We start from the raw sequence: 72,089 nt of genomic DNA, 5'->3' as shown, positions 1-72,089 counted from the left end.
CTGCTGCTGCTAAGTTAACAAATTTTACATCATATGCCAGTGATAATAAACCTGATTCTGATGCTGATTCATTTATAGTATTAAACATTTAATTTTGTTTACATTTGTTTTACACTCCTTTTGTAGACTTTTGATTAGATTCACCTTAGCTTTAGTTTCAATTTATTATTTTTTTGCAAACCTGAAATGCAGGGTCGCTAGTGCCAATTCCATGCTTCAATACACTCATGTTACTTTCTCTAGTTACACGTCTTGCAATTAGGACTTTGTTCACCCACAGCACCAGCAATATTCAATTCAATAAAATACAGTCAACAAACAAATTGTCTGATCATCTATAGTGCTTAAAACCAGACCAAACAAACAGCTTTCAATTCAAACGTTGGCAACCGGAATATTTCAGCACTCCAATAAGACAATGCAGTGAACCCTAAGGGAAACACCACATGATCGAGCAATGGTCCCCAATGGACAGGCAGCATTGACCAAACAAAACTGTTCATACCTTGAATACCCAGCATGAATCAACAGAAGGTCATTACTTGCCGCAAGCTGCTTTGATTTCTAAGTGTTGCAATTCCAATTTCAGCAAAGGATCCAAGGCAACTTCTTGCCACAGACTGATATTCATTTGCTATTACTATTTGTTTTGTTGACAAATTGTAGTGGTTACTTTAAAACAAACCAAAATGGCTGAGAGGTTAAGCCAGGAAATCGACACTGTGTGATGTGCTTCCAAATAGCAATGTTCCAAAGTCGAAAAAGGTACGTCCAATCCTTTATTACAAAACCAGCATGCGTGAATGACCTTATAGCAAGAGGAATTGAGTATAGGAGTAAGGAGGTCCTTCTGCAGCTGTACAGGGCCCTGGTGAGACCACACCTGGAGTATTGTGTGCAGTTTTGGTCTTCAAATTTGAGGAAGGACATTCTTGCTATTGAGGGAGTGCAGCGTAGGTTCACAAGGTTAATTCCTGGAATGGCGGGACTGTCATATGTTGAAAGATTGGAGCGACTGGGCTTGTATACAGTGGAATTTAGAAGGATGAGAGGGGATCTGATTGAAACATATAAAATTATTAAGGGATTGGACACGCTGGAGGCAGGAAGCATGTTCCTGCTAATGGGTGAGTCCAGAACTAGAGGCCACAGTTTAAGAATAAGGGGTAGGCCATTTAGAACAGAGATGCGGAAAAACTTTTTCACCCAGAGAGTGGTGGATATGTGGAATGCTGTGCCCCAGAAGGCAGTGAAGGCCAAGTTTCTGGATGCATTCAAGAGAGAGTTAGATAGAGTTCTTATAGATAGCGGGGTCAAGGGATATGGGGAGAGGGCAGGAATGGGGTACTGATTGTGTATGATCAGCCATGATCACAGTGAATGGCGGTGCTGGCTAGTAGGGCCGAATGGCCTACTCCTGCACCTACTGTCTATTGTCTATAGCAGTTGTTACGAATGTGCCACAACTCTGAGGGGCCAAAGGGATCCAGGAAATAAGAGAGAATCCTCAAGGTTTTGGAATGTGTCCTGGCCTCAGCAAGACAAAGCCACGGATAACGGCCATTGTCTCTTGGAGACGGAATTGTGTATTGAGTACTGTACTATTCATTGAAACCCTCAGGGGATGACCAGAGTGGACTGGTTGAGGGATTGCATCATCCCAACCTGATTGACATCTGAGACCCCGTGAGTAAGGATAAAAGAGGGTCTGGGGAACAACCCCTTTAGACGCACCAGGAGAAATGCTAGAAATCCTGTGACAGCGTTTAATAGCGACAGCCGGTGGGGCTCGCGTGCGTCCTTTCCCTTGCCTGGGATTGGTGGCCTTACCACGGAAGAACGGCTTAGCTAAAGAAGAGGCCACCAGTGAACGGCCACACCAGCGAAATTCTGACGGATCGAAATCATAAAAAGGAAAGCCGGCAAGTTTCTAAAAATCTCTCTCTCTCTCCAACAAAAGGCTGCAGCCTGCATGAACTGAGTGACTTTTATATTTCCATCGGATAATACATTATCCCCTAGACAACAATAGAGCTTATTTCTTATTGATTATTATTATACTGCACTTTTAGATTTAGTATTGACGACGTATATTATCTGTATGTTTGCATTGATATTATTTTTGTGTATTTTTACTAATAAATACTGTTAAAAATAGTACCATCAGACTTCAACGGACCTCTCTATCTTTGCTGGTAAGTGACCCAGTTACGGGGTTCGTAACACAGTAAAAATAACTAACAAAATAAATTAGCAATATAGCATTCAAATTAGCAAAACTAAATGTTCTAATTGGCTATATCAGAATTAGCATTCTAAATGTATTTAAGCATACTAATAGCAATTGAATAACAGTCAACAAAACAAAATATTGTTCCTGGGTGCAATATTACTAGACTAGACTAGATTAACTAGACTAAACTAAACAACTAACAAAACAAAAATACATAACTATGCTCATTTACCTCTACCATGGCCCAACGCACATGACAAAAAATAGATACATGGCTCCTACAGTGGGGAAGGTTGTTCCTAGCTTATTTGCTGATGAGTACAGGAGCAAGACAGGTCGACTGGTTGAGTGGTGTCAGAGCAACACTTCGCACTCAATGTCAACAAGAGTAAGAAAATGATTGTGGAATTCCAGAAGAGGAAGTCAAGAGGAGACACACCAGTCCTCATTGAGAGGGCAGCAGTGAAAAGATTCAGCTTCCTGGGCACCAATATCTAAGAGGATCTTTGCCCAACATATTGATGCAATAACAAAGAAACACTGAAGTGACTATACTTCATTAGGAGACTTGGTATATTACCAAAGATTTGGACTTTTCTACAGAAGTACAGTGGAGGGCACTCTGACTGCTTGATTCACTCTCTGATATGGGGGTTCCAATGCACAGGTTGCAAGAGGCTACAGAGGGTTGTAGACTCAGCCAGTTCCATCACGAGACCAAGCCTCCCTATCACTGAGGACATCGTTAAAAGCCTCAAGAATATAGCATCCATCATTTTTGACCTTCACCACCTGGGGCATGTCTTTTTCTCACTACCACCATTAGGGAGCAGGTACTGGAGCCTGAAGACTCACGCTAAACATTTCAGGAATAACTTTTGTTCAGCATCAGATTTCAGACCACTACCTCATTTTTTTTTTGCACTGTTTATTTATTATACTTTTAATTGTAATTTACACTATTTTTTTTATGTCTGCACTCTGCTGCTGCCAGAGAACAACAGATTTCTCAATGTATGTCAGAGATAATAAACCTGATTCAGATTTTTAGTTAGGCATGCACTTATGATGTGGTGGCATAATGACATATGCCATCATGTACTTCTACATAAAACTCATTACGAATTATGTAAACATTCAAGAATGCTTCCTCAAACAATATGTTTACAATATTACTCAAATATTACTGAAATGTTAAATACACAACACTCCTCTCTGCAGGAAGTGGCTCTGACAGCTCTGGACTATTAAGCACCCACTTTTGATCATCTCTGTAGTTAACCACTAGGACTGCTTGTCCAGAAGTGAAACATTGAACTTCCTTGTTTGAGGAACCCTCAAGTTGTCTCAGCTGTTGCTCCTTCTGAGATTTGGTTTGAGGAGATCCAAGCATGAATGTATGATCAGTTGTTGGTTGTGGGATGTGCAACATTGCAATATGCAAAGACAAAATTCGTGGCTTCTGATTCAGTGTCAGTGTAGTATGTTCTGCTGACATTGTTCACAGTGCATTTTTTATACTCTGGACAAACATTTCCATCAAGCCACTTGTAGCTGGGTGGTACAGTGCAGGTGTAAAATGTTGTATTCCATTCATTTTTAAGAATGACTGGAACTGTTCTGCAACAAATTGTCTCTGACTAAGTGTTCTGGAACACCAGTCCTTGAGAAGAGGCTTCTCAGCACATCAATACTGTGCAAAGCTGTAGTGGAGGCTATTGGGAACACATTTGGACACATTATAGCTGCATCCACTAATAACAAGAAATTGGTACCATGAATGGTCTGGCAAAATCCACATGAATCCTTTGCAAAGGTAGTGCAGGCCGTTCCCAGGGATGGAGAGGTGCTGCTCTAGGCATTTTCTGGATGTGTTGCCGTTCTGAGCAGTGCATGACAAACTGCTTGATCTGCTGATCTAGCCCAGGCCACCAGACAAAGCATAAAGCCTATGCTTTCATATTGTTGACACCTAGATGATCAGCATGTAGCTCCTCCAAAACCTCAGATCTCAGCTTGGATGGTACATCAACCCTCAATCCCCACATAAAGCAAACCCTATCATGGGCAAGTTCATCGCGCCACTGGTAAAGATGGGAGAGCAGGGATTTCTGATTCACATTACATCCATTTTGGGTGGCAATGTGGACCTGAGGCAGTGTGGGGCCTTTTCTGGTTTCCCTTTGGATCATTTCTGCCATTATAAAGACAGTTTTGATTTCCATTAGAGAGAATACGTAAAGAGGAATGGCCTCTTTTGTAAATTTTTCAGGCATTTCCTTTTCCAAGGGTAAAGGGGCCAACCGGTAAACATTTCCATGATTAGTCATCCTTAAAACCAAGCCACATTTCACAAGTAATTGCCTGATTGACATAGCAGAAGCTTTCTCAGACAGGTTGCCTACAGAAACTGTTGTTGTCAAACCACTGCTTTCACCACTTTCACACTTCCTCTGAGCAGCATGGTCCTTCCTTAGTCTGTCATGCTTTCCAACCAGAGGCACAGAGGTTGGCACCAACACATGTTTGTCATCTGTTATACAATGGTTCATGGTGTACAGCAAGGAGACAGTTGTGACATCATCCAGTACCTTTCTTAATTCACTTTTGGTTGTCTTCATTGTAGGAGTTATGGCATGCAAATGGTCGATGGATCTCCAGTCAAGTTGTAGCTGTCTCTTCCACTCTTGTCCCCATAGTGCTGGCCCTCCTGTTTTTGACAACATACAAACCCAATGTGGCTTGTTGGTTTTTGTGTTCCACTGTCACAAATGTCATTCCCACTGGAGTTATCTTTTCTCCAGTATAAGTTCTCAGTTGGATATCTACAGGCTTCAGTTTAATATCTCTGAACTGCCTCTCAAACTCATTTTGTTGAATTTCTGAAACAGCTGAGCCAGTATCCAATTTCATTTTAATTAATTTGCCATTAACTTCTGGCATAAACCATATTGCTTGTCTATTGCTAATTTTCATATTATAAATCTCAAGGCTACTCAGTTCTGGGTCACTCTCATCATTATCAGATTTTTCATCAACAACATGCAGATTAGTGATCTTTTTGAAATGGCAACTTTACTTTCTATCTTTTTCTCCTACCTGTGCAGTCCATTTATTTTTATCTCCAGATGCATGCTTTTTGTATGTGTCCTACTTTGTTGCATTTTCTGCAAGTTTTGCCTTTAAACCTGCATTGGTCTGGTGTATGTGAGCCCCTGCCACAATGGTAACACAATTTATTTGGCCAACACACACAAAATGCTGGTGGAACACAGCAGGCCAGGCAGCATCTATAGGAAGAAGCACTGTCGACGTTTCGGGCCGAGACCCTTCGTCAGGCCAGGCCAAGCCTCTTTCTGCTTCACCCTGGAATTTATTCATGCTCACTTTCATTTCTGACTGCAACTCTAATGTGTCTCTGTCTGAGGGTTTCACTTGTAATGGGAAAGGTTGACCAGACCCAAAGCAAGCAATTTAAATATCTAGGGCAAGTGGGTAATAAGCAAACAAGCACAACAACGTATCTTAAGCCTAATTTATGAAGATAAATTAGAAAGCACAAATAAATCACACAAAATACCACGTTGTAAGTTACAAAGTTTTCAAAGCTCATGATTCTCAATCGCCGGCAGATTGTCACTGTTGTTGGGGAATTTTATTGCCACTCTTGTTGGGGGGACTTCGAATACTGACATGAGAAATCACCCTGGATCCGTCCTAGACACACATCGTGATCCCTCAGTCTAGTTGAATTCCCCAAAACTGAGTGAAAGGTACAACAATAAATAGGGAGTTCCACAAGCGTAGCGAGACACACAGACAAACTCTTTGATTTTTTGTTCTCATGCCACTAACTCAGCATGGTTTCTTTCATTCGAATAACTGATGCGTTCATCGACAGACATCCTCATGCTACTGCTATGGCCAGAAATGAATCCAGCCACTATCAGTAAAAAAACTACAAGGTTTAACTTATATGGACATCTTACATGCTGCAATCTCACAGTTCCAGTACCACTTGGAGCTGTTCAGACATTTATCAAATATTTTACAAAATTTAATCTGCTACAACACATCCACCCTTTTGAATGTCTACACAGACCAAAGACACAGAGCTCTTCCTTTGGATTAAAATGAATGATACATATTAATATTCCTTGGATGACTGAAAACTAATATTATCACAATTATTAAAATATGAAAAATTATACAAATCCAATTACTAACCTCAACATTCACATGTCCTCATCCTTAAGGGGTGTTAACAATATCTTGTTGACAATTAAAACAGATTGAGTAAGATTTACAGACATTACATTGTGATTAGGGATGTAAGAGTCAGATTACAATCAATTTGGCACTTGTTTCACAGGAAAAAGTCGTATAAGGCCAGTCACTCTAAGTTTACAACATTCATTCACACCTATAGGGCCTCAGTTAGCACAATTTGCACATATCACATAATGTACATTTTCAGGAAACAATAATGTCATTTTCATGAATCATTAGGTTATCAATGGCTTGTTGGGTCTCAACAGAAGTCCAACATTCAACAAAACACAAGTAAAGCATAAAAGCAGAACAAAGCAATATTCTTGCAGGGACCTTTAAAAGCAAAAGTGGAAAGAAATGCTTTCAGAATCAAGTTTATCATCACCGGCATGCAACGTGAAATTTGTTAACTTATCAGCAGCAGTTCAATGCAATACATAATCTAGCAGAGAGAGAAAAATAATAATAAATAAACAAGTAAATCAATTACATATGTTGAATAGATCTTTAAAAAATGTGCAAAAACAGAAATACTGTTTTAAAAAAAGTGAGGTAGTGTCCAGAGCTTCAAAGTCCATTTAGGAATCGGATGGCAGAGGGGAAGAAGCTGTTCCTGAATCACTGAGTGTGTGCCTTCAGGCTTCTGTACCTCCTACCTGATGGTAACAGTGAGGAAAGGGCATGCCCTGGGTGCTGGGGGTCCTTAATAATGGATGCTGCCATCTATGTCAATTTACAGATGTCCACATACATAGCGTGTGTCTGTCCTCATAACATCACCTGGTGTATACTTCCTTGTTGGCCAGCAATAATCTTCGCCTGCACTGCAGGGGAAGACGTGTATGTTACAAGCACATTACCCTCATTGCAGAATTGAATCAGCTCTTTATCAGCACATTCAGTTGTGCCATCAGGAACAAAATGAATAGATTGTCCTGTCATTAGCAAAAAGGGAGTACCTCCTTTCAAGCGATGGTGGTTCAGATTATACAAAGCACAGGGAAGGACAGGTAACCATCTAGATAAGGTATGTTGCAGCACAGTGATATAAACAATGAAGTTGATGATCAGAGTTCTCAGAAAGACACAAATATTAATGCACAAAATGCAAGTTGTGGAGACATATAGCAGGCCAAAAGGGTCACTATACCACCTCAGAGACTGATTGAATGTTGCTGAGTGAGAAAGGGACTGACTACAGAATCTAAATATCATTGTTCGAAAGGATTATTGCTTCTTGAAGGTTTATGAGGGCATATTATTCTGTTTGTTTTTCCTTAAATGGAGAATATGTGTTATTATGTGTGTACACAGTGAGGAACTTTTTTTTCCCACTGGGCAATGCTAGTTCACAGGGATCTGTGCTGGATCCATTGGTATTTGTCAATTATATTAATGATATGGTTTATAATGTGTAAACTGGACCAGCAATTTTGCAGATGATGACAAGATTGGAGATGTAGTGGACAGTAATGTAGACTGTCAAAATCTCCCCTGGGCCCACCATATTGATGGATTTATGAATAAGGCACACCATCAGCTATATTTAATTGGGCATTTTATGAAATTTGGGATGTCACTAAAGACTCTAGCAAATTTCTGCAGATATATTGTGGAGAACATCTGACGGGTCGCATCACTGTTTGGTATGAAGGCACCAATGCACAGAATCTGGAAAAAAAATCTGCAGCGCCACCTCAGTAAACTCATCCAGCTCCCTCATGGATGCTAGATACCCCAGCAGGGGGACATCTTTCAAAAGATGATGCTTCAAGTAGGCGGCATCCATCATTAGGGCCCTGATCAACCAATACATGCACTGTTCTCATTTCTACAACCAAGGACCAGGTTCAGGAGCATTAAGACACAAACTCAATATTTTTGGAATAACTTTTTCCACTCAAGCACTTTTAGATTTTTAAATAGTCCATGAACTCATGAACATTACCTCAATATCTTGCTCTCTTTGTGCAATGCATATTTTAATTTCATCTTGTAACTTATATGTATTGTCCTGCACTGCTGCTGCAAACCAACTAATTTCACAACAAACGTATGTCAGTGATAATAAACCTGATTCTGATACAAAGATGCAGCTGGCACTCAAGGACTTGAATTATAAGGAAGGAATGAATAGGTTAGCACTTTATTCCCTGGTGTGTAGGCAAATGAGGGGAGATTTGATAGGGGTATAGAAAATTATGCGGGGGTATAGATATGCAGGATTTTAGCACAAGGGTGCAGTGAAGCTAGAACTAGAGGTCATAGGTTGAGGGTGAAGGGTGAACTACTTAAGGGGAAACCTGAGGGGGAACTAAAGGGTGGTGTGAGTGTGGAATGAACTGCCAACAGAAGTGGTGGATGTGGGTTTGATTTCAATATTAAAGAGAAATTTGGATAAGCACACGAATGGGAATGGTATGGAGGGCTATGGTCCAGGTTTCGTTCGATGAGACTGGGCAGAATAATGAATCAGCATGGATTTGATGGGCCAAAGGGCCTGTTTCTGTGTTGTAGTTCTTTATAACTCTATGACTCTACCGGTTGTCTTTTTCTGAAAGAAAACATCCAGAATTTCAATAGAACCACTTTTATGATGGAATTTGAAATTCGTCTCTGGTTTATCAGCTCTTGCCTCATGGTATAACAACAGTACCTGCATAATTAGAGATCAGTTCCCTCTGCACCCTATTCCACTTAGATACTCATTTTCTTCCTACCAATATATTCCACCTCCTTTCTTATATTTTATCTTCCATGTTCCTGAGCAAGAAACCCTTAGGAGGCAGTGTTCATAATATGATTGAATTCATACTGCAATTTGAGAGGGAGAAGCATAACTGACATGTATCTGTATATCCCCATATCTCAGAAAGGGTGTGTTGTCATTGGAGAGACTCCAGAGTCCGTTCACGAGGATGATTCTAGGAATGAAGCAATTAACATATGAGGAGAATTTGGCAGCTTTGGGTCCGTATTCACTGGAATTTAGAAGAATGCATGGGGATCACATTAAAATTTATTGAATGCTGAAAGGACTAGATAAGATGGATGTGGAGAAGATGTTTCCCTAGGTGGGCGTATCCAGAACTAAACCTATGTCTTATGGCCTTTGGTCTTAAGGACTAGATTGGATAGAGATTGTAAAATCTGTTCAAGAAAGTTTCCTTCATCAGTACTTACAAGTTCCATTGAGAAAGTGTGCGATACTGGGTCTGCTAATATGCAATGAGACAGGGCAGGTGACAGAAGATTGTATGGGGAGCTCTTTGCATCCAGTGACCACAATGCCATTAGTTTCAAACTAAAAATGCAAAGAGATAGATCTGGTCTGCAAATTGAACATCTACATTGGAAAAGTTGTGGCATCATCCAATGCTTTTCATAATTCACTTTCATTTGACTCTGTTGCAGTGGATGTGGCATGCAAATGGTGGATGAATCTCCAATCAAGTTGTAGATGTCTCTGCCAATCATGACCTTATAAAGCTGACCATCCTTTTTTTTTACCACATACAAGCAAAATGTGGTTTGTTGGTTGATGTATTTCACTGTTATGAATATCATTCCCAACAAAGTTATCTTTTCTCCAGTATAAGTTCTTTGTTTGATATTTGCAGGCTTCAGTTCAGTATTTTTGAAATACCATTCAGACTCACTTTGTGGAATGACCAGAATAGCCAAGCTAGAGTCCAATTCCATTTTAATAGGTTTGTTGCTCACTTTTGGTGATAGCCACGTTGCCTGCCTCCCATTAGTTTTCATACTGTAAACCCTAATGCTACTCAGTTCTGTGTCACTATCAGATTTGGTTCTAAATATCCCTGCATTTCTCTTATCATTATCAGATTTTTCATTAACAGCATGCATCCTACCACAACAGTAACACAACATTGTGCACAATCACTTCCAGTGCTGAATGCAACCCAATTGTGTGCCAGAACCAGAATCAGAATTAATATCGTTGGCATATATCATAAAATTTGTTAACATTCTAGCAACAATAGAATGCAATACATGATACATATAGAAAAAATAAATTTAATAAGTATATATGCAAATGTATATTAAATAGTTAAATTAAAATAAGTAGTGCAAAATCAGAAATAAATAAAGTAGTGAGATAGTATTTGTAGTTTTCTCGTGCAGGTGTAGAAACTCTGAACTAAACACCGAGTTAAACCGTAGTCAATGAAGCAGGATCGCAGTAAGATTAACCGTTTACTGTTCACTCTTCCACATTAAGGTATCGTGAAAACTGTTGATAAAACAATACAAAATATATACAGTATTTGTTTCCTTCTTGGCATCACATTTACATCATAAATACTTGTAAAAGTAAAACTGCAACAATCTATATTACATTAAAGTACAACATACAGTCAGAATCTACCTACGCCATCAACAACTTTAAATACACTTCAACACAAACTATCCAGCAATGCTTTCAATAGTACAAGAAAATAAACTTTATCAACCGTCATTACTTTTAACAGAATCAGCGTTAACATTTTTACCTCAACATATTGATTGTCATATGAACTTATGGCGTTGCTTCTATGATGTTTCTTAGTGCATAGAATGAAACTTTTCTCACACTGATGCTGCACACACAAGCCCTCGCCTTCCCGTTTCTCCTGTTATGATACCAGCCCCCTCCTTTGTGAGAATTGCAAGAGCCCTAGTAAAAGGGGGGTCAATGACCCGAGAGAGAGAGAGAGCAAGAGCGAGAGAGAGAGACAGGCTGAATGGACACAGGAAATGGAAAGACAGCGACGTGCTGTCTACCGCATTCCACTGGGACAAAAGCTGGTGACTGTGGCATTGTTCTCAGGAGACACCTGGGAACTGCAGACGTGCCAACTCGCAGGGACATTGTAAAGCCCTCGGGCAAAGTGGGCTGGTTGAGAGAGAGATTGCATCACCTGCAACCTGATTGACACCTGAGATCCCGTGAGGCAGTATAAAGAAGGGTCTGAAAGAGGACGACCCTCAGACGCACCAAGGAGACACCAAGAAGCACGATAACGCTTCCCGTGGGAACGGGAAGCCATTTTGAAATAAGCCACGTGCGTTAAATTCCGAATGCGGGGTTTGTGGCTGGAACCAACGGAAGATCGCTTTTAACTAACAACGGGGAAGATCGCTCCCCTGATTCCACGGATGTTTTTGGGCAAGTTTTTCCGTTTTATCTCTCTCTCTCTCCAACACGTGAAACCAAAAGGGAAAAGCCTGCAGACTTCAGAGTGACTCTTTATATTTCCAATTGGACTCAGTATTATACCCTAGACAACGAAAGAGCTTATTTCTGAGTGATTATTAATGTACCTGCGTTTTAGATTGAGTATTGACGCATGTTATCTGAATGTTTGTATTAACCTTAATTTTTGTGCCCCTTCATTAATAAAACTTTTGAAAATAGTACCATTGGACTTCAACTGACATATCTATCTTTGCTGGTAAGTGAAACCAGTTACTGGTTTCGTAACAAGTGGGGTTCTCGTCTCGGGATTTGACACCAAAAAGGGGGAGGTCAGTCAATCGGGATTGTAAGTCAAAAAAAAATTAATTTGGATCTGGTACGCAGGTAGCCAGACAGAAAAACCAGCAAAGATGGACGTGTGTGAATTTATGAGCACCAAATCAGACTTGTTAAATTTGGCGAAGGGGTTAGAGAGGGAAAACGAGCAGGATCACGCTGAGAGGCAAAGACAGCATGAAATTCGGATCAGAGAGTTAGCAGCAGCCGAGAGAGCGGCAGCGGGGAGAGAAAGAGAGAGGGAGGAGCTAAGGAGAGAGCGGTTTAATGTTAGTCGGGAGCTGAGAGTAGTACCTCCGTTCGAAGAGACGGATGTTGATAGTTATTTCTTGCTTTTTGAAAAGGTGGCAGTGAACCAGAAGTGGCCACAAGAGCAGTGGGTCGCGTTGTTACAAAGTGTGTTAGCAAGAGGGAGGATTTGGGCAGCCATGATGCCGACCCGCCGACCGGCGAGTGCGGTGGCCCCGCCCCTAGAGTCCCAAAGCTATCGCGCATGCGCGGTCACTCGCAGCCTGTCGGAAAAAGCGGCTGAGAAAGAGGACAGTTTAAATGAAGCCAGCGGTGATCTGGCCAAGATGTTTTTACCGACCCTACACCACGAGGGTTCAGAGGGTGGTAAAACGGAAAGCAGTAAAGTAAAAGGGGGTAAGGGAGAGGAAATAGCCCTGCCCTTAGTGAAGAGAAAGGTCCTAGAGGTAGGAACTAAAGTTGAGAAACGGATAAAGTTGTTAAAATGTCCAGAGTTGGACATGGTTAATCTGTCTGGTTTGGCAGAATTGTTTGAAGAAGTTCAGAGTTCTAAAGGTGTTCTCGATGGTCCCGAGAGTGAAATGAGGGCAGTCTTAGAGAGGAAGGGTATCCTTGCTGTGGAGAAGTCAGCTGAAATGGCCGAGGAGGTTGTTTCAGCTCGCAGGGTTGCGCCTTCCCCAACGGGGGGCTGCCTAGAGAGTAGCTGGAAGGATCGGGGGACGTTAGAATTTGAAAAAGGTACGGGTATTGAAAGCCTGGAAGGGGCCAATGTCCCGTTTGAGTGTGTCCAAGATGGGGGCGCACGTGGTGCTGAACCTGGTAACAGAGCTCAGGGGAAGTCTGAGGTGTTTGATTCAGGGGGACGGGGCGGCCGTCTTTGTGGATCAAATAGGGTTGGTTCAGTAGGAAAAGGGTTAACCTTGGTAACCGTGGGAAGTGTGAGTTCCACGGTGTTTGTATTCGAGAGTGGGGCCAAGGTTAACGCCGAATTTAAGGGGGGAATGAGGATTGTTATTGAAGGAAACGGAAAGTCTGTAGTTCCCAAGTCGAAGGAAGAAATTTTAAACCTGGCAGATCGCTCACAGAGTGAGTCGGGAAATAGCGGGGCCCCCCACTCTATTGTTACGCCAGGGTGGGGTGTGAAGAGGTTGCATTCGAAATGCTACCTGAAAGAGGAGTTGGAATTAAAAACAAATAGCCTGAAGGGTCTTGACAGTTTGGGGCATGGTGTTGAAAAAATAGCCCCGATGAACGAGGCGGGCGGGAGTTCACCACGCCAAATTACTCAAAGTCCCAACGGGGGGACTCGCCAGAAAAGAGGTGACGGTTAATGGGGATGCCATTTTTTTTAAACAGCAAAGCAGGTTTTACGGGTTGCGCCAAAGCCTGTGAATAATAAAGACAGACCTTTGGAGACCTGCCGGCGAAGTAAACCGACCGAAACGATTAGTATTCGCATAAACTTTTGTAGATGCACCTAAGCTAAGATCACACCTCCTTAGTTATGTTGCTGAAGAAAGCAAATAAATAAGCTGGTTATTGAGCTGAAGTCTGATGCTGCCAGGCGTTAGCATGGCACGTGAGGTTAAGGTATTAGAGGAAAGGGGCACTGTACTTGTTAACTGTTTAGATGCTGACTTGAATGTATAACTGTATTACTCTGTAGTGAAAAGAAAAGCTTCTGTATTGTATTAGATTCAAAATTTCTGTAAGACTGTACCACTCTGGGTTTTAACCGCTGGTAAAAACCTTTTTAAGAGGGGAGGTGTTATGATACCAGCCCCCTCCTTTGTGAGAATTGCAAGAGCCCTAGTAAAAGGGGGGTCAATGACCCGAGAGAGAGAGAGAGCAAGAGCGAGAGAGAGAGACAGGCTGAATGGACACAGGAAATGGAAAGACAGCGACGTGCTGTCTACCGCATTCCACTGGGACAAAAGCTGGTGACTGTGGCATTGTTCTCAGGAGACACCTGGGAACTGCAGACGTGCCAACTCGCAGGGACATTGTAAAGCCCTCGGGCAAAGTGGGCTGGTTGAGAGAGAGATTGCATCACCTGCAACCTGATTGACACCTGAGATCCCGTGAGGCAGTATAAAGAAGGGTCTGAAAGAGGACGACCCTCAGACGCACCAAGGAGACACCAAGAAGCACGATAACGCTTCCCGTGGGAACGGGAAGCCATTTTGAAATAAGCCACGTGCGTTAAATTCCGAATGCGGGGTTTGTGGCTGGAACCAACGGAAGATCGCTTTTTAACTAACAACGGGGAAGATCGCTCCCCTGATTCCACGGATGTTTTGGGCAAGTTTTCCGTTTTATCTCTCTCTCTCTCCAACACGTGAAACCAAAAGAGAAAAGCCTGCAGACTTCAGAGTGACTCTTTATATTTCCAATTGGACTCAGTATTATATACCCTAGACAACGAAAGAGCTTATTTCTGAGTGATTATTAATGTACCTGCGTTTTAGATTGAGTATTGACGCATGTTATCTGAATGTTTGTATTAACCTTAATTTTTGTGCCCCTTTATTAATAAAACTTTTGAAAATAGTACCATTGGACTTCAACTGACATATCTATCTTTGCTGGTAAGTGAAACCAGTTACTGGTTTCGTAACACTCCAAACTGGTATTTACCTACAAGTTGCGGTGAAACCGGGTGTGACATCATCGCATGCCGTGATACATCACAGACAATGAATTTACTTTCAACAACTGCAACATAGTTATCAACCTTAACTTTAACTAGAAAATAATTACAAATGACTTACTAAAGCGAAAATGTAATAAAGCTAAACAAATACCTTAAGGGCAATACAGTATTCATGGGTTTAATGTCCATTTATAAATCAGTTGGTAGAGTGGAAGAAGTTGTTCCTGAATTGCTGAGTCTATGCCTTCAGGCTTTTTTACTTCCATCCTGATGGTAACAATGAGAAGAGGACATGTCTTGATGGGGTCCTTATTAATGAAAGCCATCTTTCTGAAGCACCATTCCTTGAAAATGTCTTGAATACTACAGAAGCTAGTACCCATTATGGAGCTGATTAATTTTACCACTCTCTGTAGCTTCCTTCAAAACCCCAACCATACCAGACGGTGATGCAGCCACTCATAATGCTCTCCACAGAACAGCTGTAGAAGTTTTTGAGTGTTTTAAGTGACAAATGAAATCTCCTCAAACTCCTAATGAAATATAGCTGCTGTCATGCCTCCTTTATAGCTGCATTGACATTTTGGGCCCGGGATAGATCCTCAGAGATATTGTCACCCAGGAACTTGAAGTTGTTCACTTTCTCAACTTTTGTTCCCTCTGTGATGATTGGTTCATGTTCCATCATTCATAATCAGCTCTTTGGTCTTACTGACATTGTTGTTACAGCAATGTTGTTGCTGTGATACTAATCAACTAGCTGATGTATCTCACTCTTCTGCACCTTCTTGTCTCCATTTGAGGTTCTGCCAGCAATGGTTGTATCATGAGTAAATTATAGATGGCATTTGAACCATGCCTAGATAGACAGTCATTGGTACGGAGAGAGTAGAACAGTGGGCTAAGCATCCCTGAGGATCTTTCAGTGCATCATTAAGCCCATTAGTGACCTGGCAATGCTCTGACACTTCCTTCAATTCAGCCTCAAGCTGAAATGGACTCCCCTGGCTTTTGATTCTACTTATGAAACCTGAAGCCTTCTGTAATCAACAATGGTTTTGGTTCTAAATGTTTGTGCATTACGTTCACAATATTAGCAAAGCTCAGTTCTGTTCTTTTGGTTGGAGCAGTTAAACTTCTAAGCAAACCGTATAAATTCTACCTATTGCACTCAGCAAACCAGCACTCATTTCTCATCAGCTATTTCATTTGCTTTAAAATGATGCTCAATTTGCTCAGTATACAAAATCCAGTTATCTGTTGTGCAATTGAACATCTATCTTTTTGATGTAGCCAGGTATTTCTGTTTTATTTATTTATTATTATTATCACCCAGTACTGTTTATGAACTTATGAATTCTGTCCATTAACTACCTTTTTTTAAAGTCGACCATCTCTGTCCCCTTCCAAAGATATGTGTTCTGTGATTTTTTTTTAAGTGAGCAACTCTCTCTCTTCTGAAGAAGAAGAAAGCATGCTGTGCTTCAACAAATAGGTAGTCATCTTGGGTTCATTTTAAAACTGACTTGTGACTGAGATAAGGAGAAATGTCTTTACACTGAGGATGTTGAAATATTGGAACTTTCGATCCTAATTCACTGTATTCAAATTGAAAGATTTTCAGACATTATATGAAACAAAGATAGTGAAGTTGGAAACTGGGATGTGTGGATGAACCATGACCTTGATGAATGGCAAAGCATGCACCATTTTATTCATTGTTCCTGATGAAGCTAAGGGAGCTTCGCGGTAACTCTGGTGCTATATGTTTCACCTCCCTCTTGAAGTCTGAAGAGGTTCTGTGTCTTGTGATTTGTGTACTGTGCAGGTCACTGATGTGCAAAGCTCAGGATGCTGCAGTACTTCACCACTATTCTGGCTTATGTATACTTTTAGGGTGCTTGATGACCTTTTGACATTTCTGAAGTGTAATATTATCATACCAATGGTTTACTCAGTGATGTGTCTGGTTATCAGTTAGCTTTCTTGGGTCTAATTGTTTGTGTTCATTGGTTGTATTACTCGGCATAGATTTACCTATAATACATTATATAAGACCATAAAACCATAAGACATAGGACCAGAAATTTGTCCCATTGACTCTGCTCTGCTATTCTAGCATGGCTGATATATTATCCTTCTCAACACTCTCTTGCTTTCTCACTGTAACCTTAATTATATTCAATGACTTGGTCTCCAGAGCCATCTGAGGCAATGAATTCTACAGGTTCACCACCATCTGGCTAAAGAGATTTCTCCTCTTCTTTCTATGTATTCTGAGGCTGTACCCTCTAATCTTAAGCACCGCATCCATGTCCACTCAGTCTCGGCCTTTCAGTATTCAATAGGTTTCAATTACATTCCCCCACCCCATTCTTCTAATCTCCAGTGAGTACAGGCCCAGAGGCATCAAACGCTCCTCATATGTGAACCCTTTCATTCCCAAGATCATTGTCATGAACCTCCTTTGGACCCTCCCCAATGCCAGCACATTCCTTCTTATGTAAGGGGACCAGAACTGCTGACAATATTCCAAGTGTGGTCTGACCATTGCCACAGAACCTTTTTACTTCCGAACCCTTACCTCAGAGCCTTCATGGCCACTGTGATCTTCAATTCCATGGAGGCCAAAATTGGAGATAGTTACACAGAACAAAGCTCTTACTCAAGTCATTACATGAAAAAAAAATCACCATTATTATCTGAATTCTCCACAATCAAGAAAAGATTAACTTTACATTTTAAGAGAAAGAAAAATGAGATCAAGAAACCAAACAGTAGGCTGATAGAACAGTTTATTTACCATCTTATTTTTCATGATCATATTATTACATCATTAGAAAAATAGTTTCATAATTTTAAATATATAATTAAACATCAAATAGATATATTGTACATCTATTATGCATTTCATACATATTTTAGTGCATTTAGCCTAAATTAAGTAAATTTGGAGATTGTTTTATTTTCATATTAATATCATTCCATAGAAATTACTTCTGAAAATCAATATTCTTGCTATTCAAGTTCTTTCTTGAAAGCTAAGGATAATTCATTCTTGCATGCATCTTAGAAAGTTTGTTCAGTAACATTTCTTAAAGCTTTAGTCTTGATTTTTCTCAAGAAGTTTCTTAACTGAGGCAAACCTAGTTGTGGCTCTTCTAAATATATTTCCTGAAAGCACAGTACTTAATTCTCCTTCCTAGGCTCCTGTGGATAGAGTGCCATTTGACTGGAATGAGTACTGGCAATTGTTCATCAGTTGGTCTTCGCCAAACCTGAATTCCAGATTTTGGTATTAATAAATACAGGATATGCAAACATATCACGTTCCTCATGCAGTTAAATTGCAGTAAAATATTTTACTGTGCAAGATTCTTTGAATCAAATGGGTCTCCCATTCTGTGCAATTTGTGGCATTCCATTGCTTAGATTATCTGGGATGTCCTGCACATGAAAACAAGACAAGAAGGAAAAAAGTTATTTTGAACTTCCTTTACAATTACAATATCTTTATACACAAAGGTGATTTGGGCATCTCTAGTATTATAATATAGCTGGCATTAAGTGTGGTAGGACCAGGGAAATGAAATAAAAATGACCCCGCAAGCAAATGACAACTTTGATACCTAATTATTTCCCACCACACTTTATTTGGCTCCATTCCTGGTGGAAGCCATTAAAAAGTTATTCCAAGCCCCCATCTGCAGCATGATTGCCTGACATCTTTACCGAGTTTCTTCTGGTTGCAGCCATGCACAGCTAGTTGTTCATTGCCTCAAAAACATATTCATCACAAAAATATAATGAACAGATCTAAATATTCAAACTCACACTCATTTCAAAATCTGGATAAAGAGATTAAAAGGGATAATAGTTGTTATTTATTTATTCATTTTTAAGATTTGGGTATTGCTGGAAGGCAAGCATTTATTGTTTATCGATAATAGTCCCTGAGAAGGTTGGAGTGAGGCACCTCCTTGAACTGCTGCAGTCCTTCTGGTGAAAATCCTGTTTAGTAGGAAGTTCCTGGAATTGGAAGCAGTGTGGGTGGTGGTGCTTCCATCACCCAGTTACCCTCAGCCTTCTTGGCAGCAGATGTTGCAGGCTTGGGAGGTGCAACAAGAGTAGCAAGGAGGTCAGGGGTGGGGAGGTTAATGCAATGCATATTGTAGATGGTACAATATTGTGGAAATGAGTAATGAATGTTTAGGTGGTGGATGGGATGCTAGTGGGATGCGCTTCCCTTTCCTGGATGGTGCTAAGGTTCGAACATCCAGACAAGCGGAAGTGACTTCACCATATTCCTGACTGTGCCTCTCAGGTGAGGAAAGGACTTTTAGATGAAATGAGGGGAGTTATTCACCACCAGATATCCAATTTATGACCTGCTCTTGTAGCCACTGTATTTATGATCCTGTTCCCACAGTGTTTATGAGGCTGCTCCTACAGTATTTATGAGCCTGTTCCTATAGTGCTTATGAGGCTGTTCCTACAGTGTTTATGAGCCTGTTCCTACAGTGCTTATGAGGCTGTTCCTACAGTGTTTATGAGGCTGGTCCCACTGTAATTATAAGGCTGGTCTTACTGTATTTCTGGTCACTGGTGATTTCCAGATATTTGAATATGGAGACTTGACAACAGCAATACCAGAGAAGCTGAGGAGGTTGGTCTTTCTCAATAGAAAGAGTCATTACCTGGCTCTTTTCTGGTAATTAACTGAATGTTGAATAGGTCTTATTGCAAACAGGCACAGACTTCTTCATTTTCAGATGAATTGTGAAGGAAATTAAGTCTTTTACAATCATCAGTGGACAGTCTCACTTTGGGCCATTTAATGGAAGGTAGTTAATTGATAAATAGTTGAAGATAATTAATTCCAGAACACTATCCTGAGAAAATCCTGCAGTTATGTCTTGAAGCTGGAATGCTAATCAAAACTTTGACTTGGAATGATTGACTGCTTACAGCCATGACTATCTAATTTCTGGTAAACACGACTCCGACAGTTGTTTCCCCCTTGGTGCATCTTGATTTAAATTTTACCAGACCACTTGTTCATATGTCCAATGTTACCTTGATAAAAATGCAATTACTCTCACCTTACCTCTGGAATTAAGCTCTTTGGTTCATGTTCAGATCAAGACTGTGATAAGATTTGCAGCTGGGTGGTTCTGGCAAAGCTCAAACTAAGCATGTGTAAGTAAATTATTCATGAGTAAATGCCACTTGATAGTCACTGTTGGCAACAACTTCCATCATTTTGCTGCTGAGCGAGAGTGGGTTGATTGGTAAGCAATTAGCCAAAGTGGAGTTTTCCAATTCTGTTGTGATCAAGATGTACCTCAGCTATTCTCCACATTGTTAAGTAGTGCCAATGTTGCAAGTGTAATGGGTAGCCTGTATAATCAATTCTGAACTTATAATCTGGATGTCCATAGCTTTTGTTACACCCTGACAAGAAGTCAAGAATTAACTACTGTATATCTAGAGATATAGTCAGTTCTGAACTTGCAATCAGGATGTCTATAGTTTTTACTGCACCCTGATCTGCTTCTTCATCTCACACCGAGATATCAAAATTAGATAAAAACTAACTTCTATAATGGAGATGATCTCACCTTGAAGCTAAGATCAATGTATGAATCAGAAGTGGGGTATACAGTTCATCCCCTCATGCCATCTCCAGCATTCAATAACAGTCATGCCTTACTTTTTAACTCACTGTCACTATCCTGCACTAACATGGATATCCCTTCAATCCTTTCACGTCTAAAGATCAATCGGTCTCTGTTGGAACATGGTCAGTAATTAAAATTTGGTGGGCAGTGAATTCCAAAGATTCACCACCCAGTGGATGATGAAATTTCTTCACAGTTCTGTTGACCCCCTTCCTTTAAAATTTTGTTTTGTGGTTCTAGACATTCCAGTCAGGGGAAGTATCAGCTCTGCATTCATCCTGTTGAGTTCCTGAGCAAACATATATTTGTCACTTTTAGATGTACATGACTCTAAAAGTTTCAGTCTTCACTTTAGCACTCACACACAGGTCCTTCAATCAATGAAGAAAAAGATGTTCTGAAGTCTCTTCCTCCTGCGATTAGTTTATATGTCCACCACTTTTATCACTGAAGACTCCTGTTAGAAACACTGAAATTCAGGATTCAACTAGCAAGCATGCATCCTCCATCCTCAGTAAATTCACTGACATTTTTCCTTTCAGTGTTTCTCCCAAGATATGGAGGAGCACTAATTCATTAACTGGGATAAGGTGCTAGGTCAACAATCGATAGAGGTTCCTTGGCCCAACTTCTACCTGATTCCACGAGACCTCATGGGATCTAGAGTAAATGTTGAGAACTCACAGAGTGATTTCTTTCCCATCTGTGTACCTATGTGTTGCACCCTTAAGTCAATCCCTCTTTGTAGTGAAAGAGAACATAATGTTGTTTGTACAGATGCCCATGCCAAGTTGTTTGGTGCTTGACTTGTCTTTGGGACCAGCCTCATAACTTAGACACCCATAAGCCAATATTTGTGAAGAGGAGTTTGTGAGGTCAACTCCACTGGGACTGGGTTTTGTTTTTTCTGGTCGTTGTGTCTTGGTCAATACGATGTGGTCTGCCAGTTTTATTCCTTTTCTACTTTAACATTCACATTATGTACAACTAAATAGGTTATTGATTGAATCAGATTGGACCTGTTAAGGAAGAGAGATTTCAAGGATTATTCTGGGCCACTAACAATTTAACCATAACAGCACCCTAATATGTACCGCAGTATCATGGTGGAGTAGCTAAAAGAGAAGAATAATCAGAATGTTCACAAATACATAAGGCATAGTGGAAAAAGTTCTGTTCTGCAGCCTAGAAACAAAGTTATGGGGTGCGAAAGAGAGACAGAAAGGGTATGTCTCTGAAACATGAAAAACAGTTGACAGCATAAAATAGGTAAAAGCCAGAAAATTACTTCTGAAACAAAGAGAAAAGGAACAAGCACCATATTTCCTAATATAATTGGACAAAAATATCATATTAAATAGATATTAAATAAAAACCTTTTTTAAAGATTGTCAACTTCTTGGAACCAGATACTGGGTAGGACAGTAAACCCCAAAACATTGTAGAAAACTCAAAATAATATCTCAACAGATACTGATACTGTAGAATAGTCACCAAAGGGTTGATAAGAAAAGGGTTGAAGTAATCTATAACTTCAACTACGAGACCAGAAATGCATATGGATATGGACATACATTTAGCAGTAGCAGTATCTCAGGGTTAATTAAGCATGTGTATAGATTTTACACAAAGGTTTTGTGGCAATATTGAATTGAAGGGGGGTTAAATGAATAGGGTGTCAGCTTGAATGAAACCAAGTGGGAAACAGAATAACTATATTTACGATATATCAGCAATTAAAATAATAAAATAGAGTTATTGCATTACTGGATAACCACCCTGGGTATTGAAAGCAATTATGTCCCACAAGATTTTATTGGATTAATAGATATTTGTTTGCCAATGGTAGAAAATAAGTATTATGGAATAGATTTAACAGTCAGTTGCAAAACAACTAATCTTGAAAAACAAGTCTGCAGAGTCTGGTATTGTCTCTTTTCACTGCTCTGATGAGTCTTGCATTCTGGAAGTACCTTCTATATGCTATAGTGGCATCCAAGGATAGTGTAACCTTCGAGCAGGCAAGGCAGCCAAACAGACTGAAAAATTCTCACAGACAACACATAATAAAAATACATGCACAGATTACAATTAACACTTCACTCATCTTGCAAAAAGAGAAAAAAGAATACGGGCACACACAACATAAGGTGTCTAGCTGAAATATAAATAAACTTTAAAAATAGAGAAAATAATTTCTATTTAAAGTAATTGCATGGTATTGTCATGAGGAAATGAAGAAAATAACACAAGCAAATTGCCTTTTGGCCCTTAAATTGTATTCAGCAGTAATTATCATTGAGTGTATTATTAAAAACTGAAACATTTCTCACTGAACAAAGCTTAGCATTTCTGATATCTTTCATACCATGAATAGTACAGGAAACATTTCTGTCACAGTCTATGTTGATTGTATAAATCTCCTCCGTAGAATATCAGCCTATTACTTTAGGACTTTCATGTCAGATAAGCATGTATGCTTGCATCCTAGCAGCATTACACAGAAATAATGATGATTGCTAATTGATTTATTTTAAGTGCAAATTTTGGGTCGTTGGGCTGTGACATGAGTGATTTCAACTTCCCTAATATTGATTGGCACCTCCTTAGTGCAAATGCTATAGTTGGAGTGGAATTTGTTGGGTATGTCAAGGAAAAGTTCCTGATACAATATGCAGACAGGCTGACTAGAAGAGCGGTCACACTGTATCTTGTCAGGTGTCAGATACCAAAATGCTCTGTTCGTGAGCATTTTGAAGACAATGACCATAACTCCTTGACCTTTGCCATAGTCTTGAAGAGAGAGAGAGGAGTAGATGATATGGAAAGTACTAAATTGGGACAGAGCTATTATGATGTTATTAGGCAGGAATTTGGGAGTGTTATTTGGAAACAGGGAGTTGCATGATGGAAAGATGGAGGTTGTTTAGGGTGTACACATGGGGTTCTGGATAGGTTTGTGTCACTAAGGCAGGGAAGGATGGTAGGGTGAAGGAAGCACGGTTTACAAGAGATGTAGAACATCTAGTCAAGAGGAAGAAAGAAGCTTACTTAGGGTTTAGGAAGTAAGGACCAGACAGGGGTCTAGAGAGTTACAAGATTGCCAAGAATGAGCTGAAGAATGGACTTAGGAGAGTGAATGTTGTGCATATGGATTTTGTAAGGCATTTGATAAGGTTCCCCATGATAGTCCTATTCAATAAGTCAACGACATGGGATCTAGACATGGCAGTGTGGACTCAGAATTGGCTTGCACAGAGAAGGCTGTAGATGGAACGTATTCTTCCTCAATGTCGGTGACCAATGGTGTTTCACTGGGATCTGTTCTGGGATCCTAGCTCTTCGAGACTTTTGTAAATGACTCAGATGAGGAAATGGAAAGGTGGGTCAATAAGTTTGCAGATGGCATTAAAGTTGGTGGAGTGTGTATAGTGTAGACATTTGTAGTAATTACACCAGGATATCGACAGGATGCGGAGCTAGGCTGAGATTAGGCACATGGTGTTCAACCTGAAAAAGTGTTATAGAGATTCTCTTTAGAAGATCAAATTTAAAGGTAGAATAGAGAGTTAGTGGCAATATTCTTAGCAGTGTGCAGGAGCAGAGAGATTTTGAGGTCCATATCCATAGATCCCTTAAAGTTGCCATGCAAGTTGTTAAGGTTCTTCAGAAGGCATATGGTGTGTTGGCCGTCATTAATCGTAGGATTGAGTTCAAGAGCTGCAAGGTAATATTGCAGCTCTATAAAACTCAGTTAGACCACACTTGGTATATTGTGTTCAGTGCTGTTTGCCTCATTATAGGAAGGATGTGGAAGTTTTAGAGAGAATGCAGAGGAGATTTACCAGGGTGCTGCATAGATTGGAGAGCATGTCTTATTAATGTAGGTTGAGTAAACTAAGGGCTTTTCTTTTTGGAGCAAAGCAGGATGCAAGGTAACTTGATAGAGGTGTACAAAACATTGAGAGGTATAGATTGAGTGGATATACAGAGACTTTTTCCTCAGGAAGGAAATGGCTGATATGAAGGGGCATCATTTTCATATGATTGGGGGAAAGTATAGAGGGGTGGTGTCAGAGTGAGGTTTATTATGCATAGAGTGGGGGTGCATGGAACACAATGCTAAGGGTTGGATTCTTAACAGTCATTTAGGAAGTTCTGAAATAAATTTAAATAAAGAAATGAAACTATGTTTAGATTAACAGAGAAAGTGAAAGGATGTATTTTTACCTCTTAAAAATATTCTTCCAATATCCAAAAATCAATGAGGTAAATTTAATTTCCAATACATTGATTAGTAGAAATGAATACATCATAAGCTACAAAAATTGCATCAAGATTGGAATGGGCACATTTTGAGTTCTTTTAAATTCTCCCTTTACACAACATACTTGAATTGTTTGTTAGACAGCTTTTGGATTCCCGCAGCTTCTAGATTTATGTGTTTAACAGCAAAACACTGGCCACTAGATAAGGCCTCAGTTCCCAATTTTCTCTGATACTTAGACTAACTTATTTCTAGCCTTGGACCCAGACTATTTTTTTATCCACAGATGCTATCTGACTTGCCTAGTTTTTTTTTCCAGCATTTTTGTTTTTTTATTTAATTGGATATTGATGTCTGATTTCCATATAAGTAACAGAGGGCCCGTCAATTCTACTGTTAACTTTATCATGAAATCTTACCTATTGGATGACATATTTTTGTGTATAACAGTAAATTGAGAGTGTTGCTAGAGCATTCTGATTTTAGAAAGGTTCAGGCAACCTTGTTAAAGGTGGAAGTTCAAAAAGTTGAGCAGATTATTTATGGGCTGCATATCTTCACAAAAAGGATAATGGATTTTTTTGGAAACATGGTTAATAAAAAATTCAGAACTGAAAATGACACAGTTTTCTAAAGGCGAGTTATGCAAACCAAGGAAAGGAATAAGCTATAGGTCTACATATAGACCATGCAGCTGGTGGAACTGCAGTGACCGCAAGAGACTTTCAGATATACAGCGGACAATATATACATTACCCCTAGACAACGATAGAGTTTATTTCTTATTGGTTATTACTATACCTGCACTTTAGATTGAGTATTGACGACTTATGGTATCTGAATGTTTGTATTAACCTTACTTTTGTGCCCCTTTATAAATAAAAACGTTTGAAAATGGTACCATGAGACTTCAGCGGACCTCTCTATCTTTGCTGGTAAGTGATCCAGTTATGGGATACGTAACAAAGTTCATGGATTGCTCTAGGTTCTGTCTACCAACATATAAAGTAGAAAATGCATAGAAACCTGCTGCTGGTAATATGAGTAACTAAAATCTTTTCCTCTCTTGTCTCGCAGTAAGAAGGAACCTCTCTATCAGATCCTTCCTACAAAATTGGCATCTCACCTGCAGCAAAGGTGAAATGGCTGCAAGAGGATAAAATGGTTGCCCACCTCCTCATGAACTGTGGATTTGCAAAGTAAGTCAAGAAAACAAGAGAAGGGTCCTTGTCTGTGGGCTGTTCCCAGGGCAAACAACGGTTTACCTACCCTTCTAGTAAAGTGAGATGTCCCGAGTAAATTCCAGGCTGCAGGAATATGTGCTAAGCTATGCAATGAAACTTTTTGAAGCCAATGAAAAACCTTTGTGACAGAGGGACTGGAATATTTTGCCACTAGATATTTGAGGGTCTGGAATGGTAATGTTGCCTTGTATGTCGTATGCACTAACACTACAAATACTTGCGTGTAGAATATGCTAATACTATCTGATAGCACTATGCATATTTACTGAACAACACTGAGAGTGCATTGTTTTTCATATTTCTTGTATATGTACTTTAATGAATAAAATCTTCTCTTCAGTATACTTTTGAATACTGTTGAATTTACTTCCAGTAAACTATATCAGGATAGAGTTTCTCAATTGATTATATCCTGTAGACCTCCTGCTATTACTTTTTTTTTTGGATTTCATTTATTTTCCAGAAATTCCTCTCATGGATGTTAATTCATAACAATTCCTTGTAAATATTGAGACCTGTGATTTCTACATTTTGAAATGAAAATTTTGTACTCCTTGAGAATCCCAGAGAAGTGTTTTTCTATAATGCAGTGCTCTGTGAAAAAACAATACAACCCTTGGTCTGTGCTCAAATACCATCTGCTGAGTCTGTACATCCTATAAATAGCATTAGAAATTTTAATACAATTAATACAGCATTACAAGCAAGACCTCTTCTTGACATCAATAATTATGAATGTCTTTACAACTGTCTGATCCCATTTCATTCAAAGTCCAAGTATTATTGCAGGCAATGAAAGTCCTGTCCCATTATGGCATTGTAACCTGAAACCTAGTGAGTTAGTGAAAAATGTTCTTAGTATCTACATCAGGCACCCTTTATGCACCATCAAACTGGTTTAACATTTTCCATCCTTTATTTTCTCTACCTGTACATTTGCTCAGAATAGCTATAGCTGTTCATTGCTCTTTGATTGTAATTGTGATTGAAGCCAGTGGATTTTCATTTTCATGAGCCTGCTTTGTCTCGGAACCCAAGTTAAAATTGAAATGGATGCTTCATTAGTTAAGGCATTTATTCTGAAGATGAACTTCTCTGATAAATTTTACATCATTTCAACTACCACTAGCATTATTCTTGGAGAATGGGACTTTCAAGACAGGTCTACCTTAAGGAGAAGAATCTGTTAATGCTACAGATGAGTTTTTCTTTTACTTTGTACCAAAATTAAGAAAAAAAAACATTTTTTTTCACTTGGAAATACATCCTAGGTTAGCCATGCTAAATAATCTTTATAGTAAAGTTGACACCATTGTATTCCATTGACTGATGGAACTAAATATCAGAAGTAGAAATAATACAGTGCACTAGCAATACTATGTTCTTCTTCTTTGGGCATTTCTGATGATCAAGCTTGACTGGTTTCCACTTGAGTTCTATGGCCATGGGGTGACTATGGAGCCCTATGCAAAACATCTATAGAGTCTTCCAAGGATGGGGTAAATAGTACTTGATAAGACTGGAGTGGGCATGGTTTGACCTCTTGCAAACCCCTTCCACTGTTTGTGTTTGATTTTCATGTTTTCATCATGGGCTCAAAATGTTCAGTGCCTTCTCGAATATTTCCCCTCTAGTTTATAAGAGAGTTCAGAGACATCCATTATTTCTGACGTTGGACATTTTTTTAGGGAGCTATAAGAACATCCTCAACGCCTTGGCTCTTTGTGCTCTTGGAGGTCATATGCCATGCAGAGTTCTGAATAGAGGTCATGTCTTTTATGTTTGAAGCCAGTCAATAAGGATAATATTGCCCACCTAGATTGAGAGAAATTTGTGCCACAATGGAGGGGATTATCCCTGAGTTTCCCTACTCACCCATGGAATTTAGAAGATTTAATGGTACTTCTGCAATGCTTCAAGGTAATTAGCATAAGTTGTCCATGGCTTCAAGGCATAATAGGATGATGGGGATCATTGAGAGGTGACATCCTATTTGAGGCATAATAAGGCACTGGTGAGGCCTCACGGGGTATTCTGAGCAGTTCTGGGCCTCTTTTCGAAGAAAGGATGTGTTGACATTGGAGCGGGTTCAAAGGAGGTTCACAAAAATTATTCCAGCATTGAAAGGATTATCATAGGAGGACTGTTTAATGGATCCAGGCCTGTACTCACCGGAATTCGGAAGAATGGGGGGGTTGGGAAATGTCACAGAAGGTTGAAAGGCCTTGATAGAGTGGATGTGGAGAGGATGTTCCCCTTAGTGGGGGAGTCTCAGATCAAAGGACAAAATCATTGAGTATACTTAAGATTAAGGTTGATAAATTCTTGATTAGTTAGGGCATGAAGGGCTATGGGGAGAAAGCAGGAGACTGGGGCTGAGTGAAAAATGGATCAGCCATGATGAAATGGTGGAGGAGACGATGGGCCAAATGGCCTAATTTTACTCCTACATATTATGGTCTTATGGTCATATGGAAAATGCTCCAGTTTTTAAGGTCAGATTGTGGAGGTGATTTTGTTCTGGGATAGACAGGCTAATGAATATCCATGGCCTTACAAGTGCTTAAAATGAGCTCCAACAAAAACATAATTGAAGATATTTACCTCAATTTCCAACTCAGTGTCCAAATGAATGCACAGTTACAGGTTGATCATGGTCATCACTGACACCACTGGCACAATCCCAATTGAGACTGTGTCAAGGAAGGATATTTCACAACATCAACTCCTCAATATTCCACATCATAGCACTTTCTATCAATACTATTAAGCCTCCTATTGGAGTGAAGTTCAGCTACAGTATATGACAGATGAACATTCATCCTCTGTCATCTTCATTCCAGAACCAGTAACACTCCAATCACAACCATCAATTCCAATAAGGCCATAAGATATTGGAGCAGAATTAGGCCATTTGGCCCATTGTGTCTGCTCCGCCATTTCATCATGGCTGATCCATTTTCCTCTCAATGCTCTTCTCCTGCCTTCTCCTTGTAGCTTTCATGCCCTGTCTTATCAAGAATCTGTCAACTTCTGCCTTAAATATATTCAATGATTTGGCCTCCACAGCTGCCTGTGGCAACAATTTCCAAAGATTCACCATCCTCTGGTTGAAGAAATTCCTCCTCATCTCCATTATAAATGGAAGTCCCTTTATTCTGAGGTTGTTCTCTCTGGTCCTAGACTTCCCCACTAAAGGAAACACCCTCTCCATATCCACTCTAACTGGGCCTTTCAACATTTGATATGTTTCAATTTGATCACACTTCATTCTTCTAAATTCCAGTGAGTACAGGTCCAGAGCAATCAAACACTCCTCATATGATAAGCCTTTCAATCCTGGAATCATTTTCATTAACCTCCTTTGAACCCTTTCCAATGTCAACAGATCCTTTCTTAGATAAGAGACCCAAAACTGCTCACAATACTCCAAGCGAGGCCTCACCAGTACACTATAAAGCCTTAACAATACATCCTTGTTTTATTCTAGACCTCACTAAATGAGTGCTAACTGTATTTGCCTTCTTCACCACTGAGTTAACCATAAGTTAACCTTTAAGGAATTCTGCATGAGGACTCACAAGTCCCTTTACATCTTGGATTTTTGAATTTGATCCCCGTTTAGAAAATAGACTTTATTTTTATTACTTCTATCAAAGCAAATGACCATTCACTTCCTGACACTGTATTCCATCTGCCACTCCTTTGCCTATTTTACTAATCTGTCTAAGTCCTTTTGCAATCTCCCTGTTACCTAAATACTATCTACCCCATCACCTATCTCTGTACTCTCCATAAAGCCATCAATTCCATCATCCAAATCATTGACACACAATGTAAAAAGAAGCAGTCCCAACACCGAACCCTGCAGAATACTATTCACCGGCAGCCAATCAGAAAAGGCTCCATTCACGCTAGTAACTTTCCTGTATCATGGGCTCTTATCTTGCTAAGCAGTCTCAAATCTGGAACCTTGCCAAAGGCCTTTTAAAATTCCAAGTACACAAATCTATCAATTCTCCTTTGTCTATCCAGATACTTTACTTTATTGTCACCAAACAATTGATACTAGAGCGTACAATCATCACAGTGATATTTGTTTCTGCGAATCGCGCTCCCTGAAGTACAAATTGAAGTAAATATAATAAAAATTTAAATTTTAAATCATAATTAGAAAATAGAAAAGGGAAAGTAAGGTAATGCAAGTCAGGTCCAGATATTTGGAAGGTATGGCCCAGATCTGGGTCAGGATCTGTTCAGCAGTCTTATCACAGTTGGACAGAAGCTGTACTCAAATCTGGCCATATGAATCTTCATGCTCCTGTACCTTCTCCCAGAGGGAAGTGGGACAAAAAAGTGTGTTGGCTGGGTGGGTCTTGTCCTTGATTATCCTGGTAGCACTGCTCCAACAGCGTGTGGTGTAAAGTGAGTCCAAGGATGGAAGATTGGTTTGTGTGATGTGCTGGGTTATGTTCACGATCTTCTGCAGCTTCTTCCAGTCTTGGACAGGACAACTTCCATACCAGGTTGTGATACACCCTAGAAGAATGCTTTCTACGGTGCACCTATAAAAATTAGTGAGGGTTTTAGGGAACAGGCCAAATTTCTTCAGCTTTCTCAGGAAGTAAAGTCGCTGATGGGCCTTCTTGGCAGTGGACTCTGCTTGGTTAGACCAAGTCAGGTCACTTGTGATATTCACCCGGAGGAACTTAAAGCTTTTGACCTGTTCCACCTGCACACCACCGATGTAGATGGGGTTGTGCAGTCCGCTACTCCTTCTGAAGTCAACAACTAATTCCTTCTTATTATTTATTATTCCTGCTTATTATTTCTTCAAAGAATTCCAACAGAATTTTCAGGTAAGGTTTTCCCTGATAGAAATTATTCCAACTTTGGCCCAGTCTATCATATGCCTCCAAGTGCCCGAAAACATTCATCCTTAACAATCGACTCCAACATCTTCTCAATCACTGAGGTCAGGCTAACTGGTCTATAATTTCCTTTCTTCCGTCTTCCTCCCTTGAAGAATGGGGTGGAACCATGCTAGAATCTTGTAATTCTTGAAGGATCATTATTAATGCCTCCATAATCTCTTCAGCTACCTCTTTCAGTGTAATCTATCTGGTCCAGGTGACAGCTACCTTCGGACCTTTCAACATCTCACTGACCTACTTCCTAGTAATAGTAAATGCACACCTCACTTCTGGCCCGACACTCTTGAACTTCCACCACACTGTAAAATACATTTTCAGGTCCTCTGTCTTTTCCTTGACTCCCCACCATTACTACCTCTGCAGTGTCATTTTCCAGTAGTCCGATATCTACTCTTGCCTCTTCTTTACTCCTTATAAATCTGACAAAACTTTTGGTATAGTATTACCTAGCTTACCTTCATATTTCATTTTTGTTCCTTATGACTTTTTTAGCTGCCTTCTGTTGGTTATTAAGAGCTTCCCAATTGTCTAACATCCCATTGATTTTTGCTTTATTATATGCCCTCTCTTTTGCTTTTATGTTGTCTTTGATTTCCCTTGTCAGCCACTGTTGCATCATCCTGCCTTAAGAATATTTCTTCATCTTTCCTGTATTTTTCCTGCTCCTTCTGAATTACTCCCAGATACACCAGGGATTGCTGCTCTGCTGTCATCCCTGCTAGTATTCCCTTCTAATTAACTTTGGCTAGCTCTTCTCTCATGCCTCTGTAATTCCCTGTATTCCACTGTAATATTAATACATCTAACTTAAGCTTCTCTTTTCAATTTGCAGAATGAATCGTATCATATTATGATCAGAGTCTCCTAAGGGTTCCTTTACCTTAAGCTCCCTAATCATATCGAATTCATTGCACAACACCCAGTCTAGAACAGCTGATCCCCTAGTGGCCTCAGCCAAAAGCTGCTCTAAAAAGCCATCTCATAGCATTCTACAAATTCTCTCTCTTGGGACCCAACACCAACCTGTTTTTCCCAAATCATGATCTCATTTCACTTATCTGGGAAAAGAAGAATCTGTAGATCTCAGCAATTTTGACTGCCTTGACGAAAGAAAACAGCTATAGTCATCACAGCAGAATATCCCCGTTGAATAGCACATGTAACGTCATTGCAAGAAGTTTCATCATTTGTTCCCAGAGTCACAATGCAACCTCCTTCAGCTTGCACAAGAGATGCAATCCATAAGCACAACAATTCCAGAAGGACATGGAGAACAACAAAAATCACCGTAACTTTCATGGGGCTATCAACTTTCAACTTTTTGAGACTATCACTTTATTAACTACACTACGAGGGGTGATTGATAAATTCGTTGCCTAAGGTAGAAGGAGTCTAATTTAGAAAACCTACACATTTATTTTTCAACATAGTTCCCTCCTACATGTACACACTTAGTCTAGCGGTCGTGGAGCATACCGATCCCTTCTTTGTAGAAGTAGTCCACTGCAGGGGTGATTGATAAGTTTGTGGCTTAAGGTAGAAGGAGAAGAGTTATACAGCTCTCGTTACGTGCATGTGCAGTTCAACTCTCTGAGTGAAAATGCAGGAAGTTTGAAGTTAATAACTCATCTCCTTCTACCTTAGGCCATAAACTTATCAATCATGCCTGCTGTGGACCATTTCTGGAGGTCCAAGACACCGACTTCTACAAAGAAGGTATCCATTTGCTCCACAACTGTTGGACTAAGCGTGTAAATGTAGGAAAAATAAATGTGCTAGGTTTTCTAAAATTGACTCCTTCTACCTTAGGCCATGAACTTATCAATCACCCCTCGTACCTTGACCTTTCCTTTTCAGTTCCTAATGTTAATAATAACCAATAAGGTATAAAATATTTAATTTTTGAGTAAGCTCATTTGACAAAAACTAGTTATTGTGCATTTGTAAGTTGTGCATGATATTTAGATTTAACTAGCCAACTATGTATGCAGTTTCTTTGAACATCATATTTCTTCATGTCTAAATTCAACTCACCCTTTGTAATATGATATGGATACTACACAATTAATGAGATCAGCCATTTTACTGAAATAATATTTTAATAAGAATTTGAAGGGTTTTTTTGATTGAGTATTAGGAGAGTAAAAGGAACTACCTGAAGAAATACATTTGGAAAGTACTTACCTTAAAATAACTTCCTTGAACAAAAACTTGTAAATAATAAGTACAAGAAAGCAATCCCCCCCATGTCTATATTGTAGAGCAGGAAAAGTCAAAAATTACTTTCAGCTACACTTAAGTTCCTAAATGATCACTTTACATTTTTGGTGATAGTTACAAGTCCAAAAACTTGTTCCTCACTTTCAATCACAGAGTCATTTTTTGTCATCTACAACCTCCTTTATCATCCTTACATACAAGTCTAAGTCATTAATATATAATGCAGAAAGCAAGCAACCAAGTAAAGAGAACTATGAAAGTCCAATAGTAAGCGCTTTCTTATAGACAGAAATACACTCATCATTCATTATACTTTGAATCTGGCTACTGCGGCAATTTTGCATCCAATTTGGCATCATCCATTTAATCTTTGGAAGGTTTTTTTTTTGTGATCCTGACACAGAAAATTCAATATCCCTCACTAAAACCGATGCACTCTTTATCAAAGACACTGTCTTCAATCTTCTGTGTTATCGCCTCAAAAATGCAGTCAAAGCTTAACCCATGCTGAATCTGTTATTATTTTGTCCCTTTCTAAATGAAGATGTACCTTCTACAAAATTTAACCTAACTGTCCTCTACATACTTCATTTATCCCTTCTTTTCATCAATGATATAACGATGGCAATCCAGAATAGGTTTTATAATCACTGCATTATATGATGTGCAAAAGCATAAAATTACTAGAAATTATGTTTACAATTAATGAAATAGTGTAAAATAAAACTCCAGTGCTCTTGCCTGCTTCAATTACAGAGGACTGAAGAATGATGATGAGTTTGTACAATTTCTTCCTTGCTGCTTTGAATAATAATGGTATATTTTATTCAGGCCTGCCATTTTCCTACTTCAAAGATACTAAACACTTTAATGCTTACTATGTTTATCAGATCCAATATTTCAGTCTCTTCTTAGCTACAGAGGTTTGTGAAAACAGATTCAAAGCATTCACTGACAGAATTAACTACAGAGTTTAATATAGAATTAATTTGAAAATCTAGCAGTTTCTGAAAGAAGACAGGAAGACAGTATTTGCAAATCACACTGTGGAGTGTTACAAACTGACTAGCTGAAGTTTTGAATATTGAAACGCGTGCATTTATTGATTCTTCGGTATGTTACTACCCGGAGAGAAAATTAACACTTTATTAGTTATTTTTTCAGCATGATCTGGTCAAATGTAAATCTTTAAACAATAAAGTCACTGTCTAAAGTATTATTAATATTTAAGTTTTAGGCTTGGAATATTGGACAAGAATTTCTTTTTAATGTTGGTTTAATAATTGTCATCATTTTCTATTATACAAGCTTTCAAGCAAAGAATTACTGCCTGATCCACATATTTATTTCTTGCAGAGAACAGGTGTTCTATTTTTATCTGAGCAAATAAGCTTTCTTTTCTGCTCTAAAAATTAGCCAGCATATAAGGAAAGAGAACGAATGTTGTACAGTACTATGCTTCCTTTGTTTTACATGGTTGTACTTCTCTCTACTCGCTCTGTATATGCTAATGCATGCCTAAGTTCACCTAATTGAAAGTTATATTCCTGATAGACTCCAAAGCCCACTGTCCTGCTCCAAAGGATGCATTTTCTATCAGCATAGATTAGCTTTCATGAGAGTTCACACTGTGGTCTCATTCTGTCTGTGGTTTGCAGTAAATCATTTGACAAAGCTGAACAGACACATAAAAATTCCAGTAGTTGTTTTGTTATTTCCAATATGGCAGTGCCAGAGGACAATTGATAATTATACCTAATAATCAATTTGAGTATAGACCATGATGACATGGAATCCATGTTTTGTGTTTTCTCATACCTGTTCAAGCTGGGCTAGGATAATTCCCTGGTATATAGAGCCTAAACGCATCATATGAGTAGGGAAGCTTTCATGACACACACTTCAAATGGGCCAACAATTTTATCAGATTACAACTGCTGTTCTATAATAGTATCAACACAGAAAATGGTACTGTCACTAACATTCGAGATAATGCAAACCATCCATGTGCTTGGCTCTTTCATATTATACAGATATCTCACACTTCTGCAGGGCTGATTGAATAATATCTCATCTCAGGTGGTTTATGTGTGCAAACACTATAATAGCCCTTTGCTCTGCACCATTAGTGCCTGTTGACCGCAACTAATTTTATACTTCATCATCGGGGCTCATTGTTGTGTACCATCAGTGTTTCCTTTAATCTTGTTACCTAATTTCTAGCGTAAATCTATGCTGTTCAAATGTAAAAAGGTGAAAAAGGACTGTTTTGATGATCATTTATTTCTAATTCAGCTGAATTCTATGGCAAATGAGGAAACTTAAAAGCTGTGAGGATATAACAATGCAATATCACAAGATCAATGCACTGTTATTGCATCCATGAAAGCATAGTGTTATTGTGGCGTGCTGTTCAATATACTTAGATAGAGCCAAAGAGAATGGGCATGATGATGTAACACACTGCAAATCACAAGTATTTGAATATTATGGGACAAACCATAATTTCTATGCTGCCTCCAAGCTCCACAGATCCCATGCCTTTCAAGCTCTCCTGAATAGTTCGACAGTAGTTTCCTCCTATAGGGTCAGGTTGTTATGGTCTGAAGTCCATCACTTAGCTGCAGTTACTGCCCGCCTATTATGTGCTGGGTTTGCCTTTAAACATAAAAATAATGAGGATTGAGACATGGTGAATTCACCCATGTTCTGTTGTGTGTTCTGTTGTTTACACTGTCTCAATAGCAGGTACAAAGTAATTTGCATAACTCTGTAATTCACTATTCAAGTAATTACTTGCTGATAAGTTGTGTCCATCATTAATGGCATCATTGACTTGACTTTTCTTGCATTTAAAAATAGCAAATTAATCAATGTACATGGAAAAAGGAAAGAACATCACCTAGGGCTTGAATGAATGGGACAAGCAACTGTCAAAGCCAATGACTGTACAATTAATGGTATGGAGACAGAGAAGGAAGCGTAGAGGAGATGAATTCAATTCCAAATGAAGTACATAAGGAGAAAGAAAAAGATAATAGATTGAATTGAGAGGGAAAAAGACAAAGCAAATGTGTAAAAGACATTGTAATATAATTTAATGTCTTGTAACCTCCTTCAATTATAACCTCAAGGCCTGAAGCACCAAACTTGCATTAGTATACATTTTCATTTTGCGAGATCGATTAACTGCAATTAAGATGCATAGTGCATAGTTTGAATGGCTTGGGTAATGTTTGCTTGTACTTGCTGCACAAATACAGGCAATTACTGCCAATCAATGCATTTCAATTTACTGTACGACTACAGGGAGGTAGAATAACTCAGAATACAATTATTTTACTATTTTAAACCGATTTCTTTTACTTGAAATAGATGAACCATTAAGGCATAAATAATGAAAGCCCCATTAACCATACCAATATTTTGACACAAATGCCTGTACTATTACCGTTCTCTTATTCTTTCTGTATTTAGATTTTGCAGTTACAGATTTCCATCTCCACATAAATGCCACATATATATATACGTTCTTCTAGCAATTGAAACTAAATTCCCAATTTCTCACTTGTATTTGGTGGTTGTACTTCCCCACTAGAAATATCAGGTGTCTCACTGAGTGTTCAAGAAAGCTCACACATGTTAAGATTTCCTTTGTTGAAGCTAAGCCCTACATTCTCCGGCAATTGTTAGGAATTTAGCTGTAATGGTTACCACAGCTGTTTAAACAAAATATCAATACTTTCATTAGATGACTGACATGTTCACTGCCTGGAAGGCATTGAAGTACTATTGTATATTTTTCATAATAGATTGTTTTAACTTGTTCCTACTTCTAACAATTATTTTCAGAAGCCACATTTTTTTGTGATTTTGTTGGTGATCAGTTAATTCTGACAATGTCTATCTATGTCCAAGTCATTCTAACTACATAGAGAGATCAAATGCAACAAAAAATATTATTTGATAATTGTTTAAGCAATAAGATAAGCTACAATTTAAATTGCACATCATAAAATTACTTAATGGAGAATTTCATGTTTGATCGATAATTCTGTTTGTGTATTGACAGTTTTGACTGAATGTTGCACTGTGCACCTGAAATCCAGTCCACTTCAGAACAAAATTCTTTGGATTTTGCTCATAACTTAAGTCTGAGTAAATGGAATTTTATCTTGTGGGTCTTTTTCAACCCACCTATTGGGTTTGACAGCTTTGGCTAGAAATGGGCTGGATCTAGGTATAATATTTGATGCATTATACAGCTTGCACAAAAATAATGCTCTTGTGACTTCAAAGCTTGCATCATGTGCAGCATTTTCAGTGTTTAGAATGATAAAAAGGAAGCCAGGCCATGAAGCAGTGTGATTAGGAATCCCAGCAATGCTTTTTCTCCTGGTGGATTAGCAGGTTCTCCTGGGCGGGTTGGAAGAGGAACTGAAGAAGGTGTGGTGAGTTTTCACAAGGACAATCAATAAGGCTGAGGCCAAATTATGCCGTTCTAACACAAATCTAAAGAAAAGTCATTTAGATCAAAGGCTAAGAACCTGTTGTGCAAGAGTACATGAAACTGCAAAGAGTAGAGGAGAAGACAATATAAGTAGAGAAAAAGAATGGTTAGGTGCCTTAAGGGTCTATGAATGTTAAGAAGAAATAAGGTTGAATGAGATCAGGCATTTTACAAGTTGAAATCCAGGTCATGGATGAGTTTAAATAAAATGTAGAATTAAGTCTTAATGACATGGAAGTGTCACATGTGGGTAAATAAATTCAGCTTCTAGCTACCTGTAATAAAAGGTCAAAGAATGCATTAAAAAAACTGAAGAAAAACAACTCAAAAGTGGAACAAAAATCATTTATATTCTTACAAATAACTTGACATGATTTCAGAATTACATGCTTGCAACAATAATATTACAAGGAAAATGGGCCAAATTGCCCTTTGCATCCTGTAAAATAACTTAGTGATTAATTTTATGTAACGCTAGAATCACAATCTGCACAGTATTCAGCTGGCTTGGATTGATTTTTTTTAGTTGACACCTTGTACATGCAGTTGTTTGAATCAAAGATCAGATTATCCAATTACTATGATAATATAAAAGTGGATTTGAGAAATAATAAACATTTTTCTCTGCAAATATTTCTACAGCATCAAACACTGCAAATTCAAATAAAAATATAATTTTCTTACTTTCATGCTGCTGCAGGGTTCAGAAAGTTATTATCAGGTTTATAAAATTAGTTACAAAAGTTACATACTTTTTCTGTCATTTCATGAGAGTGGTGCAGTGAGTGATCTCTTTCTAGGAACATTCTCTGTTGCTCGTTGCTGGCCAGCCGACAAGTGAGCCAGGCAGACAGGGTGCACCCCACAATGCCCAGACATGCCATTGACATGGAAGCAAGATAAATGGGGTAAGTAAATGTCCTTTTTGCTACTGCTCGCAGAAACTGAAAATTTAATATCCCTCCGATCAGTCCACAGATACAACAGGCAGAAAATAATATCATCTGGTAAGAAACAAGAAGGATTAAAATCAGGTACCGCACCAGCAATTTGGAAATAAAATTAGAAGGTTAAATAAATATTCCATTAATTGACATAAATAAATACTTCATGGAAGTTCATAAATGAAGCATAATAATTTTATTTTAATTAATTACATTTGTATATTAGTGTCTGTAAATTCAATGTGATTCACTTTACAGAAGTAAATTCTATTTGAAATTTCCCAAAGTGATAATTATCTTCAACAGCTGATTTTCAATATTCAAGAGACAGAATTATGATTCAACAAATGCTAACAAAAATTGAACAGCACTGGTTATAATTGTTGTCCTAATCTTGTAGCTGGTACTGTGGCACTTGCTACTGAACCCGAAGAAAGCTACCCACCTACTTCCAATCCAAATCTCTCTACAATGTAATGAGTCTGATCTCTGCACTGGTTGCTTCCAGGCATCAGTCCAAAGAGGAATATCTGTCATCCAGGAGTAGCACACAGGTTCATGAAAATGGCAATATGTTTAGCTATGGTGACGATGAAGCTTAACAACACACTTGAAAAGCTGCAGATAAAGTTTACATTGATGTTGTTCAGAACTTGAGGACCTGGTTTCAGGGATAAGTTGAACTGGTTAGAACCTTATTACCTGGACCATAGGAGAATGAGGGGAGATCATTCAGAAGCATACAAATTATGAGGGGAATAGATCAGGTGAGAGGATGAGTACATTTTCCCCTCAGTGTGGGTGATCAATGGTTTAAGGTGAAAGGTGAAATATCTAAGGAGGACTTGAGGGAGAAGCTCAGCTAGTGTAGAGTGAGCTGTCAGGGAAAGTGGTAAATGTGGGTTCCATTGCAACATCTAAGAGAAGTTTGCAAAGATATATGGATAAGTGAGGTATAGAGGTCTTTGTTCCAGGTGCAGATAGATGGGATGAGGCAGGAAACCTGGCTGACATGGACCAGATGGTCTGTAGGGCCTGTTTTTCAGCTGCAGGGCTCTGTGACTCAAAGCACACTTGGGCAGAGCACCGAGTACAAGAGTCAGGATATCATGTTACAACTGCACAAGTGTTGGTGAGACCACATCTGAAATAGTGCATGGAGTTCTGGTCACTATTCTATAGCTAGTGTGACAGAAGTTGACTCGTAAGGATATTCCTGGGAGTTGTGAGGATAAGATGGGTCTGTTTCCAATCGATCAAAAGAGGCTGAGGGGTGACATTATCAAATCACGAGGGTCAAAGGTAAGATGAGTGGTCACCGTATTTTTAGGGAAGAGGAGTCTAAAACTGGAGCGTGTTGGTCTAAGGTGAGAGGGGAAGAAATTAAAAGGGACCCGAGCAGCAAGTTTTTCTCACAGAGGCTGGTGAGTACACAAAACGAACTGCCAAAGGATCTGATAGAGGTGCATACATTGGGGCAGCACAGTAGCGTAGTGATTAGCAAAACGCTTTACAGTACAGGTGACCTGGGTTCCATTCCCGCTGCTGCCTGTAAGGAGTCTGTACGCTTTCCCTGTGACCATGTGGGTTTCCTCCAGGTCCTCCAGTATCCTCCCACAGTCCCAAGACCTACCGTCTGGTAGGTTAATTGATCATTATAAATTGTCCTGTGATTAGGCTAGGGTTAAATTGGGGGTTGATGGTCTGGGCCCTCGAAGGGCCAGAATGGCCTACTCTGTGCTGTATCTCAATGATAATAAAAAATAAAATTACAATGTTTAATAACAAAAGAATATGGTCCAAACACAGGGTAAAATTAGTAATATTATATTAAAAGCAGCATAAACATACAAAGCAAAAATACAATGGTTTCCAGTTATTTGGTCAATTAGTTAATTGGGGCAGCTGTTCCTTTGGGCCAACTCTCAGAGAACAAAAACTAATCGAGAAAATAGCTGGATTCCCTTTGTTTATTTGGGACTCTATGCCACTTAATTGGGACGGGAGTCTGTTGCTGAACAGTTTCTAAATAGCGTTAGGTGCATGCACTTGTGTGGCTGTTAGACATTACACCGCGCTCAGAGTGAACAGTTAGGAAATAGCGTCAATTGCATAGGTTTGTGTTCAAAAGGTAGTGATGTCTGTTGTTGATAGTTGGTGACAAGTAAGTATTAAGACAATTGAGGACTGTTGATCTCATCGCATTTTCAGTCACTCAGACTTCGAGATGCCAGAAATGGCCTGGAGTGAAAATGAAGCCATTTTACTACTTCAACGATTTAGGAGCTATGAAGAACTCGAAGGCATTGACAATCACCTTGAATGTGTTATAATTAAAATGAAGAGTTAGAAAGATGCCATAGCGAAAGGATTGTACGAAGGCAGTCCATTATCTACACTATGTATTTACACTGAATTTATTTACAGCGTATACTGGATTGATTCCTCCGTTAATCACAATTAGGAAATAATACAGTTTTTCAATGCTGTAGTAGTATTGGTAGTATTCAAATCTGTTCTGTTTTTCATTTAAGTACATAATTTGCTACTCAGTTAAAAGGTAATTTGTCATTTTTATACCGTTTTAACTACTTCCATGAAACGATGGCTAATTGGGGCAGCCAAAATGTACTGGTTGCAATTAACTGAAATCCACTGTATTTCCCAAATGAATAATTCAATGTATGGGAAGCTATGAAGAACAGTATGTACACTAATTTGTAACTTTGGATTTACTTTGAAAGAACTATAATGGTAATGACATGATGGATATTACCAGGTACAGTAGTGAAGCATGTTTTATAAATAGGTTACTCACTATCCGACCAGATTTCTTTTTGGCGCAGACAATTCCACATATTCCACAGATTAAAAACTGGAAAGAAGAAAAGACATATGAGATACAGAATGATTAAAGTCATAAAATAGAAATCTTTTTCATAACGCCGCCAGCAATAAAGCTTCATCTCGTGACCTTATTATTCAGAACATTGCATTCCAATAACATAACAGAAGCAAGAGTGGACCATTCATGCATACCCGGCCTTTCTGTAAGATTGTCTGGTCTTTCAGCTCAGCATCAGTTTCCTGAAACCACATATCCCTTGATTCCTTTTATATTCAAGAATGTCTTGATCGCTCTCTTGAACATACCATTTAAACTGCTACAGCCTTCATGATGCAGAATTTTAAAGGTTTCAGACTATGTAGAAGGTTACAACGGGACACTGATAAGATGCAGAGCTGGGTCGGGGAGTGGCAGATGGCGTTCAGTCTGGAGAAGTATGAAGTGACACACTATAGAAGGTCAAAACTGAAAGCAGAGTACAAGGTTAATGGTAGGATTCTCAACAATGTGGAAGAACAGAAGGATCGTGGGGTCCACATCCATAGATCCCTCAAGGCTTTCACGTAAGTTGATGGGACGGTTAAGAAGGCATATGACGTGCCTGCCTTCATTTGCCAGGGGGTTGAATTCAAGAGCTGTGAGGTAATGTTGCAGCTTTATAAAACTCTGGTTAGAACACACTTGGAGCATTGTGTTAATTTCTGGTTTCCTCATTATAAGGGTGTGGAAGCTTCAGACAGTGTGCAGAGATTTACCAGGATCCTGCCTGGACTTGAGGACATGCTTTATGAGGATGGGTGAGCAATTTGGGTTATTCTCCTTGGAGTGAAAGAGGATGGAAGGTGACATGACAGATGTGTACAAGATGATAAAGAGGCCTAGATAGAGTGGACAGTCAAAGACTTTTCCCCAGGGTGGAAATGGCTAATACGGAGTAGTGTAATTTTAAAGTGATCGGAGGAAAGTATGGTCGAATGTCAGAGGTAGGTTTTTTACTGAGAACGGTAAGTGCCTGGAACTTAAGTGCCAGGGGTCATAGTGGAGGCAGATACATTAGGGATATTTCAGAGATTTAAAATAGGCACATGAATGAACATAAAAGAGTGGGCTTTGTGAGTTGAGAGGAGGGAGAGTTAGATTGATCTAGAGTAAGTTAAAATATTAGCAAAACATCATAGGGGCCTGTATTGTGCAATACTGGTCTATGTTCGATGTTCACTATCTCTGTATGAAGAGATTTATTTTCATCTCAATCATGAGTGGTGACGTCTTCCAATGAGACTGTAAAGTTTGGTTTTAAATCATTAGCTGGAACAGCAGCATTGCTGGATCTATTTTGTCCAGCTCTGGAATAAATTTGTATGTCTAACAGATCACCAATCATTCTTCTATTGCCCGGGTCATTTAATCTCCCCTTATTGGATTAACTTCACTCCATCACAAGAATCAATCGCTAATCCTCTGTAACACACCCTCCAGAGTGCATATCTTTCCTCAAGTAGGGAAAACAGATGTGCACACAATATTCCAGACTCAAGCTTCACCAATCTTTCCACTCAGAAGCCATGATCAATACAATCATGAAACTACAACACAGGAATTAAATCATTGTTAAAGTCACAGCATGATAGATCATCTTTCTCCAATGTAACTTTTATTACACTATTTTAGAGCTATTATTCTGAATTTTTACACTTTCAGTGAAATATATCTATCACATACAAAAATAATTTATCATGATCTGCAACAATTGTAGTAAACTGCACATTCTGATAGCTTTTCACAAACACTGTAAGAAATGCATATCTCTTGAAAGGTATTTAGGAAAGGATGTGTTGACATTGGCGAAGGTTCAGAGGAGGTACACGGGATTGATTCCGGGAATGGTAGGGTTATCCCATGAATAGCGATTGAAGCCTCTGGACTTTTTACTTGCTGGATTTTAGAAGAATGAGGAGGGAAACCAATAGAATGTTGAAAGGCCTAGACAGAGTCTCCTTTGATGGGGGGCACTACAACCGGAGGGCAGAGCCTCAGAATAGAGGGGTGTCCATTTAGAAAAATGATGTGGAGGAATTTCTCTAACCAGAGTGTGGTAAATCTGTGGAATTCATTGCCACAAATGGCTATGGAGGCCAGGTCACTGGGTGCACATAAGGTGGGGATTAACTGGTTCTTGATTAGTTGAGGCATGAAAGGTTATGAGGAAAAAGCAGGAGAATGGTTTAACAGGGAAATGGATCAGCCATGAAGAAATGATGGACCAGACTCAATGGGTTGAATGGCTCATTTCAGCTCCTAAGTCATAGTTTTATGGTCTAACTACTGCAGGAGTCACTTCAACTTGCTGTGATTGTCATAACCATTGTAAACCAAATCTGTTTTTCAATAATAACATACTTAGCTGCTATGGCATGAAACTCTGGAAAGGAAAAACTTCCTCACACAGAGAGTGGTGAATCTGTGGAATTCTCTGCCACAGGAGTCAGTTGAGGCCAGTTCATTGGCTATATTTAAGAGGGAGTTAGATATGGCCCTTGTGGCTAAAGGAATCAGGGGGTATGGAGAGAAAGCAGGTACAGGGTTCTGAGTTGGATGATCAGCCATGATCATACTGAATGGTGGTGCAGGCTCAAAGGGCCGAATGGCCTACTCCTGCACCTATTTTCAATGTTTCAATGTTTCAATAATAATTTTTAAAGTTTGGAAGTTGTAACCCTCCTAGGTCAAGAGATTCAGTTTGTTGCTCAGAACAAACATTAGAATGGAGAAGAGATGTGGTCTAAATGACTTTGACTGTGGAATGACTGTTGGTGCCAGATGGGATGGTTTGAATATCAGAATCAGAATCAGGTTTTATATCATGAAATTTGTTGTCTTTGCAGCAGCAGTATAATGCAATACATAATAACAGAAAAAAAGTTAAGTACAATAAATATAGTTAAATACATAGTGCAAAAATTAAATTTAAAAAAAAGTAGAGGTAGTGTTCATGGGTTCAATGTCCATTCAGAAATCAGATGGCAGAGGGGAAGAAGTTGTTCCTGAATCATTGAGTATGTGTCCTCAAGCTCCTGTATCTCCTTCCTGATGGTAGCAATTAGAAAATGGCATGAGGCTTCTTAATGATGGATGTCCCCTTTTTAAGACATCACTCCTTAAAGATGTCCTGGATACCACTGAGGCTAGTGCCCATGATGAAGCTGACTCAGTTTACAACTCTGCAGCTTATTTTGATCCCCGCTCCATACCAGACATTGAAGCAGCCAGTTAGAATGCTCTCCACGGTAAATCTGTAGAAATCTGCAAGTGTCTTTTGTGACATACCAAATCTCCTCAAACTCCCCATGAAATATAGCCACTATCATGCCTAACTGTAGCTCTATCGATACGTTGGGCCCAGAAACTGCTGATCTCCTGGCTTTTTCACGCACAACGGTGTCTAGAGTTTACAGTGAATGGTGCAAGAAACAAAAAAAATCCAGTGAGCAGCAGTTCTATAGGTAAAAATGCCTTGCTGACGAGAGGTCAGAGGAGAATGGCCAGATTGGTTCAAACTGACAGGAAGACGACTGTGACTCCAATAACCATGCACTTCAACAGTGGTGTGTGGAAGAGCACCTCTGAACACACAACACGCAGAACCTTAAAGTGGATGGCCTCCAGCAGCAGAAGACCACAAACATATATTCAACGGCCTTTTCTCCTACAGAACTGCCATTGGCTAGGTTTTTTTGTTTTTCGCATATTCCATAAACAGAACTGTTGTGCATGGAAATCCCAGGAGATCCACAGTTTCAGAGATACTCTAACCACCTCATCTTGCAACAAGAAGAAAAGATAGAGGAGGAGGTAAAAACGAGGGTGGGGAAGTTACAATACTAATCAGAGACAATATCACAGCTGCACCCAGGGGAGACATAATGGATGGGTCAGACACTGAGTCCATTTGGGTGGAACTCAGGAATAGGAAAGGTGCAATCACACTAATGGGATTGTACTACAGACCCCCCAAATACCCACCGGGGCATTGAGGAACAGATATGTCATCTGATTAAGGAAATGTGTTAAAATAATAGGGGATGTCAACTTCCCTAATTTAAACTGGGGCCTTCTTAATGCAAGGAGTTTAGATGGGGCAGAATTTGTTAAGTGTATCCAGGAAGGTTTCTGAAATCAATCTGTACACAGTCCGATGGGAGGAAGGGCTGTACTGGACCTGGTGTGAGTAATGAGCCAGGCCAGGTGACTGACCTTTCAATGGGCGAACTGTTAGGGAAAAGTGACCTTAACTTTCAGGATTGCTATTGATAAAGCGGTTAAGGAGGCTTGTGGAACGCTTGCTTTTATTAGTTGAGGCATTGAGTTCAAAAGTCAAGAGGTTATGTTGTAACTTTATAAAACTCTGGTTAGGCCACATCTGGAGTACGGCACACTGTTCTGGTCGCCCCACTACAAGATGGCTGCTGATGAATTGGAGAGGGTGCAGAAGAGGTTTAACCAGGATGTTGCCTGGTTTAGAGGGCATGTGCTACCATGATAGGTTGGATAAATTTGGGTCATTTTCTCTGGAGCGTTGGAGGCTGAGGGGAGATCAGATAGAGGTTTACAAGTTTATGAGAGGCATCGATAGAGCGGACAGAGATTGTCTGTTGCCCAGGGTTGAAATGTCTAACACCATAGGACATGCATTGAAGGTGAGGAGAGCAGAGGCAAACACATTTGAGGCTTTTAAGAGAAGTTGGGATAGGTAATGGATGTAAGGAAGATGGAGGGATATGGACATAGGGATGTAGGTAGGAGGGATTAGTGTTTGTGAATTTTTGATTTGCTTTTTAGCTGGTTTGGCACAACATTATGGGCCTGATGGCCTGATCCTGTGCGGTACTGTTGTGTGTCTATGTTCTAATCATTTCATGGTCAGACATTGAGATCACATTTCTTCTCCATTATATTGTTTGATGCGAGCTACAACTGAGCCTCTTGACCATGTCAGCATGCTTTTATGCACTGAGTTGCTGCCACATGATTGGCTGATTAGATAATTGTATTAAGGAGCAGGTGTGCAGATCTGAAGCGGCCACTGAGTGCATCTTGTGCCCACTGATGCTTCTTGTAATTTTGTTTTGGCAAATAAATACCCACACCCTTTGACAATCACTTGCAAACTCAGAAGACAACTTGTGAAGAAGGGTTCGCCTGAGGTGAGGTAAGGGGACACAGAGCATATCAGATATCATGATCAGGACTGGCAGTCTGATCACTGGATGATGGAAAGACAGAGAACACCGTGAAGTTGCCCATGGGACTGCTGAGGAAGTGGTCACCATAGCCAGAACCTGACTTGTGCTTCCTAGCCTCCTACAACCTGTCAACCAAGAGATTGCAAGCAAAGCTGTGAAATAGTCCACAAAGAATTGAATTAGAATTCCATACAACCAAAAGCACATTCAAATGTAGGAACATTTATCAACCAAGCACCCTAAGTACTTTGTGCCAAAATAAAGCACAGTCACGACTGTGCAGTTTTGATACAAGTTTTTTTCTTATTGTTTTTATTAGTAAAATGGCGATTTGACAGGTGTGCTATATCTGTGGACCGTGAGTATTTTTTTCCCTATAACCCCTTTAAAATCGAGTCTTGTAACCAAATGCTTCCCAGTGTTGTAATGGCAGGTAGGGAAGAGAGTTCTGGAAACAATCTGTTCGGAAGAAAACCTTAATAAGAAACGCTGCCAAACTCGTATCGAGCTTTTTCATTAATAAAATTATTTATTAACTGCTGACATTACTAACTATATCCTGTATTTTTCAGAGTAAGTGACATATTCTGAAACAATTGACAATTGCACAGAATTCCAGCAGCTAGTGGTACAAAGGATAATTATAAACGAATAAAGAATTTTCAATTATGCCAACCTAGAAACCAGCTTTCGCCTGAAATAGTTAAAGATATTATCCACGTTTTTTAAAAAAAATACAACTCCACTATTCCGGCACCAAATCAAAACTCAAAACTTCAAAAATATAGTTCGGTGCAATTATAGGTTGATCCGAAACTGAAAGGTGAAAATTATTTAAAAGTGTATATTCAGCACATCCTAATTGAATAATATGGCCTTTGCGGAACACACATTAGAAAGGGCAAAGATCATCTGAACCCAGTCTTGTGTTTGGAGTACAGGGTGTCTCAGCCGTTGGATGGAGACCGAGCTCACACCGTCAGCTCCTCCGGTACCGCGACTTAGACAAGTAACAATGTTACTGTTTTTGACCAAGCAGCAATTGACAACTTGGTTACAAGTCTACAGAAATGCTGGAACCTGACCTGGGTCTCATCTTTTTTTCTCTCACTAACAAACTACAGCGCCCGATGAATGCTGTCAATCAAATTAAGCTCCAGGCAAAAAGTCACAAAGCGACAGTTTATCTGCACGCTGCAGTTTTCAAACCAAGCGCTGGCTCCGAAATATTCCCGGCAAGTATTGCAGATATTGGAGTATTAAGCTGAAATAAACCAATGGAAATGTGATATGCAGAACTAGTTGGGTATAGGTCTCAGCCACATCCAAATTTGTCATTATTTTTTATGTAATATCAAACACCGCAAATTCAGTCTTTTTAGAGCTTACATTAATTTATATCAATTCTTAATGGGCTGGCCGCATCGTTCCATTTTAATTTGCAGGTACACTCGGTGCACTAAACTCGTAATCCATTTACATAATGTACATTTATATCCATCGTGTGGGAAATAAAAGTGAACTAATCAAAGTTAACGTGAGGCTAACAATCTATGTACCTTAAGCAAACTCGGTCAGAGTGCCTTCTATGGATCTCGTTGTAGTTTAAATTGAACAGAAGCTTCGACACACTTTTTCCCCACCTTCCGGGGGCACCTGAACACCCTTTTTCGTTTCCCCAGATCGCACTAAATGCAAAGCATTCACCGAGACCAAACGCAATACAAGAAATGCAGGAGAAACAGTTTGCAACGTACACAAACACCGCTCCATACCGGTGAAGAGTCCCCGAGCTGGGGTTGGCGAGCCCGGCTCCTCCCGATGGTGACTGCGCCCAAAGCCACGCTCGTAACCCCGAAGCCTATTTCCATAGCGGAGAGCACGAAGAGACTGGCAATGATCTGACCCCTGGTGCACATGGTGCTCCCACCAGCATTCTCTCGAGGGAAAAAAAAACAACCAACACGCCTGCCACACAATTGAATATACCAAAGAATAAATAAATAAATATTTTCCCTTTAAAAAGCTTCCATCGGTTTCCTCAACTGATGGAGAGACGCATGCACAGCCACATCCTGTAATTGCATCCTCTCATTGCCAAAATGCACGGAGACTTATTACAGTGGAGGCTGTCCAAGATGCCATTTGCCGCGTCTGGGCAAATCACCTTTCTCGCTGGAGCAGCGCACGGCGCTGGTCTTTCGCCAGACAGCTGTGAACTCACGGCCGCTTAAACAGAGACAGAAATTCTGTCGAGGGAGGCAGTTGACAGCAAAAGGCACTGCGAGTCACGGCTGCTTTCCCTCAATCCACCACGGCCAGATGACAGGCTGACACATCTGCATAGCGTGACGCGAAATGGTTGACTTATTGGTCTGATAGATGCCTTACACCTCAAATTGCAAGAGAAGAAAGCATTAACAAGCGCGTTTATTTGAATCAGTAAAGTGACACATCCAATCTTTCTGGAACTCAGTTTTGCATCCCCATTCCCTTCTTCAAAAACGCCAAATGAACTTTGGACTGCATATTCTCTCTTCACCGAGACTGTCAAAAGCAAATCTAATATCCACCTTACCCACTCAGCACGTTCACTACTGAAACTCACAGCCTTGTCTTAATTCCCTACTGACCAGCCTTACATCTGCCAAGGAAAAATTAGCTGATCTAAATCATCTGCCTGATTCTAAACCACATGAACTGTTGTTCAACACATTGGACTGTACTCTTTTTCCATGCCTTAGAAGTTCCTCGAGCATTTTGTGTGTGTTGCTTGGATTTCCAGCATCTGCAGATTTCCTCTTGTTTGTGACATTGCCCCGACCTTGCAGGTTCTATTAGTTCATTTCCCCCAAATTCTCAATATAAAATTCTCACCCGGCAGTTTAAATACCCTTATGGACTTGACCCTGCCCAACTTTTAAAGTTCTCAATACCATTGTCCTCCTTGTATCTCCAACCACCAAAATCATTTGTGATCTGTACCTTAATGATTCTATTTCTATAATTCTATATGCTTGAACCATAAAGATGTGTACTATGTACCATAGATCATGTACTATGATTAATGTGGATGTGGTGGCTGAAGGAATGGTTTCTCTGCTGTACAACTCTATCTATCTATGACACTTTACCATTGAAATGTGGCAATCCATATCACACAGACTGGAAGCTAATTCAACAGCCACAATCTCACCCCAATCTCCTTCTCTACTCCTTGCACCACCACCCTCAAACTAAGTCTAAGACTTACTGCAAAAGTCTTAAAACTTCCTGCTTTAACCATACTTTTGATCTCTCACATGCTGTTTCATGTCTGACATTCATTATTTTTTGTTTAATTATACTTCCAGTACATCTTTGTGGTGTTAATCTTTTTTCCTGTTAAAAATTGCTATATGCAGTTATATCTGATTTAGTGACAGGAGGGGAGAGTGGACCATGGGAGAAAGGGAAGGAGGATGGGACTCAGGGGGAAGTGTTAAAACGTAGGACATCGAGCAGTACAGTACAGGAACCAAGATTCAGCCTACAATGTTGTGATGAACGAGATTAAAAGCAAATCAAAAACACCCAAATACTAATCTCTCCTACATACACCACGTCCATATCTCTCCATCTTCCCTACATCCATGTGCATATTCAAACGCCACTTAAAAGCCTCTAATGTATTTTCCTCTACCACCATACTAGGTAACACATTTCAGGCATCCACCACTCTCTGAGTTAAAAAACTTAACCCTCATGTCCCCCTTGAAACTATCCCCCCCCCACCTTCAATAGGTAGGTGAGAAGAACAGTTTTTTGTTCAAAACTGATTCTTGTTTGAATTTGATAATTTTTAATGGGAGCTTTTTCATATGTATGGCTGTCTATAAGAGAGGCATTCATAACCTAGGACAGGCCAAAAATAAGTTTCATCATAAATTTCAGACTATAGATCTATTTGCTCCACAGCAATCAGTGAGTCTGCCTCAGGAATGTCAGAATTACTTTCTGTAGTTGCTAAACCATAAAGAAATTTTCATTTCAAAAGCTTCTAACTTAGTTGATAGGCCAAGGAGTGGTATTCACACTTTAAAGATATTGACTTTTAAGAATATACTTATCATTTTAACACTGAAGATAACTTGCACTTAAATAAACATAAGTACAAAATATTTGATCAATGCACAAAATGCTGGAGGATCTCAGCAAGCCAGGCAGCATCTGTGGAGGGGTATTATCATTTGACATTTTGGACAGGAGATAGGAGAGACCAAATGAAATGGGTGGGTGCAGGAGGGGGATGAGGTAAGAAATTGGGAGGGGATAGATTGAAGAGGTAAGGGTCTGAAGAAGAAGAAGGAATCCAATAGGAGTGGAGAGTGAACTACGGAAAAAATCCAAGGAGGAGGGGAACCGGGGGAAGTGATGGGCAAGTAAGGAGAGAGAAGGGGTGAGAGGGTAACCAGAATAGGGAATGGAAAAAAAGAGGAGGAAGTCAAGAGAAATTACAGGAAGTTAGGGAAATCTATGTTCATGCCATTCGGATGGAGGTTATCCAAATGGAATATGAGGTGTAGCTCCTCCAACCAGAGTTTGGACTCATCATGGCATTAGAAGAGGCCATGGACAGACATGTTAGAATGAGAGTGGGACTCCCCTCACCTTATCTCATCTATCACTTGCCACCTGTACTCTTTCTCCTTCCCCCCACCCTCATGTTCTAGCTTCTGCCACCTTCCTTTTCAGTCCTGATGAAGAGTATTGGCCTGAAGCATTGACTACTTAGTCCCGTCCATAGATTCTACTTGACTTGTTGTTTCCCTCCAGTATCTTGTGTGTGTTGCTCAGGATTCCCAGCATCTACAGAGTCTCTGGTGACTATATTTATTAAACAAGCTCATATACAAGATAATAGAAACCAATGAACTGAAGAATTCAGTGTTATAAGTAATTCCTGCATGTATTCTTATTATCTGATAGTTTATAAATGAATATATATTAAACTATATATTCAGAGTGAATCTTTGATGATTACCCATAAATTATTTGTGAAGCAAATTGCAAATCAAAACAAATTCATTTTGGTCTTTCACAAAATAAACTTTTAAAATAATTCATCTTTCATTCACTTCTGGCAAGGATTATGATTGTCAGTCTCTTTGCTTGCTTGCCAAAGTGTCTTCCTAATTTCATTTTAAGGATGTTTTTTACTGGCATCCACTATCCAGACCATGCTGTCTTCTGCAGCTGCAATCAGGAAGAAGGTGCATGGGCCGTAGGTTCCTCATCACCAAGTCCAGGATCAGTTATTACCCTCAAGCATTAGTCTCCTGAAACCAGAGTGAATAATTTCTTTCACCACAACACTGTATTGATTCCACAACCTATTGACTCACTCTCAAGGGCTCTACGACTCATATTCTCAATATTTATCACTTACTTGTTTAGTATTACTTTTTTTCTTTTTGTATTTGCACATTGTTGTTTTTTGCACATTAGTTGTTTGTCTGCCTTTCTTTGTGTGCAGTTCCTCATTCATTCTATTGTGTTTCTCTGTATTTACTGTGAATATCCACAAGCAGCTGAATCTCAGGGTAGAATATGGTCCTACACGCACACGCATGCACACACACGCACACACACGCACACGCACGCACACACACACACACACACACACACACACACACACACACACATGCACGCGCACACGCACACGCACACACACACAAATATTTACATAGAGATAGTAAATTTACTTTCAGCTTTAAAGGCAATACATTTTATTACAAGTCCAGTGTATTCTTATTTTTCAGTTTGACTGAACTTCCCAATGTTCTTTTGAAATTTCCTCAGAAGAAAGCGCATCTATGATCTTTCAATTAGATGCAGTGCATCTTTCCTTATTAGGCAGTCCTTTCAGACTGAAGATATTGGATTCCTTTCCCATTTTATGAGCTTGAAGGTGGCTAATGAAGCTAATGAGGGAACTGCAGGCTCTTCCATGAATGATGGTTGATGGGGCAGGTGGGTAGTATGTGAGATGGTCTTGTCCTTATAGTGGTTACACAAAGACTCTGTGTACTTCTAATATAGGGAGCACACAATGCCCTTGAATGGAAAAGCAGTGGATATAGCCCAGTCCAACACAGGTAAAGCCCACCCCACCTTTGAGCACATTTACATTTACATTTCCTAACTTCACTCAACTTCACTTGCCCTACCATTGAAATGTTTCCAAAAAACTATGGACTCACTTTCAAGGACACTTATGTTCTGATATTTATTGCTTGCTTATTTGTTTGTTTGTTTGCATAGTTCATTATCTTTTTGCACATTGGTCTTTCATTGATTCTATTGTTTTTCTTGTATTTACTGTGAATACCTACAAGAAAATGAATCTCAGGGTTGTATATGGTGATATATATGTATTTTGATAATGAATTTACTTCGGGCTTTGAAAACAGAGGTGCTCAGTACTTTGAACAGTGGGCCCAAGTTTCCCAAGAGTCAGTAGGTTATCAAGCACACCTTTGAAACTGCTGTGACTACTTACTAGCCCATGCTGTGAATAGCACGGCAGAAGGTAGTCAGGAATTTGAAAATGAATAACAAGTAGTTTTAAACTCTCAAAATTATTTCTCTCAATTCCATCATCACAACTAAATTCTTTCTCAAATCCATTGGTATGCTTAACATATTTCTCTCAAACCCATCCCCATGGTAGTAGATCAGAAACTCAAGGGATTCTGCAGATGCTGGAAATTCAGAGCAACACACATAAAATGCTAGAGGAACTCAGCAGGTCAGGCACCACCTATGCAAGGGAATAAACTGTCAACATTTTGGGTCGAGACCTTTCATGAGACCTGAGATGTTGCTTGAACTGCTGAGTGCTTCTTCCATTTTGTTAATGTTCCCTGTGGTAGCTATTATTAAATTCTGGGAAAGCCTAATTGGATAAGTACTGTATGTTGTTCCAAGTTGAACTGCTTTCATTCATATTGTATATCTAGTATATGGCCAAGATGTTAAATTTGCATCAGAAGTTCCACAAACGCATTTGCTTATTCACATTGCATCTTGCTGGACTGACAGAAAAGATTATGAATGCTTTCCATAAAAGTCTGTTTAATGTTGGTAGTGTTATGTACAGCGTTAGCAATTACCATTTCAACATGATGGTTCAGGAAATGCCATGTGAAAAGAAGTCACTTCAAATTCAAAAATTCCTTCTGTGCTCCTGACTTTCTTCCTCAAATCATACTTGCTCTGACACTGGCGAATAATACTTCTTTCTAGAAAGTGTTTGTGGAATATAGCTGATTTCAAGCAGATTGAGACACCAATTCAGTAGCTTCAGCATTTTATGTGACAAGCTCATTGACATCCAGGAATATAAAAATAGAACTTTACATGAGGTAGTTCTGCTGTCTTCTTCTTTAGCATTGCTGATTCATCAATCATCACTGCCAGCTTTGATGAAGATATTCTAGCTTGTCAGTGATTTTCTTCCATTTTGACTTGCGTATAATTCACATTAGATTTTGCATCGTATTGTTAAGCAGAATAACTGCCAGGTTAACACCATTCATCTACTGGACCTCAATACTTTTCTTACAGAAATAAATACTTGCAGCCTCATTTAATTACAAGATTGAAAACCTGTTGCTTGGTTTACTTCCTTTTATCTCTTTCTATATCATTTGTGATTTATGCACCATAAACAATGCTCAGGAAAAGCACAGTCCTTAATTTTTACCCAAGTAAAGTTAACTCTCTTCATAATTGTTAACTTTTGATATGATACATTTCCAATTATTTTCAATGCAGAAAGCAGTTCATGCTCCCAGCACCTACCATTAATTTGGGAAAAAAAATTGATAAGCATTTTAAATTTTAAGTCCATAATCAATCAAGAATAAATTAACTAAATATTGTGGGTCAATAATCATTAAAAAATCTGATAAGAAGCTGAGGAAATATTCACTGTGTTTCTCACTTTACAAATGCTGCCTGACATTGTGTAATTCCAGCATTTTCTGTTCCTATTTCAGGTTTTCAGCATTTGCAGTTCTTTTTTTAACTGCAGTCGGAACTGGTGTGCGCATAACGGACGACCTAACTTGGACTCACAACACTGCCTCAGTAGTCAAGGAGGCACAGCAGTGTTGACACTTCCTGAGGACATGGAGGCGTGCAAGGAGCCCACCCCCATTCCAACAACTTTCAACAGGAGCACCATCGAGCATCATTGTGCGGTAAGGAAGCTGCTAGACTCCAAATGAGAATAGCAAAATCGCTTATTTGTGACATATACCAAAGTGCCCAAAGCATTGTTCAGGATCTCCACCCACCCATCCCACAATCGCTTTGACCCACTGCCATTAGGACTAGAATTGACAGACTGGGTAACAGCTTCTTCCCTCAGGCTGTGAGACTAATGAATACCCTGCCACTCATCACTAGGATAGTGAATGTTTATTGTACAGGCTGCCGTTCGCTGCTTACCTATGCTGAGTTTTCCTACATGCCTTTTGAATTATATTTTGTTAATTTATTTGTAGTATAATATTTTGGCTGTGTGTTGTGTGGGTGCACCGTGGTTCGGAGGAATGGTACATGGCGCTTAGAAAAATGGAGGGCTATGGGTAACCCTAGGTAATTTCTAAAGTAAGTACATGTTTGGCACAGCATTGTGGGCCGAAGGGCCTGTATTGCACTGTAGGATTTCTATGTTCCATGTTATTTCATTTGATTGTATATATGTCCAATTAGATGACGATAACCTTGAACGTGACCTTAAAATCTCTTTTTAACTGTCTCTGAATCTGCAATGCTGCACCGAATTTCTACAATTAGATGGTGCCATCCATTCTCAACTCCTCAGATCTTGAAAACTCAGCCAGAACCCAGAACGTCTCCTTTCAGTGGACCATACCCTAGTGGCATGTTGACAAAGTGATATGTGTCGGGCTACATTAGGGGTTAGCACAGGTAGCAATGAACTTAACCAACTTCGGCCACTAGCCTTCAGATTCAAATATACATTGAAGATTAAATTTAAAATGCAGACCAGACAGACCAGGAAGCAGGCACTTAACTAATTGGCTACAGGTTCATGAATCCAATCAGCATCCCATTGCATGGATATAACAGTAATTAACACTTACTGTGGGTGTGATGGTGGGAAGGTCCAGGCTTTTGAAGCTCAAAGAAGACTGTACTCATTTCCAAAGATGTTGCCTGGCCTGCTGAGATCCTCCAGCATTTAGTGTGTGTTGCTCAAATTTCCAGCATCTGCAGGTTTTCTCAGATAATGGATTTGTTTGAATTGTCCTGAATTTTCTGTGATCTTTAGCATATAAAATGTGGGTATTGTTGAGCACCGGCAGACCTTTCAACCAAAAGCACCTTAATATGATGCCTGCTGTATCTTGTTTTGTCGAATAAAGAGGCTGCTTCATACCTACCAGTACTTTTCAATGGTGACTTCATTCACACAACAACACGATCAACATGAAAACCTTTCATTTCACATTCACTTCAGTTTGTCTTCCACTTGATATAACAAACCTACAATGAAGGACTTGGACCCACAATGTATTTCTTGTGGTTGTGACTAGAAAAATGAAATAATAGGAGGTAATCATAGAACATGGAACATAGAATAGTACAACACAGTACAGGCCCTTCGGCCCACAATGCTGTGCCAACCCTTAAACCCTGTCTCCCGTATATCCCCCTCCTTAAATTCCTCCATATACCTGTCTAGTAGTCTCTTAAACTTCACTAGTCTATCTGCCTCCACCACTGACTCAGGCAGTGCATTCCACGCACCAACCACTCTCTGAGTAAACACCTTCCTCTAATATCCCCCTTGAACTTCCCAGCCCTTACCTTAAACCCATGTCCTCTTGTATTGAGCAGTGGTGCCTTGGGGAAGAGGTGTTGGCTGTCCACTCTATCTATTCCTCTTAATATCTTGTACACCTCTATCATGTCTCCTCTCATCCTCCTTCTCTCCAAAGAGTAAAGCCCTAGCTCCCTTAATCTCTGATCATAATGCATACTCTCTAAACCAGGCAGCATCCTGGTAAATCTCCTCTGTACCCTTTCCAATGCTTCCACATCCTTCTCCAAGTGTGGCCTAACCAGAGTTTTATAGAGCTGCATCATTACCTCGCGACTCTTAAACTCTATCCCTCAATTTATGAAAGCTAACACCCCATAAGCTTTCTTAACTTTCTACCCTATCTACCTGTGAGGCAACTTTCAGGGATCTGTGGACATGTACTCCCAGATCCCTCTGCTCCTCCACACTACCAAGTATCCTGCCATTTACTTTGTACTCTGCCTTGGAGTTTGTCCTTCCAAAGTGTACCACCTCATACTTCTCCCAGTTGAACTCCATTTGCCACTTCTCAGCCCACTTCTGCATCCTATCGATGTCTCTCTGCAATCTTCGACTATCCTCTACACAATCCAAAACACCAGCAACCTTTGTGTCATCTGCAAACTTGCCAACCTACCCTTCTACCCCGACATCCAGGTTGTTAAAAATCACGAAAATTAGAGGTCCTAGAACCGATCCTTGTGGGACACCACTAGTCACAATCCTCCAATCCAAATGTACTCCCTCCACCACAATCCTCTGCCTTCTGCAGACAAGCCAATTCTGAATCCACCTGGCCAAACTTCCCTGAATCCCATGTCTTCTGACTTTCTGAATAAGCCTACCGTGTGGAACCTTATCAAATGTCTTATTAAAATCCATGTAGATCACATCCACTGCACTACCCTCATCTATATGCCTGATCACCTCCTCAAAGAACTCTAACAGGCTTGTTAGACACGATCTGCCCTTCACTAAGCCATGCTGACTGTCCCTGATCAGACCATGATTCTCTAAATGCCCATAGATCCTATCTCTAAGAATCTTTTCCAACAGCTTTCCCACCACAGACGTAAGGCTCACTGGTCTATAATTACCCGGACTATCCCTACTACCTTTTTTGAACAAGGGGACAACATTTGCCTCCCTCCAATCCTCCGGTACCATTCCCGTGTAATTTCTTCGGCAGTTTGAATGGGGTACGACTGTGCAAGTGTGTGAAGGTCGGCCTGTGAGACAGTGGGAGAGTTTAAAAAGTGAGCAGATTAACGGAGCAGGCGTCGGAGGTGCGGGTGACTGAGTAGTGGGAGACAGAGTAGGAAGGCTTTGGCGAGCAGAGGCTGAGGACGAGCTTGCTCCCAGTGAGGTAAGGCCAGGTAAGCTCCTTTAATTAATCTAATTAACTTAGAAGTAGGTAATGGAGGCAGCAGTTAGGGCAGTCGGGTGCTCCGTTTGCAGTATGTGGGAAGTCAGGGACAGCACAATTGTCCCTGATGACTACACCTGCAAAAGGTGCATCCAGCTGCAGCTCCTGACAAACCGTGTTAGGGAACTGGAGCTGGAGCTGGATGAACTTCGGATCATTCGTGAAGCAGAGGCAGAAATAGACAGGAGTTTCAGGGAGATAGTCACCCTTAGGAGTCAGGAGACAGGTAGCTGGGTGACTGACAGGAGAGGGAAGGGGAATAGACAGTAAGAGCAAAGCACCCCTGTGGCCATTCCCATCAACAATAAATATACCGTTTTGGATACTGTTGGTGGGGATGACCTGCCAGGGGCAAGTTGCAGTGGTCGCATCTCTGGCACTGAGACTGGACCCTCAGCTCAGAAGGGAAGGAGGGAAAAGAGGAGAGCAGTAGTGATAGGGGATTCGATAGTTAGGGGGACAGATAAGAGGTTCTGTGGGAGAGATCGAGAATCCCGGATAGTCTGGTGCCAGGGTCCGCGATAACTCGGATCGAGTTCTCAGTATTCTCAGGAGGGAAGATGTTGTGATCCGTGTAGAGACCAATGACATGGATAGGAAGAAGGAGGAGGTCCTGCAAAGAGAGGTTAGGGAGTTAGGTGCAAGGTTGAAGGACAGGACATCTAGGGTTGCAATCCCAGGATTTCTACCAGTGTCACATGCTAGTGAGGCTAGAAATGGGAATATAATGCAGCTAAGTATGTGGCTAAGGAGTTGGTGCAGGAGAAAGGGCTTCATGTTTCTGGACAATTGGGCCTTGTTCCAGGGAAGGTGAGACCTGTTCCGATGGGATGGGTTGCACCAGAACTGGAGGGGAACTAATATTCTTGTGGGAAGTTTTGCTAGTGCTACTCCGGGGGGTTTAAACTAGATTTGCAGGGGGAGGGGAACCAGAGTGTTAAAGCAGATAGTGAGTTGGAGAAGGATAAAGGTCATGCAAGAACTGCAAGTATAGTGCATGGAGTAAAGCCAGATCTAACTTATAAAGAGGCTTTGAGGAAAGAGAAGCAGAATAAAGGGTGTAAAGGTAGTAAGGTAGAAGGGCTAAAGTGTGTGTACTTCAATGCAAGAAGCATCAGGAACGAAGGTGATGAACTGAGAGCATGGATACATACATGGGATTATGATGTAGTGGCCATTATGGAGACTTGGCTGGCCCCAGGGCAGGAATGGAATCTCAATATTCCTGGATTTCAGTGCTTTAAAAGGGATAGAGAGGGGGAGAAAGGGGAGGAGGGGTGGCATTACTGGTCAGGGATACTATTACAGCTCCAGAAAGGGTGGGTAGTGCAGCAGGATCCTCTTTTGAATTAGTATGGGTGGAAGTCAGGAACAGGAAGGGAGCAGTTACTCTACTGGGGGTATTCTATAGGCCCCCTGGTAGCAGCAGAGATACAGAGGAGCAGATTGGGAAGCAGATTTTGGAAGGATGCAAAAATAACAGGGTTGTTATCATGGGTGACTTTAACTTCCCTAATATTGATTGGCACCTGATTAGTTCCAATGGTTTAGATGTGGTGAGTCTGTTAAGTGTGTCCAGGATGGATTCCTATCACAGTACGTTGACAGGCCGACTAGGGGGAATGCCGTACTGGATCTAGTATTAGGTAACGAACCGGGTCAGGTCACAGATCTGTCAGTGGGTGAGCATCTGGGGGACAGTGATCACCGCTCCCTGACCTTTAGCATTATCATGGAAAAGGATAGAATCAGAGAGGACAGGACATTTTTTAATCAGGGAAGGGCAAATTATGAGGCTATAAGTCTAGACCTTGCAGGTGTGAATTGGGATGATGTTTTTGCAGGGAAATGTACTATGGACATGTGGTCGATGTTTAAGGATCTCTTGCAGGATGTTAGGGATAAATTTGTCCCGGTGAGGAAGATAAAGAATGGTAGGGTGAAGGATCCATGGGTGACAAGTGAAGTGGAAAATCTAGTCAGGTGGAAGAAGGCAGCATACATGAGGTTTAGGAAGAAAGGATCAGATGGGGATATTGAGGAATATAGGGTAGCAAGAAAGGAGCTTAAGAAGGGGCTGATGAGAGCAAGAAGGGGGCATAAGAAGGCCTTGGTGAGAAGGGTAAAAGAAAACCCCAAGGCATTCTTCAATTATGTGAAGAACAAAAGGATGACAGGAGTGAAGGTAGGACCAACCGCCTCATGCAGGGAATGCTATGTACTGTATGTGGAACGAGTTGCCAGAGAAGATGCTTGAGGCAGTTGCAATAACACTATTTAAAAGACACTCGGACAGTTGAACATTTAGATTAGTGGTCGCCAACCCGTCAATCGTGATCGACTGGTTGATCTTTGAGACTTTTCCAGTAGATCACGAAAAAAAAGAAAAATAAATACACAAATACTGTTGAGAGATTGTTTCCGGGTTGCGGGGTTTTAGCTCCGTTCTTTCTGCCCAGTCCGCATGTGTGTAGTTCCCCCACACTACACAGTGTACTTCAGTGGTCCCCAACCACTGGGCCACGAGGAAATGATACGAGTCAGCTGCACCTTTCCTCGTTCCCTGTCACGTCCACTGTTGAACTTGAACGCACGTGTGGTCATCAGTGGCCTAAACGCAGTGATACCCTCGTGCCAGAGATCACTGGTTGGCCTCGTGTAACCGGCCAGCGGGAAGTGCCGATGCTACTGGCCTGGAGTGCGGACAGATGGGCAGCGCGTCTAAACCTGTTTAGCACACCAAATGTTTTTGGGGAACCCGATGCTAAAATATTCGCAGACAACCTAATTCGGGCTCAGGGTTTTGTAAGTAGCAGAGCAGCTACCTCACTGAGATCTACTGAAGCAAACTTTTGTCGGCCGATAGATCCTACAAGGGGGGTGGGCAAGCATCCTGTCGCACTCCTCGCTCGGTCAATCGCTCTCTTTGGACTGCGACCGCCGCAGCCCCAGCACGGGGACCTCCGGTTCTGACCTTGTCCTCTCACCCCACCCACGACCAGCGGCACCCGGCCAAGGCAGCTGGCGGCTGGAGGCGGGCGGGCGGGAGGCTGGAGTTCGGGCCCGGAGGCTGTCTAATGAGGCAATGAAGCCCTCAAAACTGCTTCAGCACCTTGAGTCCAAGCACCCTGCACTTAAAGACAAACACGTTGAGTTTTTTCAGTGGGAAAAATGTGAGCAAGCAGGACAGAAGCTAAGTGCTGAGAGTCGCGAAAACTAATTTGCGGAATAAACTGGACATAAGGGACCTGCTTCGCGTATCGCTGTATTCCGGTTGTGTTTAACACCACCACCCTGCACCTCCCGCCCCCCCCCCCCCCCCCCGTTGACCGGTCCACAAGAATATTGTCCATATTAAACCGGTCCGCAGTGCAAAGAAAAGGGTGATGACCCCTGGTGTTTATACGTTATTTCTACTTCTGGGTTGCAGGGTTTTACTTCTGGTCTTTTCTGCCCCGGTGTGCATGCGTGTAACTAATTGATCTGGGGTCGATCTTGCCTTTCACTAAGGCCGAGGTAGGGGATCTTGGGATAAAAAGGTTGGTGACCACTAATTTAGATGATTATTCTAAATATGGCTGCTCTAAACGTATGCATCCTCAGCTCCCTATGCTACTCCCTGTATACTGAGGACTGCATGGCCAGGCTCTGCTTTAACTCTATCTTCAAGTTTACAGATGATACCACTGTGGTGGGCTGTATCTCAAATAATGATGATTCGGAGTACAGGTAAGAAATAGTGGGCTGAGTAATATGATGCCCTCACACCAACCTTTCCCTCTATGTCAATAAAACACAAGAACAGGCCTTTGACTTCAATCAACACATGCACATACATCAACAATGCACTCCGCATCAACAGTGTGGAGGTTGAGAAAATTGAAAGCTTCCAGTTCCTTGGAGTGAACATCACCAATAACCTGCCCTGGTCCAGCCAGCCAAGAAAGCTCCATGGTGCTTCTATGTCCTCAAGAGGCTGAAGAAATTTGGCATGTCCCATTGTCCATTACTAATGTTTATCAATACACTATTGAAAGCATTCTATCTGGATGCATAATATCTTGGCATGGCAACTGCTGTGCATGTGATCAGGACCAGAAGCAACTGCAGAGTGTTGTGGACACAGCTCAGCACATCACAGAACCAAGCCTCCTCGCTAGAAACACTGTCTATACTTCTCTTTGCCTCAGTGAAGTAGCCAACGTGATCCAAGGCCCCACCCATCCTGGACATTCCCTCTTCTCCCCTCCCTCTTTGGGCAAAAGATACAAAGCCTGAAAGCACATACCACCAGGTACAAGGAGAGCTATCCTACTGATATCAGACTTTAGAATGGACACTTGTACGATAATATATGTTCTAGACCTCACAGTCTACACTCTGCTCTTCCACTGTATTGTTTTCCTGCACTGCACTGCACTTCCTCTTTCTCTTTTACATTTTATCCTGCATTCTGTTAATTTTTACCTTCTACTTCCTCAAGGCTCTTTGACCTGTATGAATACTATGCAAGGCAAGTTCTTCCACTGTATCTTGGTACATGTGATATCAATAAACCAATTCCAATATCAATGCCAACACATGGATAGGAAAGAGCTGGAGGAGGGAACCCCAACCTGGAGTCAACGGACCCCTTGCTTAATGGCATAAAAAACGGTTGGCAACCCCTGGTATAAAGAGATCTGTGCCAAATACTGGCAAATTGAACTAGCTTAGATGGGTATTTTTGGTCAGCGTGAATGAGTTGGTGAAAGGGCCTCTTTCTATGCTGTATGAATCTTTGTTATGACTCAAGAAGCTTTCCGGATAGGGCAATAAAAGCAGAAACAATGTAATCTTTTAGATTTAGAATGGTTGTTTTATTGTACAGGTCAAACTGCTGTCATGCTTATGCTGGAGAGGGCATTTCAAAGTACACCAGTTTTCCAGCTCAGTGATCAATGTAAAATATACAATTAAAATATTTTTAAATGTTTCAGTCATTAATGGAAGGCAAAACTGAACATGAAACAGCCAAAACTGCCGTGGATTGGGACAGGAAAGTGATTATAATGGTGACGGAAGAGAAGCACATACAATTGATTTGGATGTTTTACCTTCAGATGAGTAAAGCAGAATATTAAAAACATCATACTTGATATTGATGTTTGTGAGTTCCTAATGGCACCACTAAGAACAGAGTGTGTTAGACTTGACAAGATTCTATTCACTTAATGTTCCTCTGCTTATTTAAAGAGTGAGTCACGTAGGCCTGTGTCCTATTCCCAACTGAAATTCTAATGCTTTCATTCCATCTTCAAACATAGAACATCAAAATCTACAGCACATTACAGGCCTCCCACAATGTTGTGCCGACCATGTAACCTACTCTAGAAACTGCCTAGAATTTCCCTAGCACATAGCCCTCTATTTTTTCTAAGCTCCAGATACCTATCTAAGAGTCTCTTAAAAGACCCTATTGTATCTGCCTCTACCACCATCTCTGGCAGTGTATTCCACACACCCACCACTCTCTGTGTGAGAAAACTTACCTCTGAAATTCCTTTTGTACCTACTTCCAAGCAATTTCAAACTATGTCCTTTCATGTTAGCCATGGGAAAAAGCCTCTGGCTATCCACACGATCAATGCCTCTCATCATCTTATACACCTCTATCAGGTTACCTCTCATCCTCTGGCGCTCCAAGGAGAAAAGGCCATATTCACTCAACCTATTCTCATTAGGCATGCTCTTCAATCCAGGCAACATCCTTGTAAATTTCCTCTGCACTCTCTCTATAGTATCCACATCCTTCCTGTAGTGAGGTGACCAGAAATAAACACAGGTGTTATATAGCTTTAACATTACCTCACGGCTCTTGAACTCAATCCCATTGTTGATGAAGGCTAACACACCATGTGCCTTCTTAACCACACTGTCAACCTGTGCAGCAGCTTTGGACTTAGACCCAAAGATCTCGCTGATCCTCTACACTGCCAAAAGTCTTACCATTAATATTATATTCTGTCTTCAAATTTGACCTACCAAAATGAATCACTTCATACTTATCTGGGTTGAACTCCATCTGCCACTTCTCAGCCCAGTTTTGCATCCTATCAATGTCCCTCTGACAGCCCTCCACACTATCCACAACACCCCCAATCTTTGTGTCATCAGCAAACTTACTAACCCATCCTTCTACTTCTTCATCTAGATCATTTATAAAAATCACAAAGAGAAGGGGTCCCAGAACAGATCCCAGCAGAACACCACTGGTCACTGTCCTCCATGCAGGATACAAACCATCTACAACCACCCTTTGCTTTCTGGATCCACAAAGCAAGGTTTCCTTGGATCCCATGCCTTCTTACTTTCTGAATGAGCCTTGCATGGGGAACCCTATCAAATGCCTTACTGAAATCCATATACATTACATCCACTGCTCTACTTTCATCAATGTGTTTTGTTGCATCCTCAAAGAATTCAATCAGGCTCGTAAGGTATGATCTGCCATGCTGACTATCCCTAATCAGATTATGTCTCTCCAAATGCTCATAGATCCTGCCTCTCAGGATCATCTCCACAACTTGCCCACCGCTGAAGTAAAACTCACTGGTCTATAATTTCCTGGGTTATCTCTACTCCCTTTCTTGAACAAGGGATCAACATTTGCAACCTCCCAATCCTCTGGTACTTTTCCTGTCCCTATTGTTGATGTAAAGATCATCACCAGAGTCTCAGCAATCTCCTCCCTCACTTCCCACAATAGCCTGGGGTATATCTCATTCGGTCCCGGTGACTTATCTAACCTAATACCTTTCAAAATCTCTGGCATATCCTCTTCCTTAATGTCTATATGCTCAATCATTTCAGTCTGCTGTAAGTAAGGGGGTATATGAGGTGTCTAGGGAGGGTTAGCACCTCTGATGGGTGGCTGCCACGCCCTTTTTCAGGGCAGCTCATCCACCTATGGTCCCCACCTGGCGCTCAGCTCTCACCTGTGGCTCCAAGTAGCTGTAACACGCGTAGCGGCCACACCCCGGTAAACCGTCTCGGCAGATGGGCCAAACCAGGTGAGGGCAGCTGAGGGGTCTTCGACCCTTGGTGAGGTAGGGGATCTGTCCGTCCCAGCGTGTGAAGTCTGGCCCTGGCAGATTGAGTGGAGGAGACTGATTAATGGTCCAATGGTCAAGAAGGCAAGCCAGCAGGCATTGGTGGAGTGCTAAGAGCACGACAAGATTCGTAGATATCCTGGTCATCCACTGCAAGAGGTGGTGATCTCTTTCTCACCTGGCAGAAGGCAAAGGCAGACCACTGTTGTAACCTGCCACGTACATGATTTCACAATATGTCAGAGCGGCACAGAGGGAAATCATCCGCCAACTGGAAATTCCAGGTGCAACCTAACGACGATGACGACGTAAGTCATCCCCACAGTTGTCAAGGTCCTTTTCACTGGTGAATACTGAATCGAAGTATTCATTAAGTACCATTACCTCCTCCGACTCCATGTATATGTTTCCATAGTCACTCCTGATTGGGCCTATTCTCACACAGCTCATTCTCTTGCTCTTCACATACTTGTAGAATGCCTTGGAGTTTTCCTTAATCCTGCTCACCAAGGCATTCTCATGGCCCCTTCTGGCTCTTCTAATTCTATTCTTAAGCTTCTTCCTGGCACCCTTGTAATTTTCTAGAGCTCTAACAGTATCTAGTTTCTTGAACCTTTCGTAAACTTTTCTTTTTTTCTTCACTAGATTTTCTACATCCTTTGTACATCCTGGTTCTTTAACCTACCATCCTTTCTCTGCCTCAATGGAACATACCTATGCAGAACTCCATGCAAATGTTCCCTGAACATTTGCCACATTTCTGCCATGCATTTCCCTGAGAACATCTGCTCCCAATGTATGTTCCTAAGTTCTTGCTTAATAGCATCATATTTCTCCCTACCCCAATGTTTTCCCAAATTCTCTGCTCCTATCCCTCTCCAGTGATATGGTACAGGAGATAGAGTTGTGATGACTACCTGCAAAATGCTCCCCCACAGAGAGATCTGACACGTGGCCAGGTTCATTTTCCAATACCAGATCAAGTATAACCTCTCCCTCTAGTTGGCTTATCTACATCTTGTGTCAGGAAACCTTTGTGAACACACCTGAAAAACTTCACCCCATCTAAACCTCTTGCTCTAAGGAGAAGCCAGTCAATATTAGGAAAGTTAAAATCACCCATCACAACAACCCTACTATCATTGTACCATTCCAGAATCTTTCTCCATATCTGCTCCTCGTTGTCTCTGTAGCTATTGGGGGTCTATAAAAAACACCCAGTAGAGTTATTGCCCCCTTCCTGTTTCTGACTCCCACCTACAGTAAGTCAGTAGACAATCCATCTATGACTTCCTCCTTTTCTGCAGCCGTGATACTGTCCCTGATTGGCAATGTCATGCCCCCACCACTTTTGCTTCCCTCCCTGTCATTTCTGAAACATCTAAAGCCTGGCACTCTAAGTAACCATTCCTAACCCTGAGCCATCCAGTTCTCTGTAATTGCCACAACATCGTACCTCCAAGTACTGAACCAGGTTCTAAGCTCATTTGCTTTGTTCAGGATGCTTCTTGCATTAAAATAGACACACCTCAAACCATCAGGCTGAGTGCATCTTTGCTCTATCATCTATTTATCCTTCCTCACAAACTCCCTATAAGCTGTCTCTACTTGTGCACCAACTGCCTCAACCCTCTGCCTCTTCAGCTACAAATCTAGGTTAAACCCTCCCCAATAGCATTAGCAAACCTCCCTCCCAGGATATTGGTTCCCCTGGCAGTTCAGGTGCAGAATTTGGGTTCCACTTGTGCAGGTCACCCCTTCCCCAAAAAATGTTCCAATGATCCAAGAACCTGAAATCCTGCCCTCTGCACAATCTCCTCAGCCACTCATTCATCTGCCCTATCTTCCTGTTCTGAACTTCCCTAGCTCATTGCACCGTGAGTAATCCGGAGGTTAACACATTGGAGGTCTACTCTTTAGTCCAACTCCTGAAACTTACTGCATAGGACCTCTACCCTTCGCCTGCCTATGTCATTGGTACCCACATGTACCATGATCTCTTACTGCTCACCTTCCTCTTCAAGAATATTCTGCGAACGTTTAGCGACATCCTGGACCCTAGGCCCCAGGAGGCTACTCTTGTGTCTCTTTGGCTTTTGCGGAATATCCTATCCGTCCCCCTAACTACTGAGTCCCCTGTGACTAGTGCTCTGCCTGACTTTACCCTACCCTTCTGAGGCTCAGAGCCTGCCACAGTGCTTGTGGTCTGGCTGTGCTACTGCCTTGCCCAGATAGGTTAACCCCTCATCAGTATCAAAAGGGGTATACCTATTGCCATAGGGGGACCATGCACTGACTTTTGTCTCCCTTTACCTCTCTCGGTGTTCACCACTCTACTCCCTGAATTCTGCACTCTTGGTGTAACCACTTGTTCAAAGGTCTTACCTATCAGTTTCTCTGCCTCCCAGATGATCCTTAGTGCATCCAACTCCAGCTCCAGCTCCTTAACATGTTCTTTCTGGAGCTGGAGTTGGCTGCACTCCCCACAGGTGTAGTCATCAGGGAGTCCATCAGGTTCCACGAACTCCCACATCCTACAGGAGGAGCATTCCACTGCCATATCTGCCATCCTGCCTGCACTGTACAATGGGCAACCAAAACCAGATCAGCAATAACAAAAGGAAAAACTAATCCTTCTAACCTGTTCCTTTGGCCTCAACCTCTTCTTGTTGAAGACTCTTGAGTCAAAGCCTGACACTCCTCACACCGCTGGCCCACTCCCAACAGTGGCTGCCCTGCTTGTCACTTCTGTACTTTTATTTCATTTGCAGTGCTCTGCTCCTGCCGATAATTGGGTCTCCAGAATTTTTGAATGCCCCCAAAGCTCTCCTTTTATACAAGCTTCGCCCACCTGCGAGTAACCTTCTCGAAGTGCTCTACTCCTGTCTCTGATTGGGCCCCTGGAAACACACTTTATATGCTTATAGACAAGCATAGCCTTCCGTATTAATGGCTTTTGTAAGGACTTTGGTTGCAGATTGGTGACAAACTTCCGATATAATCAAGGAGATAAGGAATGATCTTCAGAAGGTCACCATATAAGGAATCAAATGCCTTGGCCAGATCAATGACGTCAAAGAACTGCTTTTGAATTTGGTTCCACCTTTTAGTTGGATCTGCAAGGCAATGAGGAGCACATCTGTAAGCCCCTGGGATGGACTGAATCAGCACTGGGCTTTGAGAAGCATCCTCTCAATGATAGGACAGAAGCAGTCGAGAAGGATGTGGGCCAGGATCTCACCCAAAATAGACAACAGAGAAATGCTCTGGCCCCCTTCCTTTCCAGTCCTGAAGAATGGTCTCTGCCCAAAACATTGTTTACTTTTTTCCATAGATGCTGCCTGGCCTGCTGAGTTCCTCCAGCATTTTGTATGTGTTGCCCCAGAGAAACGTCCTTATAATTCCTTAGAATCAGTTTGCTCTTCAGTCACAGTCAATTGGAACATCCTCTTCTGCTGAGAACCAAAGGATAAACTCATGAAGTTATGATATGAGGCAAAGGATGCTGAAGGTATATCATCCAGCTGAAGGTATATCATCCAGCCCACATGTTTCACTGGCTTCCATGCTTCAGGAAATCCTCACAAGGAGTTTTAGGATGCACTGAAGGGTCTTCTCTGATACGGGAGACTCACGGTTAAGCTGGAGTTCAGTTGTATTGTTTATTCTGAAGAACATGGAACTATCTTGCAATCAGAAAGGAGCTTTGCCTATAATATGATCTATAAGCTGTCTTGGTAGCCTGAAACAAGTTATGTAGGCCATCCTGGGCAGTTTAACACTGAATATTGAGCACAAGTTCCATGCACAAGTTTTTTTATCACGTCAAAGTTGTATCACTGGATTGCAACCTTCAGCCTCCTGCAAGGTTGCCATTGACTTTGCAAGATGTTGATGGCTGCTCGCTTCCGGAGAGGGAGATCACCATACCGAACTCCACTGCTATTAAACCAGTTGTTGCATTGCAAGATGATTGAGATGGATTCCACTAATCTGTCAGCAATCATGGAGCCCGGTAAAACTGAAATGAGTTAACAGCAGGGAGAAACCTCAATACGAGCAGGAACCAAAGGAAGAGAGTGGCAGTTGCTGGAGGCAAATCATCCCAGCCCCAGGCTATTGCTGCAGTGGCTCATTAGGACAACATCCAAGGTTCAAAAATCTTCAGCTCCTTCAATAATGGTTTCACCTCTGAAATGAGTTCAGAGTTAGTAATGTTTGCTTGTAATGAAATAGTGTTTAATTCAATTCTCAGTTTTACAGGTAATGAATCAATCTGTGTTAACTTACAAGACCTGGTAATGTACCAGTTGAAGCTGATAAGTGCTAAGTAATATTCATGTCACTCAATCACCAGGCACTGATTCTTTCAAAGTAGAATCTAACCAAGTCCTCTTGATATTTTATTATGTTTGACAAAGAATTTGAATGGATCATCTATAGAAGCAAGGTAACCAATGAAACAATCCAGAAAGTGACCATTTTTTTGGTTGGTGACTTATTTCCAGACTCTCCAAAACTTATTCATTTTCTACAAGATACAAATCAGGAACAGATAATGCAGCTCCTGTGTTATGTACCTGTGGGTATCTTGTACTTGTCACGTGACAGTGGTGTTGAAGCTATACTGGACTTAAGGTAGTGGTCTTGTGATGGTGGAGTGATGTCATTTTCCCACCAGTAGAGGTCATGTGACAGGTTTTTTTTACAGGGTATAAAAGGAGGACCCCTCCCTGTGAGGAGGGGCAGTTCGTGGCTGGATTTGCCATTTTGACTCCATGCCACTGCATGGTCCAATATTATGACGCAGTTTGGTTGAAAGGTGGAGTTTTATTTAATGCCTAAAGTTTAAAAGGTCATTGCTGGCAGTTTCTTTATAATACTGCCAGTTAAGAATCAGTGGAGAGTGAAGATCGGAGTTTGGGAGCTAAAAGATCGAGGAAAGTCGATTTCGACGGTGAAACAGGTTCGACCTTGTTTGATCCTCATTCGGAAGGAATTCATTGACTGTCCCCGTGGTAACCCTTGTGTATAGCAGAAAGGGTTGGGTACAGTTTTGTAAAGGAAAGGTCAGTGCCTTTAAGCTGTTTCATTTTCATCTTCGTAAATTCTCCGGGAAAAGTATAGTTCGACTGGGAACCGCAACAACACGACGTGAAAGAGAATTTAAATTGTCTAAAAAGTCTCTCCTTTAATGGACTGTAAGCATTTTGAACTTTTGCAGTACTACTTTGAAGAACTGTTTTTGCAACATCGCTTTGAGAACTGTTTAAGCTTTATTGCTTTAAGAACTGTTTAAGCTGCTGCACAGCAGCTGATTTCTGGTTTCGTTAGTGGTTTGTTTACTTTTGGGGGTTTGTTTTTCAGTGTTTAATAAATGTTTTATTTGTTATAAAAACCCCTGCCTCACTCATATATTTATTGTTGCTGAATCCGTAACACCCGCAACACCCAGGAGGCCCAGCATCATCCTGATCAACCAACACAACATGTTCCAGCAAAATCATAATCTCCCACATCACTGGTGCATCATACCTCCTGTACAGATCACCTACTAAATGAATTGTGGAAACTTGCCGCAACTATTGCAGCTTCCTGCCCAAGACCTCTACCACCTCAAATGATAAGGTTAGCAATTTATAGTGAAACCATCTCCTCCAAGTTCTTCTTCAGGTCACACATAATTCAGATAGAAACATATCCTAGTTTTTTTCATCATCACCAGGTCAAAAGTAATGGACCTGCCTACTAACAGTATTGTAGAAGTGCCTTAATCTTTGATTAATGAATTTGTCTTCCTCTTAGCTTTTCAAGAGCAGTTAGGGGCGCAAGACCAACCTGTGAATAAATAGCAAAATAGAACCAGCTGTGAGTTGTGCGTAGAGAATAACATCTGTTTTTTTCTCTCCCTTTACTGTATTTTGTTAGAGGGATGGAAAAGTATGTGTGTAAGCCGCTTGGCAAGGCAGAATGAAGGGCAAGATTATGCAGCTCAATGCAAATCTGATTGGGCAGTAAAATATTTAATCTACTAAAACCAGGATCATGATGCATTGTTCCTGTTGCAGACATGTTCAGTCCCATCCAGCTGGATTATTTGTGGAAGCAGTAGTTTTCAAATTCTACTATCAGAGAAGATTGTCACTTCTTATGCTGCAGGGAGTTGTTGTACAATGATGGACAATTATGTAGCATCCTAAGGGCATCTATCATGACTCAATACTTACAACTTCAACACCCCAACCTTGGTCCTCCAAACATGAAGAACACCCAAAGAAGCAGCTTCTTTGGGATTCATTTTGTTAATCATGCTTATTCACAAACCTTGTAACACCATGTTGATTTGTTTCATTATTATTTGGCTCCATAATAAGAACAGGATTGATCTGCCAATTGTTCTATATTTCAGTAATGAACATCAGTTTACATATTTCAAGCTTCCAGAACTAAACTGCTCATTATTTCACAGAAACTAACTTCAGAATCACAGGAAATCTTCAATCTGTAAATGATAAAATCATTGTGTTATTTGTGTACATTCAAAACTGAACTGATCCCTCATACAGGCTCTACAAAGTAGCCTCTTACAGAGATTGGTAGCTCAGCTTTATCTATAGCAATGCTAGCTTTGCTAAACATGAACTTACAGTAAGTACCAGAATTGATATTTTGTGACGAGTTCATTTTGGTCGATTTCTTGTCAACATTTTGTTCACTTAGAAAAGACTCTTAGTCATCCTTTACAAATGAAATTCTGATTCAAATTTTCTATAGTTCAGCTATAACACCAAAGTGTATGTGAACTTACAAATCAAGCAATCAAATTTTCTGTAATGATCCAGAGAAAATTAGTAA

General features: G+C 40.6%; 1 protein-coding gene across 3 annotated transcripts; it reads right to left on the bottom strand.

The window, feature by feature from the left end:
• Positions 1-17,896: 17,896 nt before the first annotated feature.
• Positions 17,897-48,974, bottom strand: LOC140731437 (transmembrane protein 196). 3 transcript variants are annotated; one of them, XR_012099824.1, is made up of 5 exons: positions 48,595-48,974; positions 41,565-41,621; positions 38,555-38,806; positions 35,793-35,950; positions 17,897-18,393 (listed from the first exon to the last, which is right to left on the bottom strand). XR_012099824.1 is itself a non-coding variant. In XM_073052938.1 (4 exons), the coding sequence occupies exons 1-4, from the start codon at positions 48,754-48,756 to the stop codon at positions 18,331-18,333; spliced, it is 534 nt and encodes a 177-aa protein (XP_072909039.1). In that variant the 5' UTR covers positions 48,757-48,974; the 3' UTR covers positions 17,897-18,330. The 3 variants fall into 3 exon arrangements, 2 of the variants coding, with proteins under 2 accessions (XP_072909039.1, XP_072909041.1); XM_073052938.1 differs by lacking the exon at positions 35,793-35,950; XM_073052940.1 differs by lacking the exon at positions 35,793-35,950 and having other exon boundaries at positions 48,613-48,974.
• Between the last annotated feature and the right edge of the window lie 23,115 nt (positions 48,975-72,089).

This window comes from Hemitrygon akajei, chromosome 8, assembly GCF_048418815.1.
Source record: "Hemitrygon akajei chromosome 8, sHemAka1.3, whole genome shotgun sequence".
Classification (NCBI taxonomy): domain Eukaryota; kingdom Metazoa; phylum Chordata; class Chondrichthyes; order Myliobatiformes; family Dasyatidae; genus Hemitrygon; species Hemitrygon akajei.
Note: the sequence above shows the minus strand (reverse complement) of the source record. Positions and strands in the feature narration are given on the sequence as shown.

Excerpts from the sequence above, each read along its gene's own strand:
- LOC140731437 (XM_073052938.1), bottom strand. The coding sequence starts at position 48,756 with ATGTGCACCAGGGGTCAGATCATTGCCAGTCTCTTCGTGCTCTCCGCT. Across the intron at positions 38,807-41,564 it reads AAAAGAAATCTGGTCGGATA|ATGATATTATTTTCTGCCTG; the intron begins GTGAGTAACCTA and ends GTTTCTTACCAG. Across the intron at positions 18,394-38,554 it reads CTCATGAAATGACAGAAAAA|GACATCCCAGATAATCTAAG; the intron begins GTATGTAACTTT and ends TTTCATGTGCAG.